The sequence below is a fragment of the Lolium rigidum genome, chromosome 1 (assembly GCF_022539505.1).
Source record: "Lolium rigidum isolate FL_2022 chromosome 1, APGP_CSIRO_Lrig_0.1, whole genome shotgun sequence".
Taxonomy (NCBI): domain Eukaryota; kingdom Viridiplantae; phylum Streptophyta; class Magnoliopsida; order Poales; family Poaceae; genus Lolium; species Lolium rigidum.
This window is the reverse complement of record NC_061508.1, coordinates 193,248,294-193,312,385: the sequence shown is the minus strand read 5'-3', so window position 1 is coordinate 193,312,385 and position 64,092 is coordinate 193,248,294. Positions and strand designations below refer to the sequence as shown.

General features: G+C 45.1%; 4 protein-coding genes across 4 annotated transcripts; 2 read left to right on the top strand and 2 right to left on the bottom strand.

Moving 5' to 3' along the window:
- Window positions 1-21,168: 21,168 nt before the first annotated feature.
- LOC124682911 (monocopper oxidase-like protein SKU5) lies at window positions 21,169-26,065 on the top strand. Its single transcript, XM_047217515.1, has 9 exons — window positions 21,169-21,321; window positions 22,179-22,288; window positions 23,027-23,297; window positions 23,658-23,796; window positions 24,261-24,630; window positions 24,779-25,144; window positions 25,234-25,312; window positions 25,448-25,647; window positions 25,735-26,065. Exons 1-9 carry the CDS (start codon window positions 21,169-21,171, stop codon window positions 25,844-25,846), a joined length of 1,800 nt encoding a protein of 599 aa, XP_047073471.1. The 3' UTR covers window positions 25,847-26,065.
- A 107-nt stretch (window positions 26,066-26,172) lies between these two features.
- Window positions 26,173-30,643, bottom strand: LOC124654070 (disease resistance protein RPM1-like). Its single transcript, XM_047193108.1, has 3 exons — window positions 30,439-30,643; window positions 26,557-29,363; window positions 26,173-26,361 (listed from the first exon to the last, which is right to left on the bottom strand). The coding sequence occupies exon 2, from the start codon at window positions 29,346-29,348 to the stop codon at window positions 26,562-26,564; it is 2,787 nt and encodes a 928-aa protein (XP_047049064.1). The 5' UTR covers window positions 29,349-29,363; window positions 30,439-30,643; the 3' UTR covers window positions 26,173-26,361; window positions 26,557-26,561.
- Window positions 30,644-33,048: 2,405 nt separating this feature from the next.
- On the bottom strand, window positions 33,049-37,104 carry LOC124682909 (O-methyltransferase MdmC-like). Its single transcript, XM_047217513.1, has 9 exons — window positions 36,787-37,104; window positions 36,623-36,676; window positions 36,059-36,142; window positions 35,324-35,449; window positions 34,656-34,723; window positions 34,495-34,564; window positions 34,287-34,352; window positions 34,111-34,188; window positions 33,049-33,640 (listed from the first exon to the last, which is right to left on the bottom strand). Exons 1-9 carry the CDS (start codon window positions 37,102-37,104, stop codon window positions 33,590-33,592), a joined length of 915 nt encoding a protein of 304 aa, XP_047073469.1. The 3' UTR covers window positions 33,049-33,589.
- Window positions 37,105-61,588: 24,484 nt separating this feature from the next.
- Window positions 61,589-62,368, top strand: LOC124654061. The gene has a single exon (XM_047193101.1). The coding sequence runs from the start codon at window positions 61,589-61,591 to the stop codon at window positions 62,366-62,368; it is 780 nt and encodes a 259-aa protein (XP_047049057.1).
- The last annotated feature ends 1,724 nt before the right edge of the window (window positions 62,369-64,092 follow it).

Here is a 64,092-nt window from a genome sequence, read left to right as displayed (position 1 = left end):
GGCACGGCGGTGCGGATGGCGTGCTCGTTGAGGCTCGGGGATGGCTGGAGCTGTAGGGCAAGGTGGCGGCCGGCGGGTAGGATTCCAGGGCGTTTGCGCCATAGAGCGAGGGAGAGGGGGATTGGACGAAGCTAGGGTTTCCACGACGGTGCAGGGGACTTGTAGGCAGTCGAGGGTGGCGGTGCGCATCTCGATGCACGACGGCCGGAGGGGTGTCGACATCGAGCTGCTTCCCTCCATCGTGAGGTTGAAGATGACGTGACACATTGCAAAAAAAACCTTGGGGGATTTGGTGGGCTAAAAGAGATGGAGATGGGCTGGGTTGCTAGCGCTTGGGAGAGGAGGGAGAAGGATTGGCCTCGAGCCCAAACAGAGGAGAGTGTCTCTCCTTTTCTCCAAATTATGTTTTCCATTTGTATTCAAATTCCTTTGCTGTTTTCAAATGCATTTAAAGTTTTAATTTTTTCTGAACTTTTGAAAATATCCATGGCCTTCTAACATGTTGCAGAAATGCCATGTAACTTAGTTTTGAAATTTGGAAACTATTTGGTCATTTGAAATGAGAGGGAGATTTGCATAACATTAGGGTTTTCAAAAACATCATTGATGCACTTTTCTTGGGGAAAATAATGATCATGCCATGATGCATATAGGTTTAGCAAAACAGGGGTGTTATAGATCTATCCCCCTTAAAACAATCTTGTCCCGAGATTCCAAGGTAGGAATAGAGAAAGTAAAAAGGACTACACCGGTCTTCAACGATCTTGTCGATACCACGACGGTCTTCCTTCTTGAAGAGGTTGATCCATGATATCATGAAGAGGTTGATCCACAACACCATGAAGAGCTCTTCATTTTGCTTTCTTCACTCTAAAGAGAAGAGGGAATGACACTGGATGGTGGATCTTTACAAAGATTGAGTATCTCATGGTCAACTGATGGAAGGAGTGCTTAGAAATAACTCTTGAGCTAACAAACATGAAACACGTCAAGATAACGGAGGAGACGAAAGAAGTTTCAACTGTGGTAGACAATTGCTCCATTCTAACAATATTTATGAAGGGACAATGTAGCGAAAGCTGAATTTCCTTTGATACCATATCGAGGCACTCTTAGAGAGGGTGACTCGTAACGAATGGTTATCCAACGAGAGCACCTTTGTATTTCAAAATCATAGTCACTCTTCGGGCAAGGATACATGAAGCGGTTGTTGTCTACTCAAAAGGCTGGGGCCTAGATGGCTGGCGAATTCACACAACATGTGAATTGATTATAACTTCAGGTACCAACCAAACAAGGGGAAGAGCATTGTCGAACAACGTAGTAGTATCACCGGGGAGTGAAATTTCTCCTGGTGGAGTTGTTGTCATAGGAGAAATGGTTTCGAGGGATTGACCGAGAGACATTTAGAAACTCTGCTTCTAATGTTCTCCTTGATGTTCTAGACACTAATATCATGCGATTGAAAAGCCTTTAATAAGTCATCAAGTGAAGGTCGGACTTTCGAATTGAAAAGACATCATAAGGGTAACTCCTAGAATAAGTCACATAAGATCCTTATGGAGAGTGGTTATTCTTGATGATTCAAGAGATTATGACATTAGACCTTCCGGCCAATTGTGTTAACCATGACATCAATCTTACCGGATTTACAAAGAGACCTATGTAAAAAATCCTTGAGAAGCCCTAACCATCCTTGCTGCTTGAGATTCAACTTAGGTTAGGTGTAAAGATATTTCAGACTTAGCAAGTCCAAATATAAATTTGCAATAGTTATCACCAAGGTAAAGTTGTTAGATTCTCAAGTTATGGACTACAATGTCAAGCTCCAAAAGATTGAGCTAGATTGCGTAATCCGTGTGGTTGCGATTGCCAAAAGGCAATTGCACGCATATGAACTTCTTGCAATGTAACACAACTGAGTCCTGGTGGGGACATCAAAGAGGATATTGAAGTTCTTAAGCTTCTTATCTTTCTTGAACAAACCAGTCAGTTCCTTTTCAAGCAAATGGAGGTAACAACCTGCCATCTCAAGAATATTCCGCACATGCATAACTGACTTGCGATGATTCCCGAGCAAAGAAAAAGGGACTCTACTCGGATCCACAGCGACATATTTCAGCAAATGCACGTGAACCAGAGAAGATCACTTCCAACATCCATAACACATACTTCATGATAACACAAAGATGGTTCTTAAAAGTTTCCAACATTAGTGCCAATTGTTCAATATGAACCTCTTTAGACATGGAGAAAATAAGAATGTCATCGATGGGCTCAACAACAAACCTATCAAGATACTCCCATAAGATGTTCTCATATGTTGCATGAACAAGGCAAAAGTATTGGTCAGGCCAAAGGACATGAAGATGTAATCAAGTGAAACACCATGAGTATAAACACCATCAAGATAGTCCTTAGGGATGAGTACGTTTGATTTGACGATATCCCAAGCCCAAGTCAAATATTGGGAATATATCATATCCATAAAGGAGATACTTCCTGACTTCAACACGAACAAAACTAGACATCCCTTTAAGAAGAATTAACTATGATAGAGCTTTTATGTTTCAACTGTCCAAGTTGTTGTTGAAGATCAACCAACTAGTCAAGGATATCCAATAAAGTTTCTTGGAGAAAGAGTGATTCGTAGAACTAGCTTTTACTCATGAACTCGACAACACGGTCATGTGGAAACATGACGATAGTTCTAGAAAGACATCCAGAATATCACGAACCACCGATATGTCACTGAGTTCGAGAGGGAATTGTGTTGTACAAGGCATAAGGATGTGGGCTTGAGAGCTTTGGCACGAACCTAACTCTTTGACCGAAGAAGGTGCACATGAAGAAATGGACTTGGCATCACGGTCAAACTTTGCTTAGTGATCAGTTAAACAATCATGCTAGGAATGATACAAATGTATTTGGATATCAAAGCAATGAGAATTACTAAGAATCTCGGAAGGACACATCAATACATACACCCCAACATTCCCAAGCACAAACAGCTAGGAGGAAGGGCGAGTATAGATATGTAAGAGCATTACTTTATAAACAAGGCCATGAGACTTAGCACGACCTTGATATACAAGAGTGTGATACTCTACAGGTAGAACAAAACAGAAGGTGCATAAACCTCACATTCTGCGGATTACAACACTTTGACCATGTCCTAGAAATGGACGAGGTACTAGAGTTTGTTTCTCCTGACAGCTCGAAGTGAAATGTATTAAAATACCACAAGAGTCACATGCACTAGAAGACACCAATGCGCATTTACAACTTGGCTGCTAACTAGCAGTGCAAAGGTCGGAAAGGAACTAAGAGGAGGAACATGAACAGGATCGGAAATCCCGAGATGTAGATGCACAAGATAGCACTCTTGCGGAACTCATTCTGCAAAGGGAAGTGCGGCAGAGTCTCGGACATAGATGTGAGACTCACAAAGAGCACTCTTGACGTGATCCATTTGATTCCATTACAGAACCTCTACCATAGCTAGTGGTAGAGTAAGATATTTTATTGCTGCAATTCAATCACGGCAATAACCACAAGCTTCAAGGATAACTTTAAAGTTGGACATTCTGATGTAATGTTCAACCATTAACAACAGGGATCAACAAAATGGATCTTAGGTTAAAGGCCAACATCACGTACTAAGTTCAAACTAAGAGAACCCAGCACAATCCGGGACCTTTGGTTCAAGTCGAAGGGTTACATAGAGAAAGGAGTAACCACTAGTGGAAAATAGGCCAACTGTGGCGCACCAAATTTCAATTATGTGGCACATATCCAGGTCACCATAGTTGCCACGCGACTAGTAATTGAATTATGTGGCACATATGTACATGCGCCACCGAATTTTTGAAACTTTTGTGGCGCACGAGGTCAATATGCGCCACAAAATTTTAATGAAAACTTCTGTGGTGCACCATGCCAATATGCGCCATAGAATTTTTTTTGATTTTTTTTTAAAAAGTGGCGGCCAGATCTAGATCTAGGGCCGCAGGAATTTCGCCGGTTTTTTTTTGGAATTTCGCCGGAAGGTGAGTGGTTTGGGTGGGTTGGGTTGGGTGGGTGGGGTGGGTGGAGGAGGAGGAGGTCGGCGGGCTGGAGGAGGTGGTGGTGGTGGTGGTGGTGGTGGAGGAGGAGGTGGTGGTGGCCGGAGGAGGAGGATGGTGGTGGTGGTCGGAGGAGAAGGTGGTGGTGGTGGTGGTCGCCGGAGGAGGTGGTGGTGGTCGTCGTCGGAGGAGGAGAAGGTGGTGGTGGTGGTCGTAGGAGGAGGAGGGAGAAGAAGGGAGGAGGTGGTGGTGATGGTGGTGGTGGAGAAGAAGGGAGGAGGTGGTGGCGGTGGTGGGAGGAGAAGTGGAGGAGAAGTGAGTAGATGGAGAAGTGAGGAGAAGTGGTGGAGGAGATTGGTGCCTCCGAAATTCAAATTTCGGGCCAAAACTTCGTGGCGCATGGGCGGTTGGTGCGCCACAGATTTTTTTTCGATTTTTTTTTATTTTTACACGAAAAATCTTTGACTTGCCATTTATTTTTACTCTTTTCTAATTTGGCGATTCTAAAAATTGTCCAACCGGGCAAGCCCCGGTGAATTCAGATGTAGAATTTTCGTGGGAACATTTTGATATATTGTGCGTTCTTTTTTCGAGTTTGTATGCAACCACGAATCCAGTTTGATGATTTTGCAACGCAATTTTGCAAAAAAAGTCGAAATTCATGTTTGTTAATTTTCAGTGGTGCTAGATGACATAATACATGGGCACCTCGAAGGATTTTATTTTTTTGAATTTCTATCTATTTCTTTTTTATTTTACAGTGTTAAAAAAGGCGATCCACGAGGGGGGGCATGGAGTTGCGTGGGGAGAAAAAATCCTTCAACTTTCTATGGCGCATATGCCTACATGCGCCACAGAAAGATGAACTTCTGTGGCGCATATGCCAATATGCGCCACAAAATTTTGACTTTCTGTGGCGCATGTGGCAGATGCGCCACAGAATTCCCTTCGCCCATGTGCAGTGGTGGACCCCGCGTGGGGTCCACAAACTTTTTGTGGCGCACCTGTGCACATGCGCCACAGAATGGCCAATTTCTGTGGCGCACCAGCTGAAAATGCGCCACAGCATTAATTTGCATGCTCCACAGAAATAATTTTGTGGAGCATGAACGTTTTAGTGCGCCACATATGGTATTTCAACCTATAAGGGTTTTCCTACTAGTGAACTACCAATTGAGTGACATAAAGGACACAACAAGGTAGTAATCATGAGGTAACTTGCCAGAATCCATACCTAGCTTCGAAGTATCCAAGAAAAGGAAAGGAGGCATCCGAGGTGAAAGGAAACCTCGAAGCCAAGAACGTAATGATGTGGAACCAACAAACTAGAGAGATCATGATGGAAGGAAATCTCTCGATTTAAACGAAACAAAGAGAGAACAAAGAACACACAAGAGTTTAGAGAACTCAACACTAGGTCAACATGGTAAAGAAACGACCTGCCCTTGAGGCACCTAAATTTTAGAAGGCCAGAAGAGATGGTAAAACGTTTTCAAATCAACACAAGGTAAGGTGACTCAGAATTAGAGCGATACCAGATAAGGAGCAAAAATAATCCTAATCAGATTTTCGCAAATACATTTAGCTTTCAAATAGTTTTCACAATACTAGACTCAACATCGACCAACAAAAGGTTTTCCTATAGGCGAGTCCTGCTATGATACCAAATGTAACACCCCAACCACCCCGGCCGGGCCCGTTACCCCTGGTAGCTCTCTAGGATCTCTAGGCTAGCCCCACGAGACCAACACATGTCTTTTCTGCGCACTTTGTCCTCACTCATGCGCACCCGGGAACTACTTCTCAGTCGGTCACCCATCCTCAAATTACTCCGGGTCAAGCACGCTTAACCTCGAAGTTCTTTGCTGATGAGCTTCCAGAAAAAAGTTGCAACTTGTTGGTATGAGTATCCTATCAATCCTTTTGAGCCCTAGGCCAGGATGTATACTAAATGTAACACCCCAACCACCCCCGGTCGGGCCTGTTACCCCTGGCAGCTCTCGACCAACACATGTCTTTCTTGCACACTTTGTCCTCACTCGTCCCCACCCGGGACTACTTCCTGGTCGGTCACCCATCCTCAAATTACTCCCCGCCAAGCACGCTTAACCTCAGAGTTCTTTGCTGATGAGCTTCCAGAAAAGAAGTTGCAACTTGTTGGTATGAGTATCCTATCAATCCTATTGAGCCCTGGGCCAGGATGTCACAGTCTTCCCCCTTAGAAGATCGACGCCCTCGTCGATCAACCCCAAGCCAAGAACTTCCCCTCTTGGCACACGTCTGTGCGTCTAGTGTTGGCACATGTGCCATGCCGTGTGCCACGACAGGCCACACCAGCCATGCGCAACATGCCCAAACCCACGACCCGCACACGCCCGTGTAACCACGAAGGTCGGCTCGATGCCAAATCCTGTGGCGACCCCAGAGGTTGGGGCTAAACAAACCCAGTCCGCATCTGTCATAAGCCTAACCTGGATCTCTAGGGCCTACAAGGTGAGAATCGGTAACCAAAGTATTACAAGTAGAGGTCACTGACCTGACATTTCATCAATCAACGAAGCGAAGTTATGCTATTCTAAATAGCAAGATAGCAAAAGGCCTAAGAGGCCAGGAGCATAACAGCGATGTCCCGGCCCATAGATTCCAGGCTGCCACCTAGGAATCCCAAGCTACTCGTCGATGTCGACCTAGAAACCACCATTTGTTGGAGCGACTTCGTCTGAAGCAAAGCATGCAAAGCTGAGTACAGGGACTCAGCAAGATTTAGTACAACCTATTAGCAAAGCTGGTATGTGAGGCTTTATGTAGAGCTTATTTTGCGTTAAAGCCAGTTTTATTTGTAAAACAAGAGGGAGCAGAAGCTCGTCTACTTAGATCATTTTAAAAGGGGATAAGACAGCGATATCTCTAGCTCTACTGATCATCATATTGAATCCACCAAAGCTTCATCATCAGCTGAACCTATCAACTAGGATCACCCCCTCGATACCCTGAGAAGGGATCCTTATTCACACCTTTGTCGAGTTTTACGATTCGGTTCATGTTGTCTATGATCACATGTCCTTTCCCCGATCGTACGCTAGACTCGTGGACACGATTTTCAAAAAGATTTAATTCTGCGAGGGTGTACAACTTTACCCACACGTGCCGACCGACTCTTAGTGCCGTCATGTACACGCTTCCTTGGCATGTCGGCAGAGGGTGATCGACCAAAACCTTTCCCTTACTTCGCCTAATTCATGAGTTACTCCAACTGGGCAGCTCCATCATCGTAGGTAGCCATTCTCCAAGGTGGTCCCGTTTGTTGCGTGCAGGGGATCTTGTTCAATGCCTCCAAAATCATTCACCCCGGCCACGTCCCTGTATGATGCACCTTTGAAAACCTTTTCCACCTTTTACTCATGCGTATGGCAAATGGAACTGGCAAACTAAGCGACTCATGAACATGCTAGGCAAGTTTGGGCCAAGGGGTTCCCATGGGCCCCGTGTGGTTGTACGCTCAGTCTTGGTTCCGAAGGAGAGAACCCCAGGTCCTAGTATCAGCGAGAATGAGTCAAATCACCACATCCCCATGTGGCGGCCCATCCAAGCCTTTAAGCATGTTTAATTATCATCACTGATCTTACCACGTCATCTTGTCAAACTAGGTTCATTCGCAGCTCTGATTCATCAACCGGATGGATCATAATTCGTCAACTAAGCATGACTAAGCATATTCGATATAATGGCTCTAGCGATGCACACAAGCTCAAACCTAGTTTTGCTAGGAGCAATAGGTATATTAGGCTACAAGGATGGTAAATGCAACACATAGGATAACTATATCTACCGATAAAACATATTGGAATCGTATCTAATATGTAGGAATCCGAAGTAAAAGCATTTCGAAATCATATATGAATCAGGTTAGGGATTGCCTTTGTCCCTGACAAACCAATATGGATCTTCAGATATCCCATGCTTGACTTGTTCGTCGATGGACAAGTATTCCTCTGCGTCATTGTCGATCTTCATCGTCTCGGGCACTTGCTCTATCGAGCGCGAAGAAGCAAACACCGGAAAGGTAAAACAACAATCAACACATGGCATCGATGTAATGCAAATACAAGAATGATGACATGATATGTTAATTAGGTACCGAAACTAAACCTAAGACATGTTCAACAATTTAACTGAGGTTCGACGGAATTAGGGTTAGCAGTTCCGAAGCCCTCATAGGGGTACAATTAGTTCTTCTAAAACAACTAGGTTTCAAAGTTGTTTATCAATGCATTATTGTGTAACCAAATTGTACATCTCATTTTTCTGAAATTTTTGATATATTACACATATTTTTCTGATTAAAATGAATTACTTATGAATTTTACAAGTTTTATTCATTTTAAATCATTTTCTGGAAATTCTAGAAAATAATAACAATCTGACAGACTGGACCCACATGTCATAGTTTTATTCTTTTCCTAATTATTTTTGAAATTAATGATAATCTGACAGAGTGCCCCATCTGTCATGTTATTTTTATTTATAGAAAAAATAGAAAAAGAAAAGGAAAAACAGGTGCGGGTCCCACCGGGGTCAGCGTCGGTGGTCAACTCCGGCGGACCGCGCCGGTAACAACGCAAAGGCGGCGCTAGAGCGTGCCCGTGGATGTGCGGAAAGGCGCGTTCGGCGCGAGTGACTGCGGCGAGCAGTTTGGTGGCGACGCTGTTAGCTAGGGGTGCCCGGAACGACGCTGGCGGCGAGCTACTGCGACGGCACCCGGTGGCTGATGGTGCTTATCGTAACACAGACTGCACACTGTTGGGGAACCCCAAGAGGAAGGTATGATGAGCACGGCAGCAAGTTTTCGCTCAATAAGAAACCAAGGTTTAATCGACCAGTAGGAGAAAGGCGAGACTTCTGAAGGTGTTGCTAGCTGACTATTGATAGGGCGCACTACCGACGTCAGCAACAACGTGGAACCTGCATACAACACAACCAAAGTACTTTGCCCCAACTTACAGTGAGGTTTTCAATCTCACCGGTTTTGTTGAACACAAAGGATTAGATGTATCGAGTGAAAAGAGATATTTGTAGTAATTAAAGACAACAGTGCTCGCGGAAAGTAAATAGAGCAGGATTGCAGTGGATGAATTTATCTGTGTAAAGGAAAGGACCGGGGTCCACAGTTCACTAGAGGTGTCTCTCCATAAAGATAAATAACATGCTGGGTGAACAAATTACAGCTGGGCAATTGACAGAATAAAGACCATAAATGACAAGATGATTACTCTGAGATTCGTTTGGGCATTACAACATAATACATAGACCGTAATCCACTAATCCAACTGTGTCTATGACTAATAATCCACCTTCCGGTTATCGTCCGAACCCCTTCCTGTATTAAGTTGCAAGCAACAGATTATCGCGTTACGCAATGTGCGAAAAGTAAACAACAGAATTAACCTTGGATAAAACATTGTTGTTTTCTCCCTTTTAGCAACAACACATCTACAATCTTAGAAGTTATTGTCACTCTTCTAGAAAACTAGAGGCATGAACCTAATATCGAGCATAAATACCCCCTCTTGGAGTCACAAACATCTACTTGGCCAGAGTATTTACTAGCAACGGATGCAAGATCACAAATAACATATGACAAGAATATATAATCGACAACATGTAGCATTACATAAGGATGATCTTGATCATGTAGGGCAGCTCACAAGATCTAAACATGAGGCACAAATTGGAGAAAACAACCATCTAGCTACTGCTATGGACCCATAGTCCAGGGATGAACTACTCACGCATCACTTCGAAGGCGGGCATGGCGATGTAGATGCCTCCGGCGAATATTTTCCCCTCCGGCAGGGTGCCGGGAAGAGCTTCAGAACCCTCCCGAGCTAGGGTCTACGATGCCGGCCGTGACGGAACTTTTTGTGGAAGGAGGCTCGGGTGTTTAGGATTTTCCCGAGATCATGAATAAATAGGTGGAAGGGCAAGGTTGGTGGAGGCCAGGCGGGCCCACACCACCCCTTGGCATGGGCCCAGGCCTGGCCGCGCCAAGGCATGGCGTGCCCACCCTGTGGCTCCTCTTCGACCCCCTCTGGACTTTGTATTCGTCACGGAAAAATATTGACTTCGGCTTTTGTTTCGTCCAATTTCTAGAATATTTCCTGTACAACTTTTCTGAAATACAAAACAGAAGAAAACAGGGAACTGGCACTGTGGCATCTTGTTAATAGGTTAGTGCCAGAAAATGTATAAAAGTGCAACGAAGTATGAGCAAAACATATATAAATTGGTGTAAAACAAGCATGGAGCATCAAAAATTATATAAACATTTGAGACGTATCAAGCATTCCCAAGCTTAACTCCTACTCGTCCTCGAGTAGGTAAGTGATAACAAAATAATTTTTGAGGTGACATGAAGCCAACACAATCTTGATCAAGTTATTATAATGCATTGTAAGCTGGGATCAAAGTACTCTAAACATAGGCATGATAGATATAATTCTAACAATAGAACTTAGCAACTACGTTATAGCATGAGAAGTAACTCAAACAAAGGATAATGAATAATAATGCATTGGAAGCAACTATTTGTTTATGAGCATAGAGAAAACATAGCAAAGTGGTACTCAGCATGTCCTTTATGAAGTAGGAAAACATAAATGATAGGACACCTTTAAAGTTCAAAGGGTGACTAGATACAAATAATTTAAGAACAAGCAATAGCATAATCATGAATCGATCAATAATAAGTTTGGAACTATGCACATTGCACTAAGAATGACAACTATGCTCTCTTCATTGGTGCATAAAGAAGAAGATGAAGACTCAACATAAAAGTAAAAGAAAGACTCTTTGTAGAGTAAGCAAGATTAACAAGTTTTATAAATATTCCAAAAAGTATGGTACTTATTAGCTTTAAGCTATCATTGCCCCTATCATAAGCATCTTGAATGGTTAAAGTTAATGTGAGGGAAAATATGAGCTATATGCTTGACAAATCACAAGTAGAAAATCTCGGGCCCCATCAATACAAGTACCTAAACCTCATGCTACTCAACTTAGGTCCCAAATAAGTTCTTGTCATTGTAAGTATACAAGTAGCATCGAGAACCGCCAACGGGGTAATTCCTGCCCCATGATATGGAAGTACTCTTGTAGGAGAAATCCAATGCAAAAATGGCAAGACAAACAGATAATGAGTATCTCAGCAATCTTTTTTATTTACTATGGGTATAGCTTTTTTATTGAAAATGCTTCATAGAATGCTCACTATGGTTCACTATAAATTTCCACCATGAATGATGCATGGCTTAGAGTAGCGGCTCAGGTGTTTCTCTAACATATATGCAAACTCCATGGACTTACAAGTTTCCATTTTATTTCGCACCGCTAGGCATCCATAAACAAAACAACATGACATCAACTAAATATGAATAAGTGCAATGTTGAAAGCGTTACCCATGAAAGGATGGTTGTGCTAACTCCCAACTCGCAATTTGTAAACATATAAACTTCATAAGATAGTCACAATGATCAAGTTTATTAAGTGCAAGAAAGTAAATGTGCCATCAAGTTCGTGAGAGCTTTACTAACTTATTTTCTCATGGCAAAATTTAAATTGAAAGATAAATAAAAACATGATGAATATACTTGGAATAGAAATAATACTAGTAGGTATATATGGTGGACACAATTGGCAAACTTTGGTTATTGGTGGTTGGATGTACGAGTAGAGTTCATACTCAGTACATGTGAAGGCTAGCAAAAGACTGGGAGCGACCAACTAAGAGAGCAGTAATGGCCATAATCATGCATAGCGACAAAACATTATCAATCAAAGCATCAAGTGATATTACAAGCGAAAAAATGAATGATCATAGAGGTTTTAGTTGACTGGTTTGTAGTCATAACATGGTATAATCATGTGCCAAGTCAACCTAATAAAGCATCAAAGGAGAATACCCCAATATTATGCTTTGTATGATGGAAACAACACATGATTATTTCAATAGCACGTTATTCACTCTCAGATATTTGAGACAAGTCATACTACAACAATAAATACTAAGCATATGACAAGAATAACATCCAACATGACATGCCAAAGTCTATGCCACGGTCTAGACAAGCTTCCTTTTGCATCACTATAGACATGAAACATTTTACTCGTCTCCAACACCAATCAACTTATTTGAAATAACTCTCAGAGATGAAAAACAATATCGACCCGGGATCTAATCATACATAAATAAATAATACTAACGAGCTCTGAACAAAATTCGAGTGAAAGAACAAGAGCTAAACGTAGTACTAGAAACTAGAATATTCGTAGAACAATAAGAGCAAAAACTAGAGCGTTCTATGCAATTAAAACAGAGCGTGTCTCTCTCCAAAAAAAATATGCTGGGATCCAACCATATTCTACATCAAATAAAAAAATAAAACTAAAAACAAAAATAAATACGCTCCAAGAACAACACATAGCTTATGAAGCAATACAAATATATATAGCGCATAGAAAGATGAACTGTTGCTTTGTTGATGAAGGGGGGATCCCTTGGGCATCCCCAAGTTTTGAAGCTTTTACCTCTTGGATATTTCTTGGGGTGACATGGGCATCTCCAACCTTGAGCTTTTGTCCATTCTTCATCTCATTGCATCATTCTTCTCTCCCTACACTTGAAAACTTCCTTCATACAAAACTTCACACAATTCTTTATTAGCAGCATTAGTATAATCAAAATAACAAATCCACTTGGGTTAAGTTATAACATATATCAAACATATATTAAAGTATTAGGTACTATAGAAACCTCTTCAAAAAGATCTTTGCTCAAAAGAACTCAAAAAGAAAGAGATTAAGAGGCAAATGCAAATAGTGGCAAAATCTGTCAAAATAAAACACCCAGGGAAAGATCGATTTTTTCAAAACTCTTCTGTTTCTCAAATAGAAAAGTGTTAAACTAACGAAAGTTAGATAGTAACTTGGAGCATATGCACAAACAATTTAAGCTCAAAATTCCGCTCTGGCCGTGAATACAAATATTTATGGTGACAACGCAGAATCTGTTTTCAGGATAGCAACTTCCCCAAATCATACTTTCTTCCTATTAAAGGCTATTCTTGGCACAAAAACAAAATAAAAATGATAAGGAGAGTTTATTAAATAGTTAATAACTTCCAAGACTCAACAAAAGAAAACTTACAGAAATTAAACATGGGTTATCTCCCAAGAGTGCTTTTCTTTAACGCCTTTTAGCTAGACGCAGGAAAAGAGCTAGCATTAGGTATTATCAAGTGAAGAAGCATCAACATCATGATTTGTTCTAATAATAGAGTCATAAGGTGACTTCTTTCTCTTTGTAGGAAGTTTTCCATACCTTTCTTGAGTGGGAATTGATATTTAATAATCCCATCTCTCATATCAATAGCAACACCAACAGTTCTAAGAAACGGTCTTCCTAAAATAATTGGAAGAAGCATTGCATTCAATATCCAAGACAACAAAATCAAAGGGTACAAGGTTATTATTAACCATAATAAGAACATTATTAAGTCCCCCCCAAAGGTTTCTTTGCATCAATATCAACAAGATGAACATCCAAATGACATTGTTCCAACGGTGGCAAATCAAGCATATCATAGATTTTTTTAGGCATAACAGAAATAATTGCACCACGATCACATAAACCATTGCAATAAAAGCAATCTACTTTCATATTAATGATGGGCTCCCAGCCATCTTCTAACTTTTTAGAAATAGAAGCTTCACACTTTAATTTCTCTTCTCTAATTTGCATGAGAGCATTTGTAATATGCTTCGTGAAAGCCATATTTATAGTACTAGCATTACGACTTCTAGAAAGATTTTGTAAGAACTTAATTACTTCAGAGATATTGCAATCATCAAAATCAAAATCATTTTTATCAAAGGTGAAAGGACTATTGTCTCCCATACTCCGAAAAATTTCAGCACACTTATCAGGAGCAATTTCAGTGGTTCTGGGCAATTTTGTAGAAGGAGTGGGGATTTTTCCTATACGAATTATTTTAACATTAATAGTACGAGGGTGGCTAGCATTTGAAACTTAATTACTAATGGTGGTGGTGATGGTACAAATTTTAGTCAAATTATTATTTCTAGCAATTTCATCTTCTCTTTCCCACCTAGCATGCAATTCCGCCAACATCCTAACATTTTCATCAATTCTAACTTGGATGGCATTCAAAGTTTTACTTTCTTTAACATCATGAGGCATAAATTTTAATTTAATAAATTCAACATCATGAGCAAGGGTATCAACTTTAGAAGCAAGAACATCAATTTTGCCAAGCTTTTCCTCAACAGTTTTATTAAAAGCAATTTGTTTACTAATAAAATTCTTAAGCGTGACTTCAAGATCAGAGGGTGCAATTTTATTATTGCTATAGGAATTACCGTAAGAATTGCCATAAGCATTACCATTATTAGAAGGATATGTCCTATAATTATTGCTACAAAAGTTACTCCTATAAGCATTGTTGTTGAAATTATTGTTTTTAATGAAGTTCACATCAACATGCTCTTCTTGAGCAACCAAAGAAGCTAACGGAAATTATTTGGATCAACATGAGCTTTACCATTAACAAGCATAGACATAATAGTATCAATTTTATCACTCAAGGAGGATGTTTCTTCGATAGAATTTACCCTGTTACCTTGTGGAGCTCTCTCGGTGTGCCATTCAGAATAATTTATCATCATATCATAAAGTAGTTTTGTTGCAGCCCCCAAAGTAATGGACATAAAGGTACCTCCAAAGACTGAATCCGGAAGGTTTCTTGAGGAAAAATTCAATCCTACATAAAAAGTTTGGATGATCATCCAATTAGTCAGTCCATGAGTGGGACAATTCTTTACCAAAGATTTCATTCTTTCCAAATCTTGAGCAACATGTTCATTATCAAATTGTACAAATTTCATTATGTCACGTCTCAAGGATATAATCTTAGCAGGAGGATAATATTTTCCAATAAAAGCATCTTTGCATTTAACCTAAGAATCAATACTATTTCTAGGCAAAGATAGCAACCAATCTTTAGCTCTCCCTCTCAAAGAGAAAGGAATCAATTTTGGTTTTATAATGTCACCATCTACATCCTTATATTTTTGCATCTCGCAAAGTTCAACAAAATTATAAGGTGAGAAGCAGCATCATCAGTACTAACACTAGAAAATTGCTCTTTCATAACAAGATTTAACAAAGCAGGTTTAATTTCATAGAAAGCTGCTTCAGAAGCAGGTGGAGCAATAGGTGTACAAATAAAATCATTGTTGTTTGTGCTAGTAAAGTCACACAACTTATTATTTTCAACAAAACCCATTTTAGCAAAATTAAAATAGAACAATAGAAATAACAGCTATAATAGAAACTAATTTTTTTGTGTTTTTGATATAAAGAAGCAAACAAGACAAAATAACATAAACTAAGCAAAACAATAACAAAGTTAAGAGATTGGAGATGAGAGACTCCCCTTGCAGAAATCCTCTTTCTCCCCGGCAACGGTGCCATAAAACAGTCTTGATGGTGCTTATCGTAATGCAGACTTCACACTGTTGGGGAACCCCAAGAGGAAGGTATAATGAGCACAACAGCAAGTTTTCCCTCAGTAAGAAACCAAGGTTTTGCTGAACACAAATGATTAGACGTATCGAGTGGAAAGAGATGTTTGCAGTAATTAAACAGAACAATGCTTGCGGAAAGTAAACATAGCATGATTGCAGTGGATGAATTTATCAGTGTAAAGGAAAGAACCGGGGTCCACAGTTCACTAGTGGTGTCTCTCCATAAAGATAAATAACATGTTGGGTGAAAAAATTATAGTGGGCAATTGAAAGAATAAATACCATACATGACAAGATGATTACTATGAGATTCGTTTGGGCATTACAACATAAAACATAGACCGTTATCCAACTGCGTCTATGACTAATAATCCACATTTTGGTTATCGTCCGAACCCCTTCCAGTATTAAGTTGCAAGCAACAGATTATCGCATTAAGCAATGTGTGTAAAGTAAAAAATAGAATTAACCTTGGATAAAGCATTGTTGTTTTCTCCGTAGTAGCAACAACACATCTACAATCTTAGAAGTTATTATCACTCTTCTAGAAAACTAGAGGCATGAACCTATTATCGAGGATAAATACCCCTCTTGGAGTCACAAACATCTACTTGGCAAGAGTATCTACTAGCAAGGAAGAGCATGCAAGATCACAAATAACATATGACAAGAATATATAATCGATCTCAACATAGTATTCAATATTCATCGGATCCCAGCAAACACAACATGTAGCATTACATAAGGATGATCTTGATCATGTAGGGCAGCTCACAAGATCTAAACATGAGGCACAAATTGGAGAAGACAACCATCTAGCTACTGCTATGGGTCCATAGTCCAGGGATGATCTACTCACGCATCACTTCGGCGGCGGGCATGACGATGTAGATGCCTCCGGCGATGATTTCCCCCTCCGACAGGGTGCCGGGAAGAGCTTCAGAACCCTCTCGAGCTAGGGTCTGCAATGGCGGCCGCGCCGGAACTTTTCGTGGATGGAGGCTCGGGTGTTTAGGTTTTTCCCGAGATCGTGAATAAATAGGCGAAAGGGCGGGGTCGATGGAGGCCAATGGGGCCCACACCACCCCTTGGCGTGGGCCCAGGCCTGGCCGCGCCAAGGTATGGCGTGGCCGCCCTGTGGCTCCTCTTCGACCCCCCTCTGGACTCTGTCTTCATTACGGAAAAAATATTGACTTTGGTTTTTGTTTCGTCCAATTCCGAGAATATTTTCTGTACAACTTTTCTGAAATACAAAACAGCAGAAAACATGTAACTGGCACTCTGGCATCTTGTTAATAGGTTAGTGCAAAAAAATGTATAAAAGTACAACGAAGTATGAGCAAAACATATATAAATTGGTGTAAAACAAGCATGGAGCATCAAAAATTATAGATACGTTTGAGACGTATCAAGTATTCCAAGCTTAACACCTGCTCGTCCTCAAGTAGGTAAGTGATAATAAAATATTTTTTAAGGTAACATGAAGCCAACACAATCTTGATCAAGTTATTGTAAAGCATTGTAAGCTGGGATAAAGTACTCTAAGCTAGGATCAAAGTACTTGAAACACAAGAGGGCGCGTGGTTCTCCCCGGCAGCAAATCTACTGACGGGAAAATACCATGACACTATGTAATAGCTATCTATGTTTAATGAAGTGAAGAAATATGTATCTTACTTTATGTGCCACTTTTTTACGCAGAGGGAACATATAATATTGACCAAGACTCTTTTACAGAGAAGCCCAGAAAGTGAAGAAAATTACAAAGAGGTCCAACTAAGCCCAATCATCATCTTCGTCGCGCAGCACGTCACGCCGGCGAAACCCGCCGCCACACCTCCACACAAAGCTTGGACTGGGAGGCTTCCCCGACCGGCCGGGAGGTCGACGCCCCTCGGCACCTGAGCACCTCCATCCTGCACCACATCGGACGACGAAAGCTTGGTCAACATCAGCCGCTCGCTCCAGATCTCCGGCCACCGGAGCCGCCACCACGGCCTCCGGTAAGGGGAAGCGCGACCCGCAGCTCCACCGAACCGCGGACGCCAAAGGACGGAGGATACGCCATGGAGCTCCACCGGAACACCAGGGCGAAGGAAGGGACCGCCATCCTCAAAACGCCTCACTGATGCCACCGCCGCTTCCTCAGCGCCGCCAGTAGGCAAACCACCGCTACCTACACTATGTACACGGCGAGATCCGTCGATTCCCTATCCTCCCGCCACCGGAGCGGCCGCCGGAGGGTGAGGAATCGGCCGGATTGACGCTGGCGAGGTGGGAGTGGAGGAAGGGTTCAAGAAATCGCCTTATCACTGTAGGAGGGGATAAGAAGAGAGGTCCAAGCACTCAACAATACACGTAATTCTTACTTTATGTGCCACTTACTTGCAGGCTCAGCCCTGACGCCCACGGACAGCCGAGTGGTTAACGTGGCCACTGCTAGCACAAATTTAGATCAGCAATGAGTCAATCCTTGCACTGGCTCTTTAAGTTGTGTTTTTTTGTGTTCTCCTCTCCACACGAACCAAAACAAATCACCTTATTCCGTTTGAATCGCGTCGCTAGAGATGTGCTAATGACCCCTGGTGTTAATCACACTATTTGCGTGCCTATGCGTGCGTGTAACGTCCTCACATGTTTTAGGGCAGAGAGGTAGTAGATGTAGAATCTGTTTCCATGGTTCCGGTGGTTCACGCCGATGCGGTGGCCATGATGAACCGATCGAACGAGCATTACTCAACGAGAGCACCATGAGAACTTACGGAAATCCAGTTTTAAACATGGAATCATATGCTTCTGTTATACAGGAAAAACATTTTAAAATGTTAAAAAAGATCTAAACAAAAGTTTGGCGCGTATACGTTGATATTATACATATGCACGCCAAGTTTCGCGAAAAAACTGGCTTTTTGTGTCATGTGTAAAAATGATAAAGAAATGTCTGGTGAAAATATTTTTTAAGCACCAAATTTTGTCTTTTTGCACACGGCACACAAAATGTCGGTTTTCTGCAAGACGACTTTCGAAGCACCATATAAAATCAAGATGTATACGTCAGTTTACCGACTGCGTTTAAAAGATATTTTAAAAACCAGGAGCATGCTTCTAGGTGCCAAAACCCCTCGTCCAATAATTTATCATTTTCTACGCTATATAATCGCATGTACCATATATATCAAGTGAAATACGGGGCCATACACAGAGACATTCCCATTTCGTTATATATATGGTGACCTATTGACACTATCTACTAAATACCGGATGGTCTGATTTTTTTGTTTGTTTTTGTTTTTGCAAAACACAGTTTAAATGCGGACACTCATAATCGTATGTAGTCTGAGATATTGACAAGTAGTAATAGGTTGTAGAAGCAGCGGTTGGGAAGAGGTTGACGTGCCGACAATGCTGACGATGCCAACGACCACGATCTTGGGAGATTGCTGCCCGGAGAAGCTAATACCAAGGTGGGCTAGGAGATAATCCTAACGCAGAGATGGGAGACACAAAACTTGGAACTTCCCGGACAAAGCCGCACCTGGCTAAGCTTCATCAAGCGGAGGCAGAACTACAGGACACCAGTACGAAGCAACATCATCCCCTCACTGGACGCCGCCGCCATAGACCGACACTTTCATGTTAGACCTAATGCCCAACGATTGACTCCACACTCCAGCCCGTTAATGCTCGATCATCTGAGGAAGAAAATCGATTCGAGACGGACTGAAGTACCTTTATTCTCATCATCGTCGATGCCCCTACACCGGAGGCAAAGAACTCGAAGACCGTACGGGAACCGGACATCCGATTTGACATTCTCCCATCCTCCAGCCACTACAGCGATGGAGGGCAAGGAAACTAGCATCAGAGGTATGGTGCCGGCGGCCGAGGGGAGCAAACGCATGCTGATCTCCTTGGCTGGAACCCTAGGTAGACAAAATGCTCCACAAATATAACGTGTGTGTTTAAGTTCCTTCAGATGCACATGTATTACTACTAAGATGTAAATATGGCTTTGATCACGTACACACTTACTCCCTCCCTTCACAAATAAATGTACCTATAACTTTATTTTAAGACTGAACAACTATATAGATCGAGTAGTAATATGACATCAAAACGGTATATTGCAAAACTATATTTTTAAAATGAACATAGTGATATTTATTTAATGTTATAAATGTTGCTACTTTTTAATAAAGTTGATCAAATTCTGCTACTCCCTCCGATTCATATTACTTGTTACTAGTATGGATGTATATAAAACTAAAATATATCTAGATATACTATATTAGTGGCAACTAATTTGGATCGGAGGGAGTAAAAAATTTAATTACATACAAAGGGTAGAAGTACACGGAAAGTAATGCACTAACAATTAGCTATAACTTGGAGACGCACCGTACTTTAAATGTACTCCTTCATCAGTTCTACTTCATCCGGTACGGTTTATCAGTCATGCCCGTATTTTTAAATTAGTAATTTAATCAACTTAATATAAGGTATACTTATAAAAATGTATCATTAGAATTTTTAAATATTAAATTTTTATATTATATATAGATTAAATTGACAATCTAAACCAAGAGGGAATATAATAGTTGTCGTTGTTTAAGTTAAAGTTTTAAAACCACAAATTAGAAAAGAGGAAGTACGTAGCTAACTTTTTTTTTGCAAACAAATACATACATACTCCTTCATTCTGATTTAGTCTATATTTTAGAAAAAATGAGATAAAAAAGTATTGCATTTACTGCTAGTACTTAGATATGTGAACAACCAATTTAAACTACATTAAAAATAACAATGTTCAATAAAGAGAATAAAATCACTTCGTTTTTTGTGTTGTTCACAAAAATGTAGAATGTAGATTATTTCAGAACAAATTTTAGAGCTACAATGTAGACTAATTTTATAACGAAGGAAATACACCCACCTCTATGAACGCACGCACACGTACCTCTATGAGCACCTCCGAGAGACTGGATCCAAGTATCATCAACCAGTCAAAATCAAAAAGGAAAATAAAGAAGCATCATGGAACACCATCCGCTCCGTACGTGCTATTGGTTGTATGATCGGACGGTGGAAAAACATGTTGGGCACCATCTTAATTTCTGCCAACCTTGGATAAATGCATAGAACGGTCCAGAACACGTTTTCTTCCCACTTTAATTTTCTTAGCAACAATGTCCAGCACATATTGACGAAGAGCAAAATCAAAGGCCTGCCTATCTAGTTTTGTTGTTTTTGGAAATACAATTAGAGCGCATTATATACTTCCATTTTTACTACGGAAATGGATCTTCTCTCTCAAAAAAAGGCTGCTGCTGCCTGTCTCTCTCCTCTTCTATTCTCTCTTCTCCTTTTCCACCTTTCAAAACCCACACCACGCCGAAAGAAACCAAAACCTTCTCCCCTGCTGCGCGCAGACACAGGGCCGCGTAAGAGAGAGAGAAAGAGAGGGAGTTGGTGGTGCGCAGCGAGTACGTGGGCGGAGGGTCCATGGCGGCGGCTGCGGGGGTGGTCGCGGCGGTTGTCTTGGCGCTCGCCGCCGTCGCGGCGTCGGCGTCCGCTGCGGCGGCCGGCGGCGCCACGTACGAGGTGCGGTGGGAGGTCGGCTACATGACGGTGGCGCCGCTCGGCGTCTCGCAGAAGGTTCGCGCAACGCACCCGTATCGTTACCTTCCAGGAACAAGTCAATAACTGCTTCTATCTCTCTGCTCTCTCTTCTTGATTCTTTCTTCGGACATGTTATTTCTTCCTCCCGTAGGTTTCGGGTCCGCCGAGTTCTCGAAATTTCAGCGAAAAACGCCTCCTTCATCACCGTTCTTGACGTTTTTCCCGATGAATTTGTGTTAAAAACGCCACCTTTCCTTCTTTTTCTCTCTTCTTCTCCCACGTGCCGCTGCTTTCGCGGTTTCGAACGCACGATCTCGTCGTGGTTACCGTCGGTTCTCTTGCAGGGGTTCCTGATCTGGTGGGTTATTTTGTCTTCATTGTTTTGAAGGCTTTAATTTTAATATTTGTGAAATAAAAAATCATCTGCGCTGCGTGGGTTTTAATTTGTCTTAATTAAGGACACCGTAACGGCCCTAAATTTTTACTACAGAAATATGTGACCTCGCGAGCTTGTTCTAAAAATAGGACGTCGCAACAAAAAAAAAAACCGTAGGGACTCTTGATTTTCCATAGATCAAAGCATTTTTTTATAGATTAAAGCAATTTGGGTGGGTTGGGTCGATTCTGCCTTGTTTACCTCTGTTTCTTGAGGTTAATTTTGTTTCGACGGTTCCAGTAGTTTTTATCTGGTACAAATTTTGTAATTAAACATTACTAGGAGTAGTAGGTTTTGTTTCTACCTCAAATTGATTTGAATAAATTTAGATTCATATCAGACTAAATATAGGTTTTGCGTGAGCATGTCAAAAAAAAAGATATATGAGATGCAAAATTTTCATGGCATGGATGCAAAAATGGTTTTATAGTGTATATGATTAACCCTTTTTCTACAGGTGATTGCAATCAACAACCAGTTCCCTGGCCCACTCCTGAATGTCACAACTAACTGGAACGCAAGGGTGAACGTCCAAAACAACCTGGATGAGCCTCTCCTCCTCACATGGTAGGCACCATCCTAGACAGAAAAGAACCATTAATTTTTCATAAATCATCTCCCTATGAAAATATACGCATGCATCTGATCGATCATACAAGTTTCGATCATACAAGTTTGTGACAATGGTGACTGAGTTAATGATTGAATTGTGCAGCTACATCTTTATTACTAGTTTCTGTTTTTTGATGACTTCTTAGCTGTACTACTTCCATTTGCATGGTGCCTTCTGGCAGATACTATGGCATTCTGCATTAAGAGGCTTGGTTTCAGGCAAATGCCTTACTTGATTTGGATGCCTTCTGCATTAAGAGGCATTTATGCTTTCTTCCATTGATTTCCTCAGCTCATCTGTGCATAATTATCTATATCCTTAGCCCTAACTGTACATGTATTTTTGCAGAAATAGGTTAATTCTTATACTGTCTCTGTACTTTTATATGGTTAGAAACTACAGAAAATACATCTCATTTATTTCAGTACATATTCCTGAATTAGATCTACATCCAGTAATCAAATGTTCCACTTTTTTTTTCGAGAATGGATGTTCCACTTTGCAATCACAACAAAACCATTGGATATGTTTAGTCATAATGTGGGACATCGTAGAATGCTACTTTTTCAGGGCCCTTTCTGTATATTCCAACATTTAAATGTGCATCTGATGCCCCTTGCACACAAGCTGCCGTTGGCGCCAATTTTTCTTTCAAGATGAACTGAAAAGGTCTCCTCTCTTATGCATGGCAGGGATGGCATCCAGATGAGGATGAACTCATGGCAGGATGGCGTAACTGGCACCAACTGCCCTATCCCTCCCGGCTGGAACTGGACCTACCAGTTCCAGCTCAAGGACCAGATTGGAAGCTTCTTCTACTTCCCTACGCTCGGACTCCAGCGTACCGCAGGTGGGTACGGACCGGTCACAGTGAACAACCGCGCTGTTGTACCGGTCCCCTTTGACCAGCCCGATGGCGACATCACCTTGTTCATCGGAGATTGGTACACCAAGAGCCACACTGTAAGCCCTGATTCTGAGCCTTGTGTGTGACTGTGTCTGTAATTTGCAGTTTATTGACAGTCAGTATTTCATAAATAATCTGAGAGCACACTCTGAGATTTCTTGATCCCTTTCACTATGTATTCCTTGATTCCTGGCACAAGGATTATACTCTGTAGAGTTGATGCTTACAATTTTTCTTGTAAGATATAGGCAAAACCTTAGTGTTCATCAGAAATTGGTTGTTCACCTTAGCCTGATAATTGGTGAGGGTATAAGTTTTCTACAGCTTTGCCTGCTGTATGGACTATGATCTTACCATATCTGCACAGTAATTTTGCCTTTTGCCTTGAAATGCCAAGTGTTCTCTGTATGATACAGGAATTGAGGGGTATGCTAGATGATGGCAAGGATCTTGGGATACCTGATGGCATCCTGATAAATGCAAAGGGCCCTTACAGATATGACACCACACTGGTTCCGGAAGGCCTTCAATATGAAATTGTGGGAGTTGAGCCAGGTAACCAGTGTTTGATCACATATAAAACCCTTCAAAATCATTGTCGACATTCTCACATTTTATATATTATATTATATAGTACAGATTTAAGCTAGTTATGTATAACAAGTTCTCGTTGACAGAGATATATTGAAAATTTATATGTATGGTGAATATAATTGTGAATTGTTTGAGTTGGAATCAAGAATATGTAGATTATCACATTTTCATCATTAAAAATAATTGGTATATCCAATGTTGTGCGCAATAGTGTTATGTATTGCCATTGTAAAAGATATCGCATTTTGCATTTATTGATTTTAATTGGAATTTACATGAGTGAAAGAAACAACGATTGAAAATTATAACTGCACTTCAGTATCAGTGTAAAGATTGTTTACATATACTACACATATTCCTGATCTGTTATCAGCACAAACTCTGTCATATGAAGTTAGTGCTAAAAATCTCAATTCTCAAAACAGGTAAAACATATCGCTTCCGTGTTCACAATGTCGGCACCTCAACCAGCCTCAACTTCAGAATCCAGAACCACAACATGCTTCTCGTAGAGGCTGAAGGAACCTACACTAACCAGCAGAATTACAGCAACCTCGACATCCATGTTGGACAGTCATACTCTTTCTTGGTGACCATGGACCAAAACGCGAGCACAGACTACTACATCGTGGCAAGCCCAAGGTTTGTGAGCAGCGAGGCTCGCTGGCACGATGTCAATGGTGTAGCAATCTTGCAGTACTCAAACTCCAAAGGCAGTGCTTCTGGCCCTCTCCCTGATGCTCCAAATGATTTCTATGACAAATACTATTCCGTGAACCAGGCAAGGTCTATCAGGTCAGTACTATTACATCTGAAATTATCAACATTGTTATAATATCTTGGTCTAACTTACAAATTTGTTTGGCACTTGCATTACAAATTGCAATTAACTCTTGGCTGGAAACTTATTCTCCATGTTGCGTTCTTGGCATTGTCCTCACAGAATGAATACGAGTTCCGGGGCTGCTCGTCCAAACCCGCAGGGATCATTCCGCTATGGCTCGATCAACATAACACAAACCTTCGTCTTGAAGAACGAGTCCCCCTTGCGCATCGATGGGAAACGTCGAAGGACGATAAACAGGGTCTCATACTCACCTCCTGAGACTCCACTGAGGCTTGCTGATCTCCACAACCTGACCGGGGTCTACAAAACTGACTTCCCCACAATGCCAAGCGATGCGCCTGCAAGGAGCTCTTCATCTGTGCTGAATGCTTCTTACAAGGGCTTCCTTGAGATCGTCTTTCAGAACAATGAAACCGATGTTCAGACCTACCATCTGGATGGCTATTCATTCTTTGTCGTTGGGTATGCAACGATGAACTTTAGTTTTATGTTTTCCAGTTTCGAAACCAGCTTCATCATGTAAATCAGCACTACTATGTTGTGAATTTCAGGATGGATTATGGTGAGTGGACACCAAACAGCAGGGGTTCATACAACAGGTGGGATGCTGTCTCTCGCAGTACTACTCAGGTAAACACCTGTAAAAAGATCATCTGATCCTGTGTCAAAACCATAAACTTGACAAAACAGATGCATTCATGGTCTTTCTGAACAATGCATACACAAGTCTGATTTTTTATTTTCCCTTTCCATCATCAAAAACAGGTTTTCCCTGGAGGGTGGACTGCGGTTCTGGTCTCGCTGGACAACGTAGGTATCTGGAATCTCCGCGCCGAGAAGCTGGATAACTGGTACAATGGTCAAGAGGTGTATGTGAAAGTGGCTGATCCACTAGGCTACAATGTCACCGAAATGATCGCTCCAGACAACACTCTCTACTGTGGTCGGCTGGAGGACCTGCAAAAGTATGTCCTGAGCTGAACAATTCAGTTATCCTCTGCACCCTGCTCTTGAGCTGTGATCTCTTACCTTGTCTTGTGATAACCTTTCAGGCCGCAGATACACCCTATAAGCGACAGGTCGTCAGGACATGCCTTGGCTCGATGGAGCACCAGGCTTCTCACAGCTGTGTCACTGATCGTCACAGCTGTGATTTGCAGTTAAATTTGACAAATTGCTAAAAGTTTGTTAGTTAGGCATTGTGGGGAACTGGGGATTGGTGGAAAATACATGTGGATGTCAGCCATATACAGATTGTAACAGGAAGAGTTTCAATTTTCCTACGTGTTCTAATGGTGATTCTGAGTTTTTGAACATGGAACATCTTCAGAAGCTATTTGCGCAAAGGCCAACAAAAATATCTTGAAATGAAATGCTTATTTAGTTCTTCCAAATTCCATTTATGTTGTATATTATATCAGGTAGGAATGTATTCAAGACATAATTAACAGGAACGATTCTTTGCAACTTACAACCAATTTTAATTTGCACTGAATTTTGGGCAAGAGGAATGCATTTCGACAAATCACTATTCTGGCTGTTTATGGATAGACATATTCTCATCTCTCAGTTTGTTAAGTAGAATTCGCACAAACAAATATGTATCAATATATTTCTGAATCCATTATACTGTTGCGTATAGCTTCCATCACGATTCAAGCTTGGTGGCACTTCTAAACCTGTTTGCCAAGAAAAAGGAAATTCAGATTCAGGGCAGTGACGTTCCAGCAAATAGCCAATAAAATTAGTCAATGTCATGCTCATCCCTTGTATACTTTCTTTTCCTTATCCGTTTTAATGAAAAGTTGCATGATCAAGCTACAGAAAACAAAACGAGCACCGGAAAAGTTCCAAGTGAGGTGAACGAAGATTACCTTGTTTACGGGTCTTGGAACAGGCGTATCTCCATGCGTCTGCTCCTGTCGAAGTACCGGACAGTGGAAATGTGCTGGACTCTTGCCTTGTCCTCACCTTGGATACCCTCCATGAATTCATCATGCATGTCCACAAGCATCAAATTCTGCAGAGACACGAGGAACTCGATGCCATGCGGCGCCTCTTTGAGCTCAGGGAGTTTGAACAGCGCCAACCACTGGAGGTTTTGCACTGCCTGCCGCTCCATAACCACCGACTTCACATTTACAAGATCACCCATGACAAGTGTGTGGAGCTTAGGCAACCACCCGCTTTCGAAGAGCACACTCTCCCCATCATATGCACCTACAAGCTCGAGAACTGCCAGATTGGAGAGATGGGAGAAGGATGCAAAGGGATCACTGCTCAGCTTACTGCCTAGGAGAATGAGCTTCTCGAGTCTGTTTCCAACTATCTGAAAGAAAGGAGACTCCATTACACTCTGGTGCAACCTGCCTTCAAGGCGAAGTTTGCGCAGATTCTGGGGAGGGGAGTTGAGTTCTTCGAAGTTGATGTAGTTGCCTTCAGCTGCCACAACCTTCAGCGTGCGAAGAAACCGCATGTTGCTGATGGATGCAGAGAACTTGGGGTGGTGCGCGTCTCTGACATCTCCGATTGACAGTGTTCTCAGCTGTGTCATGCTGCCCAATTGGACAACAAGATCCATACTGGCGAGAACACCTTTAAGAGTTTGCAGCTCCATTGACCCCCACGACCCCTTGGGAGTTTCAACACCTCTGGACTTCTCAACGACTCCAAACAGCGGCGTCATCGCCTTCCCTGCAAGTAGGTGCCTTACCCTCTTCAGTTTGGTGATCCCAGCTGGAAGCTTCTCCACATTGGTGAGGTAAACATCGATTGTCTGGAGGTTGAACAGCTTCTCGATTGACCGAGGCAGCTGCCTTATCTTTGTTCTTCTCAAGCCAAGGTACCGCAGATTGAATAAGCTTGACACTTCTTCTGGTAGCACAGTGATGGCAGCATCTTGCAGTTCCAAAACGTTCAGGTACCTTCCAGTGCGCTGTGTGCTCACAGAAGGAAAAGAGGAACAAGAAGCATCAAACTGGTAGAGAGAGCGAAGGCGAGAAGAATATGAAAGTGGCTGGAATCTATCACTGTGCTCATGGATTGACAAACGGCGGCACTTGTATTCAGATTCGCTGGGCTGTGATTTACTATATGTCATGCAGAATGTTTCCTTCTCTGATATGGAAATGGCCAACTCCCGCACAATGTCGTGCATCTGGAATTCTTTCACCTTTCTGAAGTGCTTTCTCTCCACAACCTTGAGCAAGCATCGGTCTATTAGCTCATTCAGGTACTCCTCTGCAACTTCTTCTATTGTTCTTCTCTTCTCTGGCTTGACAAGACCCTCTGCCACCCAGAGCCTAACAAGCCTTTTTTTTGTCATCATGTAATCCTCTGGGAAGATGCTGCAGAACACGAAGGCGTTCTTTAGGTGGCTAGGCAAGTGCTTGTAGCTCAGGTTCAGAATCTTCATCACTGAGTTCAGCTCCTGGCCATGCAATCTGTCGCGCAATTCCCAGATTAGGTGATCATAGTACTTACTCCACTCTTCTATAACCAGTTTCTTGAACGAGAGTGTGTTGCCAACGGTCACAATTGCTAATGGCAAGCCATCACATTTGTCTATGATCTCTCTCCCCAATGGCTCCATTTCTTGGGGACAAGATCTATCCCTGCAGCTCTTGAATGCCCATCTGCAAAACAGACTCCAAGAATCTGCCTCATTTAGCTTATGCATCTCAATAACCTGATCTTCACTTGCTAAAGAAGCAACTTCTTTAATTCGAGTTGTTATTACCACCTTATTTCCACTGACATTATTGTTTCCTATTATGCTTGCCAGGTCTATCCAAACATCTACACTCCACACATCATCCAGTACAAGCATGAACTTTCTCTGTTGCAATGTTCTCTGGAGGATTTGTATGAGATCTCTACCACTAACGGTGTCGATGTCAGATGGACATGCACCTTTCAGGATGTGTCGAATTACTTTCCTTATGATACCATAAGCATCGAACTTCTGCGATACTGTGATCCAAATATGACAATCAAATTGATTCTTTATCATCTCATCTTCATACATGATGTTGACAAGGGTAGTTTTTCCAGATCCCCCCATGCCCCACACCGCAATGACCGAGGTTGAACTTAATCTTGCAGTTAACCATTGCATTAGCTTTGTTCTTTCTTTCTCAATGCCCACCATGTCATTTGCTGGGTAAGAAAGATAAAGAGGAAGGCAATGATCGTCAGTGCTAGCTGAAGCTCTATCACCACCTGGCAGTTGAATCTCATATTGCACCCGCAAATCCCGGAGATTCTGAAGGTGAGATTGCAAGTCCTTAAGCTCTCTTGCAATTTTGTGCCAAGGAGACTTCCCGAGTTTACGGAAGTAACTCAGGAACTCCCCGGTGAAGAATTTGCTTTTGTGCCGAACAGACAGGTAGATAAACTCATCCATGATATCCTCTATTTCAGATGCTAGGTTCCTTACTTCCTGCAAGTACACCTCAGTGGGCTCATTGTAGCCTTCCTGGTTTTGTGCTTGGCGCAAGAATGCTTGCATCAACTTGAGCTCAACTTCAATCTGCTTTATTCGGCTCTCAATCTCGCTTATTATTGTCAACTTTGCATCTAAACGAGCAAACATTGTTATGCTTGCGGATGATGCTAAGACAGATCCAATTTTGCAGAGAGCGCCAAACACCACAACCTCTGCCATTTTGTATTCGTTTATCTGGCATGAAATTTTTAGTGTATTAGAAACCAGTCACGATCATCTCAATTTATTAAATTAAATGCATTAATCATGAAAACTGAACATGTGACTTATAATACCAAATGGTGTGTCAACTTCGTTGTAAATACATATCGTCCTCAATTCACTGAAGTACTTCATGACATTTCTGGAACACTAGATACAGGTAGAATTAACAAAGAAATTATGATTCTAATTAAGCATCCAAGCTTAGATTAATAGTCCAGCGACGAAACGGGTACAAATATGCAGAGGCCGGGATTATAGTCCCCTTTTGAGGAAAATCGAAATGGGTACAGATGAAATATAAGAAATCACTACTCATATGGAAATTTTGTTTCCTGCATTTTTCAAATACGTCTGAGTTTGATAATGAAATCTCACAAGTTGTTAAATATGACCTCCTGACATTTCTTAGAACTTTGTAAATCTTGTAAACACGATTTCAAAAGAGTTCACACAAAGAGGATGGTTTGCGGCAATGAATTGTATGAACTAGGCCCCTAGTTCACCATTCAAAAATTTATGAAAACATTTGAAAGTGCTTAATCAGCATGTCTTTCACAACCCACAAAACTTGAGGTCAAATTCCACCCACACGGAAAAAAAACCGTGGTTAAAGGGTGGAAGTTCTCTACATTAACTGTATGTTGTCATGTAGAAACGAGGCACTTGCCGTGCGGAGGCTGAGCCTCGAACGCTGGTGGGCGAGCACATGGGTGTGCTCTGTAGCAAAAACGAGCACTGCTCGGTTCTGGAGGTCAAAATTTGATCCACACACCACAAATGAAAAATGATACAAATTGGGTTGTGAATAGTACTACCTCTGTCCCATTATTTTTGAATCTCTGGTGATAATTAGCACAAATATTACCAAAAAGATCCATCGGAAATCCCAAGGGTCCATACATTATTTATCGGGATAAGGATTATATCCTGTTCTCGCAGTATCCTATACTCAGATTCTAGCAAATCTACTCGGCAATCAAAGAAAGAAACGGCATACATGCAAAGGAAAATGCCTCTAAAACAAGATCGATGGAGCATTGCTTACCTTCCGTCCTTCTCTCTCCTCCCGCAAACCCCTGCTAGTTTCCTCCCGTCAGCCGTCGACGCGCCGATCAACCCCCTAGCTAGCTGCTGCGGGAATGTGCGCCCCCGGCCGCCGAAGAACCAAGCGTTTCTGATTTCCAAGGAATTGGTCAGAATCCCATCCCCATGCCTGGGGTGAGGCAGGCGGGGGAAGAGAGACCGTGAGGTATCAGACTATCAGATTGGTTCAGTTTGGTGGCTCACTTGGGTTTTTGATGTTTACAGCTCAGAAGAAGAATGGCGTTGCCGTCCCGGTCTTATATACATCTGCATATTATGTTCAGTTTGCTGTTGTTGAAATTATTTTATAATCTGCTCACTGAAGGAGAAAAGAAATAGTTAGCAGAACACAAAGATAGCCAAAAAAAAGTGAGTGCGCCTTTGTCTCAGTCAACTAAGAGTTACTACTACAGTAATTCTAAGTCGATTTTACAAACAATTTCATATAGATGTGGTAACTCACCAAGCTACGTCCGAGAATCCCGGTACACCTCACAAATTTGTTCATACAAATATGTAAAAATGTCCACCGGGCCGTAACATTTTTATCATCTCATGAACAAAATGAAATATTTGTTCTCGTAGTTCAAACAAATTCCCAATGTTATCTAGGAACTAGAAAAAATCTCAGTGCAAATTAGCAAACATTTGTAAGAAAATGATAGATTGTCATAATTGATAATCCACCTCGGTGTAAAAGGCAGCGAATACTCTTAGGGCTGTGTGTAATTTCACGGGATTGCAATCTATAGTTTTTTTTAAGAACCTTTTTTGCGGTTTTTGCGAATTGTTGCCTAGAATTTTGGAAATATAGAGTAAAAAGTGTGACTTATTTGTATTTTTTATTACTTTTAATTTTTCTTGTACTGTTTGGGATTATGAATAGATTGGTGGGATTTTTTTGCAAAATAATGGTACTTGGAGGTTTGCTGCTTGAGTGGGCCATTAGTGCACTTTTTCCCTTGTGTTATATATGAGTGATGTGGAGGTGTAGATGGCTGGATGTTGATCCATTTTTTTCAAAATGCAGATGAAAGAACAGAAATCTCATGTATAATTCATCACTAGACAACCTCCTTCTTTCCACTGTATTCCATTGGAAAAGAAAAAAGAGAAACAATCACAACAGAAAATTAAAACTGGGTGTTCTTGTAGAAATAAAAAAAACTTCAATAATAGTTGGGAGATAATAATATCTTATCACTTCATCATTACCCTATAAAGGAATATTAGAAAAATAGTCCCTTATATATTGGCCCAGTCTAAGTTCTATCTTTGAATGTATCTTTACCGATTAATAAAATGTTACCGTAGGCTTGTATAAGTGGATACTACTAGTCTTTCATTAGTTCGAATTTTAGTTATGTTGGCTAGTACATGAAGCTTGACAGAGGCAACGCCTACATATTGCCAAGACACAATACTAAAAAAAATCCTAGGGTATCAAGTGTTAAATCCGTCTAGATTTGGTCTTTAATCCAAGAAAGTGGTTTTAGCCATGGCATGGCACCAATTTTGCACACTGGCAGCCTAGTCAACACAATAGTTGACAACGTATGAGAGCTGGGGCAATATTTTTTTATACTATTAAAAATTCAACTTATATAAATAAAAAGTGGGAAATGAATTGAAAATTAAAGCAAAAATGAGAATAATTAAGTTTAAGGTGAAAATTTGCATGAAAATATCTATAATTCTTGAATGAATATTTACAGGTAAATCAGGAAAAGGTCACATAAAAAACAAATATGAAAAATATAGTGAACATAATCCAAAAGATGAAAAATATGGGGATTTGGATTAAAAGTTATAATGACCTTAGTAACTTTCATGGTCTGCTAGAACTTTATTATTTTCGAGAATATAGTGCTCCCCATATTACAATGTTACAATGGAAGAGTGGTCAAACGAAGGCGCTGTGGCATTGTCTGCCAACTACGAAAATGATGCGCCAGAAAAACAAATTCTTTAGCTCGCGAGCCGTTAACGAGTCAGTTGAGCCAAGCTAAAAAAAAATGTCAATGAAAGAGCTGCCACTGAGAGCTTCTAGTCAGCGAAGGGGTAAGGAGGAAAATTAGACGATTTTGAACTTGGAAGACCAAGACTTTCTGGTATAGGAGTCGTGGGACACGATATAGTTGATACGAACCACTGTAAAAAAGAAGGGTTATGGTAAGCAAGTTGTACGTAGGACCAATGTTTAATCGGCAGCTGTGTGAACTCCTAGAAAATCTAACACGTCGGTCGTTAGACCACGATTTCAAGGTATGGTGGTATGAACTTGGTGTTCATTTCAACACCTACTGAGTGCTTGACTTAGCAGAAGTCAGGATTTCAAGGGTGGCAATCTGAGTCCACTGCACAATGACGAAATCAGCTAAACTAAAAACCGAAAGAAAACTAACCACTGAGTAGATGAACTCAGCAGTTGGGCGTACGTTGCACATTTAAGTCTGCATGGTTGACTTATGAGCTTGATTATTTTAGAAGGACTGTGAATAACTTTATCGCCCAAAACAACAGAAGCATAATAGTCCTGGCATTTGAAGAACTCAACTGAACACCGATGACAAGCTGACTGATTAGCGACTAACATATTCCAAAATCCCAGCAACATCTCCGTTTTCTTTCCCATCACTTTACTAAAAGAGTAAAAATAAGCCCAACTTTGGGAGAACCCGTTGCAATCGAAAAGGTCAAAATGGGTTGTGCCAGTACGCTGTTGCATCTTGGGTAAAGCGCATGTCATCTACTTGCTTGTACAGGGCATGCTGTTAAAGAAACAAAATCAAATGCAGGGTGCGAAAACAGATGTGAGCCAGTCAATCCAAGACCGTAGCGATATATCTGCTTCATACTCGTGTTAGTAGCTGTTCAGCGACACTATCAGCGCTGGTGGTGTCGATGTTTTTCTAAGCCATGTGGAAATGGACCTGTGGAAGCTTCTGTTTCCTCCATGCGTCCAAGGTGGTTAGTACTCTTCAAGACAGTCATCCAAGCTGCCATCGTTACCTGATTGTTTCTAACCAGTTTGATGTCTCTAACAGTTTGAAGAACTTAAACTTGGCAAAGCGAAGTCCACAACATCTACAGAGTACATAGTATGTTTGAAGTCAATCATCTTCAAGCTTCCGACAGATTGTCATCCCATCCCCAATTGGCACCTGCAAACCCCACAATAATCCAATATCAGTATTAACTTAGATCGATACTAGTATGCACGGCCAGGATATGATGCACTGAATCACGCATATAAAATTTTGAAGCTGTCGAATAAATATTAATATATTGAAAACACAAAGAGAACTCCAGAACTCTAGACAACTAAATGGTGTTTAGATAAGAGAGATTTCTTCATGAAAATATGAGATTTACCTCAAATTTAAACTAAATCCTAAGGTCCTCGAGGTATGACTGTGGTTTGAATATGACTAGGAAAATAAATTTCTTAATTTTTGCTGGGTACTGTGCTGATGCTGCACTACTGCCACACATGCTTGCGGGTGCTCACTTGTTCTAAACAACCGAACAAAGTGCAGACATATAAGGTAATTAAGGCTTCACAATCATCATATGCAAGCAATGACTAATAAATACACACATGACTATGTCAGAGGAGGAGAAAGGAAGGTACCATGCTGATATTAACACGTGTATCCTCCAAAAGTTTCTTATTGAAGTCCCTTATACTGATCGTCTTTGGGTCATTCACCTATGTAAAAAATGCCAGACGTGTTATCTAATCTAATATCTACCCTGTAACATATATATCATGTGAGAAGTAAAAAGAAGACCAGAAAATTAACTTACTAGCGGGTCAGCAACCCTTCCGTACCACAGAACATTGTCCATTACAATTAAACCACCAACTCTTACCTGAAACACAACAAATATAAAGCTCATTGTATATAAACAATAAATGCTACCATCACTGTAGGGGGGACATAAGCTGGAAGAAGACATGTATTATAGATCAGAACAAGAAAACCCAAAAGGTAAACTGCAAGTTGAATCTTACTAGCTTAAGTAGAAGTTCAAAATATTCCTCATACATTTTCTTGTCTGCGTCAACGAATGCAAAGTCATAACTAGGAAAACCCAGAAAAATAAACGATTAGTTAGAGCATGCATTATATGAAGTAATCCGATGGTGGATTATACCATATGGAAAATGTTTACCTGGAGGCTTCACCAGATTCGAGCAGTGACTTCAGAGAATCCACAGCTAAAGCATGCTTGACATCAACCTAAGCATTTTTTAGACAAACAAGTATTCAAAACTGGTAAACAAGAATAGAAATTGGTCTTTGCATATAGTGTGCTATACATTCTGCAGGATTCCAAAGAAGGGACAATAGTTCAGTTAGGTAGGTGGTTCAAAATAATTAAAACGTCAATACTTTTTGTTAATCCTACACCAATTAGACCCCCTACAAAACGGATGTGATGTATTAGATAAACTATAGTGGGCTACATAAGTCAGTACAAGGTTAAGCAAATCCAAGAACATAAAAAACTAAATAGTACATAAAGCAGAAATAAGTTAAACTGATTTTTTTCAGACTGTAACTTTTTGCTCCTGTTCTGAAGTTATTCTCATTGATCTAAATGCCTGAGATTTTCACATTACAGCAGAGACAAGTTCTCCAACCTACTGAAACATCGCATACAGTTGGTTGGAAAATTCTAGCCAAGGATCAAGAAGTAAACTAAAAACATAGGAAATCATGCACTCCCTCCGTCCCATAAAGGATGTCTTAGATTAATTAGACAAATCTAAGACATCCTGTATGGGATGGAGGGAGTAATTAACTTGTTCCATAAAGCAAGAGGCTGAAAGTAAACACCTTGTGTGCAACACCAGCAAGTCGATAGTATCTCTTGGCAACTTCTAGACATCTTTCATCCCTTTCACAAGCAACCAAGCGACCTGATTCAGGAAGTGCTAGTGCAACAGCCAATGATGAATATCCCTGTGAAAAGATTAGAGGAATGCTAAGATAAGGTTAATAGATTTGTAACAATTTTGTTGCTTTTGTACAGAAGTAGCTCCTTCACAAGGTATAGAATGACTATTGAACATTTGCAACACGATAAAAGTCAACATACACAATAAATAATCCAACGTTATTTATTGTTAAAATACTATTTCAAGAAAAGAGAACATATGCAAGGTCCAGGATTTAGCATTAAGAAAAATATATAGTATGGAAAGATACACTACGCTAGCTCTTATTCACACATACACAAGCGAGTTATTTTCAGGTAAAATGAGGGATTCCAGAGATCTTCAAGATGATTAGTTAACACACTAAGGTATACTAGTTCATGTTCACACATACACATTTTTGTTATTTTCAGGTAAAATGATTGATAACAGAGATGTTTAAGGTGATTAGTTAACCCACTCATCGATACTAGATTACTAGTTTATGTTCAGTTGTTCACACATACAAGTGCGGATTTCACAGTTTGTGCTAGGATAACACATTGGAAATTAGTATAACATCCATGCTTCTGGTACAATTATTAAACAGTGGAAGGCATGACATTCTAGATAACAAACTACTCGGTTCACTTACAGTAAATACGCCGACTTCAATGCATCTCTGCGCCCCAAGAATTTGCACAAGCATCGCCAGAAGCTGAGCCTGTGCGGGTGAAACCTACAAAGACAAAGCAACCAATTGAAAGGGACTTACCATAATACAAAATTTAGGTAACAAACTAGACAAATTTGTACCATCAAAGAGACAGTAGTACACATGCATCCTCCTTTTCGAAAAAAAAGTAGTACACTTGCATTCTGTCACTCCATGTATAGCCAGAAAGCATACCAGTTTGCACTTGCTATTTTCAAACATTTGCAAAACCATAGTAGGCACTTGAAAGAAACAAACCATGCAATGCTGATAAAACGCACATGAAAAATGGCACACAGAAGCTGGATTAACTGGCACATCCGGTGTTTGGGTCTTAACACATGGAAGGAGGATACAGTTGTCACAAAAATGCACCTTGTGGTGTCAATGCAAATATGCAGTGCAGGTGGTGCCATGAATGGATTGCCGCACCATGCATGAACGCACTGACAATGTTAAGACTCTTAAGCTGTGACGGCGTGACCGCAGTTTTCCATTATGTACCTGCATCTGGCTCCCTCTCATGGCCGCCGTCTCTTCCCGGAGGTCCCGGAGGATCTAATCATCAACCAGGGTAGGGTAAACAAGCACGCATTGGGTGAGACCCTGACCGGAACTGCAGCAAAATTCGCTCGGAACGGAAAGGGGGAGAGGAGGGGCGCACGCACGGGGTGCTCGCGGACGTTTGCGCGGAGGTAGTCGTAGAGTGGAGGCTCCATGCCGAGTTGCTTCCTCCCGCGCCGCGCCTCCTCCACCGCCAGCGCTGTCGTAGCCGCTGATGCCGACGACGCTGCCGAGGAGGCGGAGGAGCACATGCTGCTGCGGCGGCGGTGGCATGGCGGCAAGCAGCTGCCCAAAGGAGGGGAAGTGGTGGCGGCGGCAGCCATCGCGAGGGATTGGAGGGCGCGAGGAGGCGCGACGCCGAATCCGAGAGCCGCCGCCGCCGCCGGAGGAAGGGAGTGGCGAGCCACGGCGGAGCGACGCATCGCTTTTTTTTTCCCCCTCTGTACTCCTTTTCTCGGCGAGAGGCAAGCGCTGACGAGACACGGATTAGCTTAGCGTGTGAAAATGGACCAATTTGACTATTTTCGCAAATTTCAGCACAAAATGAACCGGTTTCGCAAAATTTTCACAGACCAGCCTCTTTTGCATGACACCATAAGCACGATGCGGTTGTTACATTGCACGACGTCTTGGGGTAACGCGTCGTGCAATATAAACATGACAAGGTGGAGGCGCGTCTCGTGCAAATAGATCAGATTGTGATATTTTTTTCACAACCGATTTATTTTATGTTGAAGTTTAAAAAAAAAGTCAAATCAGTTAAATTTCACGTTTACCATCTACAAGATCGGACTCACGAGTAGATGGGATGAACAAGAAGTTGCGATTATGTGGTTGCCTTTTCTTTTCTACTGATGTAGCTAAGATAGGTGCTTTCGTTGTAGCATTAAAATCATAGAACCGCTTTAACCTACTTGTTACTGTTAAGCTTCATGCACTAGTCACTTGAACCAAAAGTTCGAACTGATGGAAAGGGTTAGGCAATCCACATATACACTTCACAACACCCCCACTCGCGTGTGACGAGAAAAAAGAAAGTCAACACGTGAAAGAAGAAGAGCACACCGAAACAGGGCATCAGCGGTGGCTAAAGAGGGGGGCAACAACAATTTTTAGGCTTAATTGCGAAAACCAGGGGCAACAGCAATTTTTAGGCTTAATTGCGAAAACCATGTGAAAGCCAGGATTTGAACTTGAGACCTGGCTTCATGCACTAGCCACTTGAATCAAAAGTCCGAACTGATGGAAATGGCTAGGTAATCCACATATACACTTCACAACAGTTACCACGAGGAAGTAGGTTGTGGTCGCTTCCATTGCTCGTGCCCTAAGGACGTGACCAATGGTATGCTTCAACATACCACCCCGCAGATCCATGTAAGTTCGGATGTCCGGAAGCTAGAAAAGTAGCAGCCTCAAAAGTGAAATTGTAGCCTGCAGAGGAGGTAGAATCTTGAGCCAAATGTGAGGAAAAAGGAGTGAGAAGCATGACATAGGGAGCCCGATGAGGCAGTATGTGGATTGCATATTGATGGTACAAGAGATGTTAGCTATCCAAACCTAATTGACATGCATCGGGAAGTAGGGAGGAAAAAGGAGTGAGAAGCATGACATAGGGAGCCCGATGAGGCAGTATGTGGATTGCATATTGATGGTACAAGAGATGTTAGCTATCCAAACCTAATTGACATGCATCGGGAAGTAGCAAGTATGTGCCACCATTACTCATGCCCTAAGGCACAATTGAACTAATCTTCACACGTCAGTTTATAAGTGTCAGAAAAAGGGAGAAGTACCAGTCATACATAAGGGGTTACCTTTTGGAAGACCTAAGGGCATCTCCAGCGGCGCGACGCATACGGACGCTGAGCGACCGTTTGTGTCCGCCGTGACCGAAAATACGTCTGACACCACCTCCAGCGGGGCGACGCAAAGTGACCGGGCCGTCCGCGGAGACGCAAACCTGGCCCAAATATGCGTCAGGTTTGCGTCTCTGCGGACGCTGCGCGGACGCGCAAAGTGTCCGCTCGGTCCTCGCACGGGCCCCCCTGGCAGCGGCACAACTGCTTCGTCTTCCGCGGCATTACTTTCGGGCGGCACGTTGTAGCCTTTGCAGGGCCGCGTTAATGACGTGCCTCGGCTTCCGCGAGCGTGCGCAGCTAGTAGGCGTTGCACTGGCAGGCCATTGAAGGCGAGATGGCGTCGGAGCCTCTTAAAGGGACGCTGTCGGCGCCCATTTCCCCGACCAAAACCATTGCCAAATCTCACAGTATCCACCACACCGACGCCATGGGGAAGAAATGCTGGCCGTTCCGGAAGACGAAGAACGACCAGGAGGCAAGCGGCTCGCGTTCCGGCAAGAAGGCACGGGTCGGCCGGTACATCCGCGTTGACCTCGCGCGGCAGCTATGGGAGGAAAACCGGCCGGTACCATGGCCGGACGCGAACTTGCCGGGAGGGGGCTGGTACCTGAACTCGCGGCGCGTGCCGGTCCCCCCGTGCCGCGCGAGGGCCGAGAGCGGCGGGACGAGGTGCGCCGCCACCGAGCGGTCTTGCCGCCGGATCTGCGGGAGGATCCGACGTACGCGCTAAAATTCTACAACTGGATTTCCTTCGGGACGTGGGAGTTCGACGCGCGGCGCCGCGCTGCCTACCTCACCGGCGTCTCGAGCGCGAGATCGCCGCCGAAGAAGAAGAGAACGACCAGGAGGACGAGGAAGGCGACGAGGACGAGGACGTGACCATGGCGCAGTACGACCACGACGACAGCGGGCCGGCGTGGGATCCGGAGACCCAGCCGCCGGACATTTCCGAGGAGGAGACCATTGCCATGGCACTGACCAACAGCGAGCAGGACGAGCTCAACGAGCTCGCTTTGTGGGACGGACTCGCAATCCAGTTCCGCGAGTCAGCGCTCGCGCAGGGGAGGCCGGCGACTCCTCCGGCCACGCCCACGCGTTCCAACGTCCGCGCTCCGCCTGCTGCTCCAGCGTGGGATCCCTGGCCACAGCCTCCTGCCCGTGCGGCGGTACCTCCTCCACCGCCGGCGTACGAGCTTCCATGGCCGACGCTGCAGCCGATTGACCTCGTCAGCGATGACGACCAGTAGACATCACGTATTAGCATGCCTTTCTGGCTTTTTATGTTTTTTTTTCATGTAAATTATGGCCTATGAATGAAAAAAAAATATGCATCGTGCCGCTGGAGCCACCCCCGACGCAAACGGACGCCCGGACAATTTCGACCATTCATCCGTTTGGACGTCCGAAATGCGTCGCGCCGCTGGAGATGCCCTAAGGCACAATTGAAGTAATCTTCACATGTGAGTATATAAGTGAGTATATAAGTGAGCACATATCATCGCGAATTGGGTATTTTCAAGCATATTTTTTATGTAGAGATAGGAAGTGTAAGAGCAAGATCTATAACCCTTGTTTTGTGTGTTTGATAATAACACTCGAACAATTCTAACCGTGCACAAAGATTATCTTTGATGGATTTGTAGGTGTACGGTGCCCTCGCTGAACACACTATGATCGGAAGACTGAAGCGTAGATCTTAGGTTTTCTAGTTTTGTGTGTGTGTCGTGAGGTAACATGGTAGGAGAGGAAAAGAGGAAAAAGCTGTTTTAGCCATAGCGGTACTACCGGTACCAGGAGCGGTAGTACCGCTACCCTACTGGTACCGCTCTGAGCTACCGCTCTGAGGATTGCACACGAGATTGTCCCACAGAACAAGTTACGGTACCTTGAGCGGTAGTACCGCTTGCAAGCGGTAGTACCGCCCACGGTACCGCTCAAGTACCGTAACACGTTACGGCAGTACCGCTCTGGTACCGCTTCGGTACCGCTTTGGATCCAGTAAGGTCTGGACCCTGTTGCGGTACCTCAAGCGGTACCGCGGGTAGTACCGCTATGTGTCCACGTGGACAAGTTCTGTGGGGATTCGAACTCAGAGCGGTAGTACCGCTTCCCAGAAGCGGTAGTACCGCTTAGGCAAAAACAGCACATAACGGTTGGATTTGGAGGGACCTATAAAAAGGCCTCTTCTTCTCCAGCCCGATTTCAGCTCTTCTCTCTCCCTCTCCTACATTGTTGCTGAGCTCAAACTTAGTGGATCTCTCTCCCTACCCAATCAATCTTGCTCATACTTTGAGGAGTGGTGGAGGAGACCCCGATCTATCGTTCTACCGAGAGAAATTTCACCAATTCGTGGTAGTCCTTAGTGGATCTTGGTGGTAGAGTTCCTATTGTGGAATCTTGGAAGAAGTGCATCCATGGAGGCTAGCTTGGTGTTGTACTAGCTCCATGGGTTGTTGGGAGCCTCCTTGTGGTGTGGAGCTCGCCCCAACCTTGTGAAGGAATCACCGCCTCGACCGGTGCCTTAGTGGAGAAGGGGAGCACCTTTGTGGAGCTCTCTCGAGGAAGAAGGTGAGGCCTTCCTTCGTGGTGTGGCCGTCTATCCTCTTGTGTGAGGCTAGCACCTCCTCAACGCAGACGTACTCCCTTTTGTGGGAGGAACTGCGGGAAACAAACCTTGCCTCGTCTCCGCGCCCTCCGGTTGTCCCGCTCCTTACTCTTACTATCTTGTGATTGTTCCTTTGCTTGTTGTACTTGTCTAGAATCATTGTAGGAACACCGCCATCGCTAAAGCTATCATCTTTATCTTCCGTTGCACTAAAAATTGAAAAAGACTAAAACTTGACGTAGCGCCCATTCACCCCCCCTCTTGTTCGCTACGATCCATTCAATTGGTATCAGAGCGAGGTTTTCTTGCTCGGGCTTTACCGCCTAAGAAATGGCCGAACAAGAGAATGGAGAGAATGGGTTCCTTCCCGGTGAGCAATCACCTCCACCATCAATTGTCGATAGCACTCCGGCTACTTTGGATGACCTCAAGAAATTGGAGTCATCCATTGTATCTCAAATGAAGGCTATGATGATGGAGTTGATTGCTCCCAAATCAACCCCCAAGGCAAGTGTCGATGTTCCTCCACCACAAGTCAACACCCTTCCTCTTGTTGATTTTGTCGCGCAATCGACAAAACCACCTCGAGAAGGGGAACTTGAGGATATTGGCACTTCATCAAAAGGGAAGGATGAATCACCGGTTGAGGGACAATTAGGAGGTTATCATGCGGTGCCCCCACCAAGTGATTACTCCCTAAATGTCCCAATACCCATGCCTCGTATCTTGACTCATGGCTCACCACCGCTACTTGAATCCAATAGCTTTGAAAATTGGCAATTCTTGATGAAATCTCATGTGCGCAGCGCGTCTACCGAGCTTTGGCGCATCATTGAGGAAGGATATTCACCAAGAGACCCAAAGAACTTGACAAGAAGAGAGGTCGTGGATGATCAACTCAACGCCACCGCCATCAACATGATTCACTTGGCCGTCACACCCAAGGACCGTGCTCATATTCGCTCGCTAAAGACCGCCAAGGAAGCATGGAATAAACTTGACAAGCTCTTCCTCGGTAATGAGAGCATCCAAAGCTCTCGTTTCGATGAAGTGAACAATAAGGCCGAAAATTTCATCATGATTGAAGGAGAGACCCCCGAAGAAATGTACCGGCGCCTCATCGCTCTTGCCGTACAAATGCAAGATCTTGGAGCAATGTTTGTGGATGACCATTGGATCAAGCGCAAGTTCTACAATGCTCTCCTTCCTTATGAGGAAGTGAAGTTGACGGCCATCCGCCAAAACGCCTCCTTCCGTGCTATGACATCGATGAAGTTCTTAGCGAAGTCATCGCTTTGGACATCTCCAAGAAGAATGCGGAGGATCTTGTCGCTCGCGCCCACAACACACGCAAGCCCAACCTTGCGTTGAAGATGAAGGAGCATGAAGCTAGTGAGAGCGATGAGGATCCCATCGAGTGGGGTCTGGATGATCTAAAGGCCAACTATCATGAGCACATGGCTCTTGCCGCCTAGAACTTTTGGAGTGGGAACAAGACACGGGGCTCAAGGTTAAGAAGATACTCACCTCATGACTCTTCAAGATACTCCTCCACAAGTCTAAGAGGAAAAGCTTGCTACAATTGTGGCGACACAAGTCATTTTGTTGCCGATTGTTTCTTTGAGAAAAGGGAAGACAATGGTGGAAAGCTTGTACGAAAGGACAAGTTCAAATATCTCTCAAAAGGTTTCTCCAAGTTCTCCTCCAACTCCGGTGACTCCAAGGCCTCCTTCACCAAGAAGACTAGAGCTTTCATTATTCGTGAGGAATATTCCTCCGATGAAGGTGAAGAGCAAAAAGACAAGGAGGAAAGGGAAGTGGCCGCCATCGCCATCTCCACTTCCTTCACCTCCATCTTCGACTCTCCAAACGAGAACCTCATCGTCAACAACTTCCATTGTCTTGTGGCAAAGGTATCTTCGGAGACTCATGATGAGGGACTTGCAACTCAACTTGATGCGGCTCAAGATCATGTTGAAGCGGGATTGGAAATTATCTCTCTCACTCAAGCTTATGAGGAAGAATGGTGCATGCGCATGTCTCTTTAAACTAGTGCTATGGTTCTTGAAGATTCAAACTATTACTTCGTCTCCCAACTCATCAATGATCAAGATTATGCTCTAAGTTGGTTGAGAAGACATAATGCAAGACTCTTGGATATCATTTCTCACCAAGAGGAAGCTTTGGATGAGTACTCTCGTTTGAGCAAGGAGAAGGTGTCATGTTGCGACCATATAGAAGAGATTGCCGCTCTAAAGAGACACAAGGCCAAGCTAGTTGAAGTGAATGATAGGCAAAATGAGTCCTTGATGGAGTACTTTCGGTTGAGTAAAGGAAAGGAAACTTGTTGTGACCATGAGGACGAAATTGCTACCCTAAAGAGGAGAAATGACAAGCTAATGGTGATCAAGATCATGTATGAGGAAGCCTTGGTGGAATATAAACAAGCTAGCAAGGACTATATTTGTCGCAACCATGAAGACAATATTGCCACCTTGGAAAGACAAAAGCACTCACTCTTGACAATGTATTCTCTTCAAGAAGAAGCTTTGTTGGAACATTTCCGGGTGAACAAGGAGAAAGAGGCTAAAGAATTCGACAACACTCATCCTCATCCGGATCATGTTCATGAAGTCAACCGCTTGAAGTCCAAAATTGAAAGACTCCAAATTCAAGCGCAATACTTGGAAGGAGTCATTGAAAATAGAGATAAGACTAATGACGTCTCTAGCAATGAAAGAGGAGTGGCTATAAGGCCAAAAGAGAAGATAAGAAGGAGGATCAAGATAAAGAGGAGCATCAAGATAGGGCCCATTGTAAAATGTGTCCCTATCTCCAAAGCTTGATCCATTGAGGTCTTTGCTTCCGGTGGTGCTTCATTGGTGGAAGATTGAAGCCACATTTCTCTCGACCGGAAGCAAAGAAGTTGTTGTCGTCTTTGTGCTATCTCACTCTATATCTTCTTATGTCGTCAACACAAGCGAGCTTAAAGGTATTGGAGCCTTGACAAGGTGGTGACCAAGTCCTATCTTGTCAAGACTCTTGCATATGTTTTCTTTGTTCATTGCTTTACACTCTTGGGTCTTTGTACCTACTATTATGAACATGTAGTGGTTCTCTTGTGGAGCTAGTCTCTCCAAGAGACCACGGCCTAGGACTAATGAAATTTGCTTCCTTGTGTAGAGATTGTGTTTTGTAGGAATTGTGTTGAAGGAAATGTACCATGATGAAGGTTCTCAAACAATTTCAATACAAATTCTATGACATAATCCTTGCAAGAAGAAGCAACAATGGAATGGAGTTTGTGCTCAAGATCTTGGATATCTTCATTGGCAAAGAAGGAATCCACTATATACTCCTAGCCATACTCTTACCCTAACATCATGGGGTTGCCGGAAGTGAGAAACAAACCTAAGAAGACACTCAAACTTGATGATGGAGTATGAGTCTATTGTGTGGTTTGTGGTATTGAGTGATGAGACCTTTCGATGGATATGATAGCTCTTTGGAGAAGGCGAAGTGCTTCTTGTGAGAAAGGAGATGCAATTCCCCCGGTTACCATAGAAAGGATGGGTGTTGGCACTCGCCGATCTCAAAAGCTACCTTCTATGAGTACCGGGGAAGGACGAAGTTCCACCTATGTGGAGCCATCTACACCACAAGGCCAAGTCTCTTCCATTAGACAACCAAGTGCTAGATCATCTCTTCCACAACCTCAAGTTCGGCATCAACAACAATGGGGGTCAAGGCGAGGACCTAAACCATCATGAAGATCAAGGGACCTCACAAGAATCTATCCTTTGGTCCATATTCTCGCCGGGGTGCTAATGCGCCAAGACTCTTTCATAATTCAAGCAAAGTACAAGACATCCTCAAGAGCAAGATATGAGGGGGTCCAACGGTATAGCAACCCCAAGTCACAATTCTTCCCAAATGAGTCCAACAAGACGATGGTCTCACTATCTACCGATAGTCGTCAAGGTTTGCTTCTCTACCTTTGTGCGCTTCATCCGGACATTGCATTGAGTGTGGCCATCATACCACCTTCATGCTACATGTCTAGATGGATAGCACGCATGGACATAAGGGGAGTGTGGTTTAAATATATTGAGCTATCCCTCCCCCCATAATGCATAAAGAAATCCACAACATATGCTATCCGTCAATTAAGTGATTTATGAGCTTCATGTTGAGTTGTAGTCCTAGATACATCTACGCGACCTCACACTACCAAACTCTTACACGGTGGCTTCGGCCACAACCTCCTACTTGAGGAGCTTGTGTTCATTTGTTTTCTTTTCTCATGTTGTTTTTATTTTCTTTGTTTCTTCATGGGAGATTCACCCAAGTTTGGCTTTTCTTGCCTTGATTCTTGCAAGCTTGGTTGGGTAGTACCTTAACAGTTCCGCCGTCTAATCCTAAGCCATGATCTATCTCTTGAGCCAACTCAGTCTAAAAGCACAAGTCTACACCAAAATCTGAGTGTTTCTTGAGTTTGGAGGCCGGTACTACCGCATCTCTGGCCGGTACTACCGCTCTGGGGCAGTTATCTGACGAAACTGAACATTATCCCCAGAACGGTACTACCGCCCTAAGTACCGGGTGAGCGGTACTACCGCTTTTACAAGCGGTACTACCGCTTGCATCTTTTGACTAGAGGTACCGGTTGGGGTCGGGTTTCATCCCAATCCACCACAATTCCCCATCCACCTCGAGTCAACAGCACCTCCAAGCTCAAGAACACGAGGAGATCGGCCCCGATCTCCTTTTCCAGCCGCCGCCGGCCAAATCTCCTCCGTGGAGAAGCTTCCCCACCTCCTTCTCCGCCATGTCCTCCGGTATGAACCCTAATCTCTCTCTCTAGGGTGTGTTGAACTCCCTAGATGCATAGGCTAGGTTTTGATGGAGATTTATGGTGGAAAAGCTCTCTTGGAAGCTCTACATGTGTGGGGATACTAGCTAGCAACAATGTGTGAAACTATGAACTACTTTGACAAGTCCTCAATCTCGATTTCGATGTGCTGAGCTTGAGCGGTAGTACCGCTCATCCACGGGCGGTACTACCGGTTCAAGCGGTACTACCGGTTCGAAATTGCGGTACTACCGGTTTGACTAGGTTCGCCAATGTTGCTTGTTAGTGTCCTCTTTGATCTTTAAATTCGTGGCTTGTGCACTTATCCCCTATTCCCTCCCAAACCTTTGCTATTCACAGGAGCACCTAGGACCCGTGGTGGCAAGGTCAAGCCACCCTCTCGTCGTCATCGAGATGAAGACGAGCAAGAGGAGATTGTACCGGCAAGAACCACCAAGCGACAGAGGGAAACAGCAGCGGGCACAAGGGGCCCTCAAAAATCAATGATTGACATCAAGAAAGGCCAATTCATATAAGTTCGAGGGGCCAATCCTTATTTGCTACCAAGAAATGCTCGTCAATGCCCCAATCACTTCTTTCATCATGTCAACCAAGAGAGGATCTACAATTAGGTCTATGGGGCCAAGGAGTTCAAATGTTGCCCCCAATACTCCATCAGCATGGACAAGCTCAACTCCAACCTCTAGTATTTCGGAGAAGCTCTTGAGATTTTTGAAGAACAAGGACTGACACCTCTGATGACCTTCTCTCACAACTACTCGAAGGAAGTGATATGCCAATTCTATGCCACAGCCGTTTTCCTTGAGGATGAAGGAGGTTTTCGCTCGTTGAAATGGATGACTAGGGAGCATGTGATGGAGGCTACGTGGGAGGAGTTTGCTAGAGGTATTGGATATGAGCTTCATGACTATGACACCAACATCTTCAAGATTCACCTTCAGCCCAAGCCAATGGCCAAAGAGAAGATGGCCGACCTCTACATTCCCGGAAGGATGTTGTGTGGAAGTGCTTACCACCTCCTCCCCGTCTACGACATCATGAATCGGATCTATTGCAGCACCATCAACCCCAAGCACACCAACCATGATGAAGTGCATGGGTTTCTTGTGAACCTTCTTGTGCGTACTCATGAGATGAGGGGCCGCGGCAAGCAATTGGACGTCATGGATTACATTTGGCATGAGATGCGTGATTGTGCATTTCTTCGCAAGCTCCCTCAATATGCCCCCTACATTATGAGACTCATTTGCCTAAAGTGGGATCAAGCGGGCCGTGGAGATCTTCTTGAGCAATGCCGCCCCAACATCACTATCCATAAGGAGAAGAGCCCCCTTGTCAAGAAGCATGACCCTCCAAGGTATGGCAAGAATGCTCCCAAGGACAAGGACGAAGACAAAGCCGATAGTGATGATTCCGACTATGTGCCCAACTCCGTCAAGACCAAGGGCCTCTTTTCCAAGCTCACCGCTCGCCTCAAGAAGTCCTTTTGCTTCAAGAGGGACCTTGAAGATAGGATGTATCAATCTCACCATGACAACAAGAAGATCTGCCAACGCCAAAAGGCAATGATGAGGCATATGCAGCTTCCTGTCTCTGAGGGCTCCGAGGACAACATCACTCCTCCCGGCGAGTGGAAGTCCAAGCTTACTTGGTCGAGTTCCGAGGACTCCATCCCCGAGCACATTGTTCGTCCTTCTCCACCACCTCATGGCAAGGGTCTTGCTCAAGATGGAGACGATGATGATGAAGACGAAGATGAAGAGGAGGAAGATGTTGAGGACATGTGTGATGAGGATGAAGATGAAGACGACGAGGATGATGATGACGAGTGATCCCCTTGGGACGTTAGTATGCTCCTTCTCCCTTTTTGGTGTCTCGATGCCAAAGGGGGAGAAGTTGATCTATTAGGACGTGAATTTGCATGGGGATGCCAAGGGCTTGGTGCTTCTCTTTGGTTCTTTCGGCCTTGGCATCAAAATCTTCCCCTAGTTATTTGGAACTTTATTCGTATGTGTGCTTGCTACTCTATTTGTGGATCTCCCGATCCCCCGGTTTGTATTGAGACTTAATCGTTCGTAGCTTAATGGTCTTCACTATTTATCCTTTGATTGGCTACATCAATCCTATGGAGGCTCTTATTATTATGAGTTTGGGTTTTCTCAAGGCAAAGGTATGAAAAGTTTCACCCAAACTCTCCTATATGCCCTTATACTTTCCTCCATAGTGTGCTTGTGCTATATGATCTTGTCATATGTTCTTCTTAGCACTTATGCTTGGTTTGTAGAATCTAGGGGGAGTTTCTCTCTAGGATGTGTGCATTTGTATACAAATGCATATTCTAAATATGCACACATCTAGGGGGAGCTTCGTCTACTCTTGCAAACCATATACCTTATCATAATATCCTATGAATTATTGCAAATTCGTGTGTTGTCATCAAACACCAAAAAGGGGGAGATTGTAAGAGCAAGATCTGTAACCCTTGTTTTGTGTGTTTGATAACAACACTCGAACAATTCTAACCGTGCACAAAGATTATCTTTGATGGATTTGTAGGTGTACGGTGCCCTCGCTGAACACACTATGATCGGAAGGCTGAAGCGTAGATCTTAGGTTTTCTGGTTTTGTGTGTGTGTCGTGAGGTAACATGGTAGGAGAGGAAAAGAGGAAAAAGCTGTTTTAGCCATAGCGGTACTACCGGTACCAGGAGCGGTAGTACCGCTACCCTACTGGTACCGCTCTGAGCTACCGCTCTGAGGATTGCACACGAGATTGTCCCACAGAACAAGTTACGGTACCTTTACGGTACCTTGAGCGGTAGTACCGCTTGCAAGCGGTAGTACCGCCCACGGTACCGCTCAAGTACCGTAACACGTTACGGCAGTACCGCTCTGGTACCGCTTCGGTACCGCTTTGGATCCAGTAAGGTCTGGACCCTGTTGCGGTACCTCAAGCGGTAGTACCGCTATGTGTCCACGTGGACAAGTTCTATGGAGATTCGAACTCAGAGCGGTAGTACCGCTTCTCAGAAGCGGTAATACCGCTTAGGCAAAAACAACACATAACGGTTGGATTTGGAGGGACCTATAAAAAGGCCTCTTCTTCTCCAGCTCGATTTCAGCTCTTCTCTCTCCCTCTTCTCCATTGTTGCTGAGCTCAAACTTAGTGGATCTCTCTCCCTACCCAATCAATCTTGCTCATACTTTGAGGAGTGGTGGAGGAGACCCCGATCTATCGTTCTACCGAGAGAAATTTCACCAATTCGTGGTAGTCCTTAGTGGATCTTGGTGGTAGAGTTCCTATTGTGGAATCTTGGAAGAAGTGCATCCATGGAGGCTAGCTTGGTGTTGTACTAGCTCCATGGGTTGTTGGGAGCCTCCTTGTGGTGTGGAGCTCGCCCAAACCTTGTGAAGGAATCACCGCCTGGATCGGTGCCTTAGTGGAGAAGGGGGAGCACCTTTGTGGAGCTCTCTCGAGGAAGAAGGTGAGACCTTCCTTCGTGGTGTGGCCGTCTAGCCTCTTGTGTGAGGCTAGCACCTCCTCAACGCAGACGTACTCCCTTTTGTGGGAGGAACTGCGGGAAACAAACCTCGCCTCGTCTCCGCGCCCTCCGGTTGTCCCGCTCCTTACTCTTACTATCTTGTGATTGTTCCTCTGCTTGTTGTACTTGTGTTGTCGTCAGAAACCCACCGGCGGGCAGTGACGGGCAACACCGTAGAGCCGGGAACAACCTAGAGCTGCGGCTGGCTGAGGTCCCTCCGAGCGACGGCCCGCAAAGCCTTCTGGTCACACGTCCGATGCTGATGCAAGGGCGTGCCACCTGACCTATACACTGGTCGGGAAGGTGATGGAGATGCCTCGCTTAGTTTCCTGCATGGCATACACGTAAACATTAAATACGAGCCTCGATCGGCTCTCCAGGTTATCCTGTGAATCAGCTCAAGGAGCCGATCCACCCATGATTCGTACGGGGTGCACGAATATATGGTGGTCCTGCTTGATCAAGATAAAGCTAATTAGATCTACGACGATTTAGGGTTTTCACCGCATAATCGGATCATCCTACTCCGGGTTGGGCCTCGCGGCCACGCACGGTGATCGTAAGCCGATCCTAAACAAGGCCTAAAAACCAACACGAAGTTGGTCCCCGGAACATCTGTTTAGGACTAGCGAACGACACCCTACGTGCCGCTGGATCCTCCCCCTTTGTAAGGCCTAACTATTGCAGATATTAAACTAATCCTTGTAGAACAAGGAGCAATCGTAACGGATCAGATCTACTAAACAATGATCAAGCGGGGTGCCGCCCCCACACCTAAGATAGGTGTGAGGGCGGCTAGACATGCAAGGGTTGCACTACGATAGCATGTTACGCGAAGAACTATGCTAACCCTAACACATCTATGATAACTACGTTGCTCGCCATCAACAAGGCTTCGATACGAGCAACGCATGAACAACGTGGAGCTTGTGCTGCCTAGATCGCAAGATGCGATCTAGGCGGCATGTCGCTACCGGTAGAAACCCTCGAGACGAAGGAGTTGGCGATGCGCCGAGATTGATTTGTTTGGTTGAACGTTGGTTGTTGTTTATTCCATAAACCCTAGATACATATTTATAGTCCAGGGGACTTTCTAACGTGGGAATAATCCCCACCGTACACGATACAAACTCTAACTTTCAATCTAAGATGCAATCTACTATAATTAAAGATACACGGGCAATCTAGCCCAAACTCTTCGCACAAGGCCGCTTCAGAGATATTCCACGTGTAATCTTTCAAGCCCATCTTCCTTACGGCCCACCTCCTGATTTGGCCAAAATCTGGTGATAACACATGCCCCCCTGGTTTTGGCAATGATAATTCCAAAACCACTCTGTTTTTCCTTTGAAGGGTCATGTCGTGGCAGAGCAGAGCCGTTGCAGTATCCGTCATCATTATGCCCTGTCTTCTCAGCTTCTCTGCAAAATTCGATAGCTGCGGCGTCATCTCCTCGGAAGCTGTAATGGCATTAAATTTCCGGCGAGGCTTCTCATTATTTAAGCGTGCCGATCGATTAGCCCTCTTCATCACCTTCCTCTGTTCCAGCCATCGGCAACAAAAAACCCTCTTCTCTCTCAGCCATGTCTTCTTCTTCCTCCTCTTTCGTCTCTCTCCAATCCTTCTCCTCAAGCGAGCCGGAGTGGAACTCCGATCACGCGCCGAAGAGCAACCTGCCTCGGCCGATGGGGAAGAAGACCTCACGTTCCTCATCGATGGGGAGCTGATGAGCGAAAGTGAAGACGACCTCCATCCTTGGGCGAAACCCACCTCCCCCAACGGGAAGGGGGAAGAAGTCAAGGAAGAAGAAGAAAAAGAGGAGGGCGGCCCCTCTTCCTCCGCTAAGCTTCTGTCGGCCAAGCGATTCCGCGCTTGGGCGGACAGCGAAGATGATGATGATGACGAGGAGGAAGAGGAGGAGGATGAATCCTCCTCCTCCATCGGGTATCCGCCGACCAAGAGCTTCCGCTCTCGGGCGGACGGCGAGGATGATGATGATGACGAGGAGGACGAGGCTCCGGCCAAGGGCTGGGGCAGCGAGCGACGAGGAGCTTCCTGGGAGCAGCGCCGACGACATCGATGGCGGTGATGACGAGGACGACGACGACTAGTAGAATAGGACTAGTAGTAGCGAGTGCACTAGGCACCGAGATCCCTCTTTTGAGAGCCATCGGCTCTTTCTTGTAAAGCCGCTCCTTTGAATTAATGAAATTGTTCTTTCAATTCATCCTTCAATTACTCCAATTTCATTCCTTCCGCCTGTCATGCCAAGACCGATAGCAACGTATCGGATTTCTTTTCTTTTGGACGCCGTGAAGCCGGACTCACATGCCGATTAGCCCGTCGGTCAAGCACTTCTCAATTTCAGGCTGCGATTTGATATCCGACCATAATTTTTCGCAATCCCTTAGCCGATGACTACTCATCGGCTATTTTGAGAATCCGAGTCCCTTTCCTTCTCTTGCGGCGACAGGACGGTCCAAAACCTGTAAAAGCCGACGGCCTCCTTTCCCGATTCCTCTCCATAGCTTCGGTAGTCTTCTTACGCAACACCTTACTACTTCGGAGAAGATCATAATGCGAGGCCGATCGATGCGACTCCAATCGGCTCCCAAATCAGAACATCTACCAAGTTAAGCGCCCCAGAGCCTTAATCAAGGCGAGAATACGAGCGAGGATGCACAGGTCGCTGATCAGCTTTCTTCTACTGAACGTCGATGTTGATGTAAACTTTGAGCATATAGCCAGTAGGTCTTGGTCTTGTGTAACTGTACTAGAGTCGATGTCTGCGCATCGGCTTCGCTTCTTGCGCAATTTTTTTTTTATTTGGCCGATTTTTCTTGATCGGCCCCCCATGTTTCACTGCACGCATGTTTACACACGTTTATCTGCACATGTTCATCTGACTGTATGCCCCAGAGCCGAATACGCCAAATGACTGCGGATATCGGCTTCTATGGTTAGCCGGGGCACTCGCACTTGCACGTCGGCTCCGTAAGGATTCATGCTGACTTTCATCCGCCGACGTAGCCGCTGCCCGGTGGATCGTTGCTTGAACACAAGCGAGAACACGTGGTGAAGATAATTTTGGCCGATTCGCTGGAATCGGCCTCCATATCCATTGGAGCGCTGAGCGAAGGTTACGTAATGTTCCTTCATAATTTATGGGGCCGATCACAAGGATCAGCCTCGCCCCGTTTGCTCATTGGTTTAATCTTGCTACTCGGTCAGGCTGGTGGATAAAACCAGCCCAACCTCTGACTTGATGCGCCTGCTGTCGTCCACCTTGAGTGCATCGTAGAATCGTGGAGCACTAAGCTCCGTCGGAAGGACGAGCACCATGTTTGTGCCAGCCGATGTTTCATCATCGGCTTTCCTTTGCTTGGGACGCCACTCCATTTTCCGTGGACGACCCTCTTCATCCAGGGTTCGCTGAACTTTCGCAGCCAGATCAGGTCGTGCCTTCCTTAGCGTATGCAAGTATAACCTTTCGGCTTCCTCCAAGCCGCGCAATCGCTGAACCCTGCGCTTTTGTGAACGGCTGAGTCCATCAGGGCACCACCTTGGACGGTGGTACCTGTCTTCTTCCTCTTCTTGTCCCTCGTCTTCGAATCCTCGAGATCCGCCCGGCGAGGGGACTCGGCGCGTTTGCTCTGTGGCGGGAGAGGCCCTAAGCGCTTGAACACGGACACGTTGGCTGCCTCCTTCTTCTCGGTTGCATTCGGGCAATTGCCGATTGTGGGCAATCGGCTCATTCCTGAATCCCAGCGGTGTACGAAGAAGGGGCAGTCCCGGTGCTCGGCGTTGTCATCTTGCTCCCTTGATTTTTCCGTGGCACGGCGCTCGTGCTCCTCCTCATCGCGATCGTGCCGACGATGTCTTCTGGCTTCTCTAGCCAGACGATCTCTCTCATCATCATCGGTGGATCGTCGGCGTTGGTCATACTGACTCACATACTTGTTGAGGAGGTGATCAGAGAGGGGTCGCTGATATCTCATGTTCTTCACTTCTCCCTCTGTGACATAGCGCTTGCCATCATGACGGAGCCGATCGCGTGGAGCGGCCTCCTCTGTGTCCTTGCTACGAGAGCAGCTGCCCTCGTCTCCATCTTTGCCAGAGTGGTGCCCAGGTCCTACCATGTTGATGCTGAACGAGGATCCTGGCTGGCAACCTTCGGGGTAAGTGCAGTCCACCATGTTAACGGCGGGGAAGGGCTGGGTGTCGACCTTCATGGCGTATTGGTTGAAAATTAGACGCCCTTTTTCTATCGCCGCTTGGATGTGCCGACGCCATACCCTGCGGTCGTTGGTGGCATGGGAGAGCGAGTTGTGCCATTTGCGGTATGGCTTTCCGTTCAGCTCTTGCACCGTGGGGAATTTGAGACCTTCGGGAATCGTCAATCTGTTTCTCCTTGAGCAGGAGGTCGAAGATTTGCTCGGTCTTGGTCACGTCAAAATCAAATCCCCTAGGTGGGCCTGGTGGCTTTACCCATTTGCGGGACACGGGGTTCCTCCCCGAGTCCATTCAGCCACTTGCTACCTCTTGGTCTCCCGCGGGAACTTCGTCTTCCTCCGCATCGACCGGGACTACTGCACGCTTGAACTTGTCTTGGTACAGGTTCGGGTGGCGCTGTTCATATGCCGATAGTTTCTGAACCATGTGCGCCAGTGAGGGATAATCTGCTTGGGAGGCCATGTCCTTGAGCTGTGTTGCAAGGCCTGCTACTGCCAACTCGACTGCTTCTTTTCAGTTATACGAACCGAATAACATCGGTTCCTAAGATTCCTGAAGCGCTGGATGTGATTCACGTCACGGTTTCTCCGCTCTTCGACGTAGTTGTGCTAGATCGGCAATGCCGGACTCGGAAGCCTCCGAATGGTACTGCATATGGAACTGCTCTTCCAAGCTGCTTCCAAGTCCGGATGGAGTACGGTGGCAAAGAGGTGTACCATCCAAAAGCCGATCCGTGAGGGACTGTGAGAAGAGCCTCACGCGTAGTTGATCCGACAACGAAGCCGGTCCTAGTTGCGCCAAATATCGGCCCACGTGCTCGATGGAGCTGGAACCATACGATCCACTGAATTTGGAGAAATCGGGGAGCCGATATTTAGGTGGTAGCGGGATCATCTCGTAGTCGTCGGGGTACGGCTTGGAATAGCCGATGGCCCTTCTTTTCGGTACCATGCCGAACTCGGTCTCTCAATATGGTGCTGATCTGATCCGTTGTGCTTGGCTGCGGGAGTTGAACTACGAAGATTCGCCGGGGTGGCGTACTTAGCCAGCCATGTTTGCTTTTCCAGCTCTGAGCCAACTGCAGGAGCTGAGCTCTGGAGGTTCGTCGGGGTGGCGTACTTAGTTAGCCACGTCTGCTTCTCAAGCTCTGTCGCTAACGTCCCTCCTGTTTTCCCGAAGTCCCCGATGTTGTGGCCTGGTTTGTGAGTGCCCGGTTGCCACAATCCGGCACATACGTGCACGTGTACCCGTGAGGGATCTCCTTAGGCGCCTCGGGCAAGAACTGGTAGTCACTAGGGTCACCACCAATCTTGTAGACGACGAATGCCGGTGTAGCCGGCACTTCTGGTGCTGCCAACGCATATGGCAGCGGTGGACGGGACTGGAGTGGAAACTCTCCTTGATGCGTCCCGAGAGCTGGTCCTGACGGCGAGTACTGGTGCCTCATGATCTCCTGGATCACGCGAAGAGCGACACGCTCCAACGTGTTGACCAGGTTCTCAGAGTGACGGTGTAGCGAGTGAGCCACCAAGTAGTTGATCTCCTGCCGCAGGGACCTGGTGCGTTCCTCCGACGGGGCAGAGAGGTCTATCCCATCGAGTGCACCTTGCGGTGAGAACCCCTTCCATCTGATGCCATGTGAACGGGTTCTCTGAAAAGAGCCGATGAGGTCGGCTTCGAGGGTGACTTTGATCTCATCATACCTCTTCTTGAGCTCGTCGGGCAGCTCCTCGTAGGTGACTGGCGTGCCGTCCGCCATCTCAGATGTAGATGGCGATGTGGTTGATGTAGAAGCTTGTCCCACCGGGTGTGCCAGAATGTGTTGTCGTCGAAACCCACCGGCGGGCGGTGACGGGCAACACCGTAGAGCCGGGAACAACCTAGAGCTGCGGCTGGCTGAGGTCCCTCCGAGCGACGGCCCGCAAAGCCTTCCGGTCACACGTCCGATGCTGATGCAAGGGCGTGCCACCTGACCTATACCTGGTCAGGAAGGTGATGGAGATGCCTCGCTTAGTTTCCTGCATGGCATACACGTAAACATTAAATACGAGCCTCGATCGGCTCTCAGGTTATCCTGTGAATCAGCTCAAGGAGCCGATCCACCCATGATTCGTACGGGGTGCACGAATATATGGTGGTCCTGCTTGATCAAGATAAAGCTAATTAGATCTACGACGATTTAGGGTTTTCACCGCATAATCGGATCATCCTACTCCAGGTTGGGCCTCGCGGCCACGCACGGTGATCGTAAGCCGATCCTAAACAAGGCCTAAAAACCAACACGAAGTTGATCCCCGGAACATCCTGTTTAGGACTAGCGAACGACACCCTACGTGCCGCTGGATCCTCCCCCCCTTTGTAAGGCCTAACTATTGCAGATATTAAACTAATCCTTGTAGAACAAGGAGCAATCGTAACGGATCAGATCTACTAAACAATGATCAAGCGGGGTGCCGCCCCCACACCTAAGATAGGTGTGAGGGCGGCTAGACATGCAAGGGTTGCACTACGATAGCATGTTACGCGAAGAACTATGCTAACTCTAACACATCTATGATAACTACGTTGCTCGCCATCAACAAGGCTTCGATACGAGCAACGCATGAACAACGTGGAGCTTGTGCTGCCTAGATCGCAAGATGCGATCTAGGCAGCATGTCGCTACCGGTAGAAACCCTCGAGACGAAGGAGTTGGCGATGCGCCGAGATTGATTTGTTTGGTTGAACGTTGGTTGTTGTTTATTCCATAAACCCTAGATACATATTTATAGTCCAGGGGACTTTCTAACGTGGGAATAATCCCCACCGTACACGATACAAACTCTAACTTTCAATCTAAGATGCAATCTACTATAATTAAAGATACACGGGCAATCTAGCCCAAACTCTTCGCACAAGGCCGCTTCAGAGATATTCCACGTGTAATCTTTCAAGCCCATCTTCCTTACGGCCCACCTCCTGATTTGGCCAAAATCTGGTGATAACAACTTGTCTAGAATCATTGTAGGAACACCGCCATCGCTAAAGCTATCATCTTTATCTTCCGTTGCACTAAAAATTGAAAAAGACTAAAACTTGACGTAGCGCCCATTCACCCCCCTCCCCCCGTCTTGTTCGCTACGATCCATTCAGGAAGTTTCAACCTTTTTCGAAAAAATGAGTAACTTTCGTAACTTTCATGCATTCTACGTATGGATATCGATCCATGTGGGATCCCACTAAAGCCCCACTTACAGTTCATTTTGTAGTTTCTAGTTTAAAATTTAGTTCCAAATTTTGAACTAAAAGACGCAAAATAAACTACGAGTACCGAACTTTGGTGCCCCGAATTTTAAATCAAAAAATCGTAAAATAAACGATAAGCGAGACTTTGGTGGGATACAGTTACGACCTCACCTACGTTTCATTTACGTTATATTTTGTCTCGTTTATCTACCAGACTGATATTGCGGCCATGGAGGGTTACATCATATTGCTTGGTGGGCGGCTGCACATGAAAAACTAGCTGTTCTCTTTAGACTTCTTACCACGGATGAAAGTTGACCAAAACGAGCACAAAAACATGATCCGTTGGCATGGCAAGCATATGCGATTTGTTGTGCTTGCGTAAAGAGACGGCCGGGGAGGAGGTATCGCATTTCGATTCATCGGCAGCTAGCTGGAGAAGAGACCACGTAGGAGACTAAGAGTAATGATGTTTGTAGCACGGCGGATCGAAGCAAAGTCAAACGAGCTAGTGACTATAAACTCGAGTATGCACTTTTTTCCGAGGAAAAGGGATCTCCCAGCTTCCAATTTTCATTTCATGATGAAAAGCTAAGGTAACATACTACTTAGCTCTCTATAGAAGGTAATCTATATAGGGCCTTAGCCAATGTACGGTGGAGGAATTTAAGGGTTTCTCCATCAGCAGATTTCATGTTGTGTGCACCCTTAAATTAGTTGGTTTTGTGGGATAGACGGAACAATTTGACTCTTTTGAGCTATGTAGACCTAAGTAGCTGGTGTCAACCGCCGGCGGCAGCCGTTGGCGTAGGTCGAGCTTTGCCGAGGGCCGAAGCTACATCGACAACTGCCAAGAGAAAAATAGAGTTTTTTTTTAACAGATAAGGCCCCGAAGGACCGAGAAGCTCTATTAGTCGGTGGGTACGATTACAAAAAGGACCTTGGCTTGAGTAACATTAGCACAAGAGCCCTGTAGATTTACAAGAAGGATCCTAGAAAGATAAAGAAAAAAGCAATCAGGTCCTTCTTCTCCACTGCGTCGATAACTGGATCTCGGAGCACGGTCGCCGGCGACGACGCCGGGGACTACGCCTCTTGGTTCATCGCCAGGATGGATCACCATGCCGAGATCATAGATCTTCCCCCTAAGCTCTAAGGCATGGAGGAAGTTGATTCTCCCCTGAGCAGCTTCCGAGGTGCGGAGAGGCCCCCTTGGCCAAAGATAGCGTGGGCTGAAGACGCCGACGCTTGAGATCTGTCGCCGATTGAGAGCTTCAGTCGTGGTGAGCACCGCACGCTCACCAGTGTGCCTCCTAACTCCAGATCGATGAACTCTGGGGCTCACACCCTCCTGTCTATCTCCACGACCACAAGGAGGGGGAAGAGCAGCCCAGGAATTTGCCAAACCTGGAGTCAGAGAGAAGTACCTGGATCTCTGCTCCGCCGGGTAGAGTACACCGCTTCGCCTCTCCTCCTCGCCTCCACGGCCGGCCAGAAGAAGCGTCGTCGTGTGCCGCAGGAAGCATCGCCCCTCCCCCTCGCCTCCATGGCCGGCCAGGGGGGTCTGCTTCACAGCACCTCAGCAACAACAGAAGATCCGCGGCTCCTACTTTATTTGCGGAGACTGTGGCTTCCTCTTCGACTCCATGGTCCAACCACCGGCACCATGGCAGCGAGAAGGAGAACCCTAACCCCCAGATCTTGCCGCCTAGATCCAAGGCGCAGCTCCAAGACGCCACAAAGGGACGAAAACAAGAAGAAGAACATAAATATCTACAGCCGGCGCCATCTCCTCTCCATCTCCGGCCGGCTATTCCGGCGGAGAGGAGGAAGGAGCGGCCCGGAGGGGAGGAAGGAGCGGTCAGCGATTGTAGCTTACTGAGAGCGAGAGAGGGGGGAAATGAGCGGTGTAGAGAAAAATAGAGTAGGTTGAGCTATGCCGGCAGCTATATCGCAGGGTACGCTTTTTGAAGATCTATGCCGACGGTCTTAATAAACAGCCGTCGGTATAGGTTTAGCCATGGACATCTAGCCTATTTCCTGTAGTGATCGACTGTACAGGCGTACTCATGTTCTATTTATCAGGCTGGTGCCAACGCGGGCTGGAGCGCGGGCGCTATCGCCCGGCTAGGGGCGGGAGGCGGGCTGGAGCGAGGCGAGACGAGAGCGCGGGGCGCTGCGGCTGGCGCTACCGCCCGCTGCGGCCCGGCTACCGCACGCGTTGGGGGCGACAGCGAGGCGTTAGCGGGGCGAGAGGCGGGGCGGCGCGTTGGCGGGGCTGGGCGAGAGAGGGGCGGGCGAGAGGGCGGGCGAGAGCGGGCGGTAGGCGGGAGGGAGTGGGGCGAGATGCGGGCGTTAGCGGGCGAGAGATGGGCTGGAGTGGGTCGGTAGTGTGTAACGGCTAGCTGACGTGGCGCGACCTGATTCGTCCACGTCAGCTAGCCGTTGCTGGTTCAAAAACCCTATAAATACCCCCGTATGTTTCACTCACTCCACACCCATTTCATCTCCATTCATCACCTTCCCTCTCTCAAATCTTCTCCACCATGTCCGGTTGGACTCCACCAGATTTGACCACGTTCACGGATCTGCTTCACGACGGGTCACCAATAGACCTAGATGGTCTCTCTCCGACACATCGTCGCACCAATGTCGGTTCTTCGCCGCTTCCCCGAGTTTTATACCCCTCCGGCACACCTCCGGGGCCATATGGGCCATACGCTCCACCTCCGGGGCCATATGGTTCATACCCTCCGCCTCCGTATCCATACCCCCAACCACCTCCAAATGATCCACCTACGGTAGCGGTAGTGGAACCGTACCTCCTTACCCACCACCTTCGTACGGTTCATACCCTCCACCTCCGTATCCATACGCGCCATATGGTCCGTACCCCCAAAGCACCTTCTGAAGCTCCCGCTCCAAGCTCCGAGTCCAATGCCGCGGAAACAATCGTACCACCGCGTGCAAAGAGGCTTGACTGGACTGTTCGGGAAGAGGAAAAACTGGTACTTTACTAACCCATTACATATTGATTTCGGGGTTGGTTCTTGCTTGGATTTTTCACTAACAATATCTATTTCGGGGTAGGTTAATGCTTGGCTTTTTAACTCCAAGGACTCTGTTGCCGGTAATTGCAAGACAGACACTAGTTTTTGGGGTCAGATAGCTGAAACCTTCAACTCTACCTCGGATCCTTCCTGTCATCGGACCTCGAAGCAGCTGAAGGATCATTGGAACGCCTACAACAAGGAGGTGTCCCTGTTCAATGCATACCACATCCAAGAAACAAATATGCGTCAGAGTGGAGTAGACGATGCTATAGTCATGAAGGCGGCAATGGAGAGGTACGCGAATGACAAAAGAGTGACTCAGCCGTTCAGAAAGCACCACTGGTGGGATGCTGTAAAAAATGAAGCGAAGTGGAAAGGACAACATGGTCCTGGTAGTGGAACCGACTCCACTTCCAAGAGAAGCCATCTAGGACCTTCTCGGTGAGTACAGCTCTAGCGACGCGACAGGCGACACGGAGGAAGAGGCGTCCAACGGGCCGCGATAGGGCCAAGGCCGCGGCACGTAAGGGCAGGGAGGAAGGGGAAGGAAACCTCATCAAGCAGTGAGGTAGGAAGTAAATCCTTCGCGATGAGTAACATGATGAAGGGTTTAGTGAATGCTAAGCTATTCAAGCAATGGAACAAAATGAAAGACCGATCAACCGTCGACATGAACGAAGCAGAAAAGCGCAAACATGCGAAGGCCATGAAGATGGTGAAAAAAGAGCTTGGTCTGGAAGATGATGACGACGAGGAGGAGGAGCAGGAACAAGAGGAAGAAGAGTAGAATTTTTATTTATTATGTAATTTTTAATATTTATTATGCAATTTTATTAATTATTATGTAATCGGTAACATTTTAAGTTGAATAAAATAATTTTCTTGCATTATTTTGAATGTCTAAACAAAATCGAGTGAAATAACTTAATGTGGAAAAGAAATGGTGATGTAGAAGAGAGAGAAGTGAGAGTGGGAACTATAGCCCGTGCATTGGCAAGATGAGGTGAGAGTGGGGTGAGAGTGAGGGAAAAAGCTGACATGGCGGGTGAGAGTGGGGTGGTGCGCACCAGCCTCGGTGAGTACTACTGGTTTTAGGTAGGCTAATAGAATACCTAAAATGTCTTATAATTTGAACAAAGGTAGCAGATCTTAGCCCAAATTACCATAACTAACTAACTCTTTGTAGATTCAGTGAGTCACGGACTTTACAAGCTGCGCATGCATGTGACCTTTGAAGCAAAGAATGTAAAAGCAGATTTCTCAAAAGTGCAATCCGTGCTGTCGCTGATTTTGAAAATCGGCGCTCGATCTTCTTCCATGTGTTTGCACTTTGCACACGTAAGTACTAGCTGCAAAATCCTAGACGTTGCTAACTTCCATGTGTTTGCATGTGCTTTAATGCAAACTCGGTATACTCCTCCGCAGTTTATATAGCTCTCCTGGTACGTTGCTCATTTAGATACGCCTCTTGCAGCTAAGCACCGAACAGCATCAGCAGCATCACCGGAGATATGATGGACAGCAAGCGCCTGGACTACGTCCTGGTGCCGTTGGGTCTGGCGGTGATGGTTGGATACCACCTGTGGCTCCTCCTCCGCATCCGGCGCCGCCCCGCCACCACCGTCATCGGCATCAACGCCATCAACCGCCGCATCTGGGTGCGCCACGTCATGGAGGATCCCTCGGGAAAGCACGCCGTGCTGGCGGTGCAGACCATGCGCAACGCCATCATGGCCTCCTCCGTGCTTGCCTCCGTCGCCATCACCCTCAGCTCCCTCGTCGCCGCTCTCATGGCCAGCGGCGCCGCCCACGGCCTCCTCTCTGGCACCGCCGCCGCCCTCAACAATAAGGACAACAACAACATCGTCGTGGGCGCGGTGGGGGAGGCGGCGCTGTCCGTCAAGTTCCTGGCCATCCTCGTCTGCTTCCTGGTGGCGTTCCTCCTCAACGTGCAGTCCATCCGGTACTACAGCCACACGGGGTTCCTCGTCAACGTGCCGCTCACGGCGCACCGCCTCCGCCGCCCGGGGCTCGCCGTCGACTACGTCACCTCCACGCTCAACCGCGGCAGCTACTTCTGGTCGCTCGGTGTCAGGGCCTTCTACTTCTCCTGCCCGGTCTTCCTGTGGCTCTTCGGGCCCATCCCCATGTTCGCCGCCTGCGTCGCCATGGTCTGCTCGCTCTACTTCCTCGACGTCTACAAGGAGTGGGACAGGGGGGAGGAGGGCGATTGCGTCGTCCCTGACGACGGCTACGAGAAAGAAGCGACGAAGACGGCCGCCAGTGCTGTCTGAATTAAATCTGAACCCAGCACGTACGGACGTATCCCGGCTGGCGATCTGGATGATTCAACTTCTCGTTGAATTTAGATCGATGACTGGGATTTCGCTTACTACTGTACTATTTTTTGTACGGTGTACCAAATAATGTGTCCATTCCAAGACGTGGCGGATCTAGCTCAGGTTCGGAACCTGGCAAGATGTGAATGCAGCCAAAATTAACAAATTTTGCCAAGCAAACCCCTACTTGATCCAACTTTTTCTACAAAAACTTCAACGAAATGAATTTGGGAGGGGTCTCATTTCTTCTCCCAATCTCTCTCTCCTCTATCTCTTTGAGAGTGGCCTACTTCTCCCCGGCTCCTTTCGCTTGGTATCCACCTTCTCCGCGGCCGCACGGGCACTGATCTCTTCAATCTCGAGCTTTTTGGTTTGTATCTCGTAGTAGTTCTTGACAACATCTTCCTTTTCTTGTTGCTTCTTCGTCTCTCTTCTCGCTCGACACCTCCTTGTCGGCAAGGAGCATCTTGTCAGTCTCCATCATAGCTTGCGAGGAGGCCTCTTGCTTGGCCTCCGCCTTAGAGTTCGTCCACCCCCTCGGCCTCTTCAACGACACTAGTAGGAAAAAGCCTACCGCTAGCGTGTCAAATTGGCCGCGGCCCACGACTAGTAATACACCAGTGGTATCAGTTACTAGTCATGTGCTAGGACAACACGCGACTGATAGGTAGAGTACTAGCCGCGAGCGTGTAGCCCGCACACTGCTAATAGTTCGTGTTACCGCAACAACAACAGGACACGTACCCACTAAGAAAACAATGGAATAGCAATGATGCCCCAACACTGGAACCACCGGAGATTAAAGGTGCATAGTAGGAAATAAATAATAGGAAAAAGAAGGCAACTGGCTTGGGAAAAACGGGTTGACCGGCTGCCTCCCGTAACCGTGAATTGTAGGAAAGGAAAAAAAAAAGGAAAAGAAACCAACCATCCCATGCTTGCAGGAACTGATTGCGTGGCTACAGTAAAAAGGGAGAACGTGGCAGTGTGCGGTTGGGCAAAACTAGTGAGGGAACAGTTCTCATATCACTCTTCTTCCAGCAGAAGGGTTTAACTTTGATATAGGTAATAATGAGAATGCGGCAAAGCAGAGCGCAAGCGTGGCGGATGTGGGCTGACAGCGGCAAAAAGCAGAAACGCACAAGTCATTTAAATTCAGCCTGCCTGAGTTGCCTATATAGATAACTAGAAGGATACCTCGTGCGTTGCAGCGGGAATTTTCTAAGAAATTGTATTATCTAAATGAAATGGTATAATACATATGTAATATGAATTGTCTATAGAAGTATGCAATATTTAATTGTTCAAAATAGTTAAGATGCTAAATTTAATTTATATTTTTTTATATTTGATGGCTATAAATTAGCTATGTGAATATTTTAATTAAAAAATGGCGATATAGATAGCTTGCATGAAAGGATACATCAATAATAAATGATAGTGGCAATAAATGATAGTGGCAATGACATGAACATTTGATTGGCTAATAAAATAGATGATATGGATGGTTTGCATGTAGAGATAGACTAACATTAGTTGCAGTTAGTGAGATTTTGCTTTATAATAAGAAGTATAAATCAAATAAGGTATCCCAAGTGCCGTAACTATGACTGGGCATCCTCCAGACCGGTCCAGGTTTCAAACCAGGCCGAAGAAAGCCTGACACTCAAAATCTAGGC

What these genes read in the sequence shown, in the direction of transcription:
- LOC124682911 (XM_047217515.1), top strand. Translation starts at nt 21,169, where the DNA reads ATGGCGGCGGCTGCGGGGGTGGTCGCGGCGGTTGTCTTGGCGCTCGCC. An exon ending in AATTGTGGGAGTTGAGCCAG is followed by an intron (nt 23,797 to 24,260) that starts GTAACCAGTGTT and finishes TTCTCAAAACAG; the next exon opens with GTAAAACATATCGCTTCCGT. An exon ending in AACCAGGCAAGGTCTATCAG is followed by an intron (nt 24,631 to 24,778) that starts GTCAGTACTATT and finishes TTGTCCTCACAG; the next exon opens with AATGAATACGAGTTCCGGGG.
- LOC124654070 (XM_047193108.1), bottom strand. Translation starts at nt 29,348, where the DNA reads ATGGCAGAGGTTGTGGTGTTTGGCGCTCTCTGCAAAATTGGATCTGTC.
- LOC124654061 (XM_047193101.1), top strand. Translation starts at nt 61,589, where the DNA reads ATGGACAGCAAGCGCCTGGACTACGTCCTGGTGCCGTTGGGTCTGGCG.
- LOC124682909 (XM_047217513.1), bottom strand. Translation starts at nt 37,104, where the DNA reads ATGCGTCGCTCCGCCGTGGCTCGCCACTCCCTTCCTCCGGCGGCGGCG. An exon ending in CAAACGTCCGCGAGCACCCC is followed by an intron (nt 36,677 to 36,786) that starts GTGCGTGCGCCC and finishes GTTGATGATTAG; the next exon opens with ATCCTCCGGGACCTCCGGGA. An exon ending in TGAGAGGGAGCCAGATGCAG is followed by an intron (nt 36,143 to 36,622) that starts GTACATAATGGA and finishes TTGTCTTTGTAG; the next exon opens with GTTTCACCCGCACAGGCTCA.